General features: G+C 43.0%; 1 protein-coding gene across 3 annotated transcripts; it reads right to left on the bottom strand.

The window, feature by feature from the left end:
• Positions 1–12,589: 12,589 nt before the first annotated feature.
• wnt7bb (wingless-type MMTV integration site family, member 7Bb) lies at positions 12,590–41,254 on the bottom strand (the record flags this gene model as incomplete). Of its 3 annotated transcripts, none has more annotated exons than XM_080841865.1 (4): positions 12,590–13,069; positions 17,592–17,859; positions 32,298–32,528; positions 41,184–41,254. In XM_080841865.1, the coding sequence occupies 4 exons, from the start codon at positions 41,252–41,254 to the stop codon at positions 12,590–12,592; spliced, it is 1,050 nt and encodes a 349-aa protein (XP_080697991.1). The 3 variants fall into 3 exon arrangements, with proteins under 3 accessions (XP_080697991.1, XP_080697990.1, XP_080697989.1); XM_080841864.1 differs by lacking the exon at positions 41,184–41,254 and adding an exon at positions 38,795–38,877; XM_080841863.1 differs by lacking the exon at positions 41,184–41,254 and having other exon boundaries at positions 32,298–32,626.
• Positions 41,255–72,089: the final 30,835 nt, after the last annotated feature.

The following is a 72,089-nucleotide window of genomic DNA, read 5'->3' as shown; positions in this document are numbered from 1 at the left end:
CTGCAGCGAGTGAGGTCCACCACATCACTTATTAAGATTGGCTGCCGCGGAGACCCTGTCCTCCTACTCGGCCTTACATCAGGTGGCGTGACGTGCGGCAGGGCTATGGTTTGTCTTCTCTCTCTCCCCTCCGGCCCTTCTTTGCACTGCTGCCGAGGAACATTAAAAACTGCCCAAATAGAGACGAGACACCAGAGAGTAACAGCTGGTCAGAAAAGTGGGTGGCGGGGAGCAGGAGGAGTGGGGGGAGGGGGAGGGGGGGGTGTGGGGTGTGGAGAGAATCATGGGAAAAGAAAATAGAGTTGCTGGGTGGGCCGTGGCAGCGACCAACCGCCCGCCTGCTTGCCTGCTCGCTCGCCATGGCACTGGGCTCCTTTCAGAGCCCGGGAAGGGGGGACCAGTGAAAGGCTTTGACGTGGGGAGAAAAGAAGCCTCTCCAGGGGCCATTGTGTGCCAGTCCCTCTGCCTCTCAGCCCTGCCTCTCCAGCGGGGAAGACAGTGCCACCGAGCGCGCTCTCACCCCGCAAGAATGTTTGTGTTTGTTTGTGTGCCTGCGATCGCTCCAGCTCCACTCTATTGTTAGTCATTTGTCACAGCCAGATTCTCCACTCAAATAGCCTTTGTCATGGGGGAGGGAGAAACTGAATGCTCTACAGACACTGTCTTATGAAACAGTCGACCAACAAGACTCAACGTTACTATATATCTGAAAGCGTTTGTTGGTGCAATATAAGCCGTATATGTATGCACATCGAGCTCATATTGGGCATCTGTGGTATTATTCAGCCATTGTGTAAAATACAAAGTCGAAACTATACACATATGCATATGGATTTAACATAACCATACTGAAAGTAATACCCTGTAATTGTCATGTCAGCCTATATTTTTCTCAGGAAGGGCAGAAATGGTTAACATTTATTCGGAGTAAGCATTTTGGTGATATTAAGTGCTCATGTCAAATCCCGCTGTTGGTTTTACCTTCTGGGTTTTGAGCATAAGAAGTGTCTGGATTCACATTGGTCCACTGCATGACACGATTTGTTTTGGTTCGGCAGTCAGCCTGTAATTTTAAAGATTTATGCCCCTTGCTGACCCTATAATTAACAAGGTTTCTAATATTTAAGTTCATACATATATAAAACTTTAATTGCCCTACATATCAGCACAACAGCAGTTATTGGTATGTAAGCTTCTAACTGAAAACATAAGATGGTTTCCATAGTGACAGTCATCACTCACTTCACAAGCCAACTCCCTTTCTTCGTTTGGGTTTTTGTCCATACGCCAAATCAGAGCTGGGTCGACCACTTTTCAGAGAAAGTCTTTTTTTTAAAATCATTTTTGAAGAGTGCTCCGAAGAAAAACAACACTGATTGCTGCACCAGTCAGTGGTGTAGAGTGTAACTTGTACCTTCTGTAAGTGTACTACTAAGTGCACTTCTGTTAGTGTCCTTCAAGTAAACGAGGAACAAAGTGTTGCTTATAATTTAGGAAATGTGATTAACACCAGCAAAACAATCTGCGTGCAACGGTTTTGACCGCACCAGAGTGGCTGGGAACTCTTCATTAGCACTTGTGTGTGTGACTGGCCTGCACAGACACGTGGTTTCCCCTTGCCTCCCTCCGTGTCACCTCCATGCCACTGCAGCTGGCCTTCCATCCTTTCCTGCGGTGTGGCCTGGTGCGTGTGGAGTAGCCGTCTCCATGGTGTGCCACTGTGTCGGCAGCCATCTGGTGCCCCGAGCCGCACCCCTTCCCCGGGCCGGGCGGCGGAGGGTTTTTCGGTCATGTCTCGCCGACGGGCTCAGTGAGGTCGCGTGGATGGTTGGACAAATGGTCAGACGCCGCGCCCTTCCAGCGACCACTGTCTGACAGCTCATTCAGAAACCTGGACTCATCGGAAAACCTGAAGGAAAACCAGGAGCACAGGGAGGCTGTGTGCTTCTCTCTGTCTGTGTGTGTGTGTGTGTGTGTGTGTATGTGTGTGTGTGTGTGTGTGTGTGTGTGTGTGCATGTGTGTGTGTGTGTTTGTGTGTATGTGTGTGTGTGTGTGTGTGTGTGTGTGTGTGTGGGTGTGGATGTGGGTGAGGGTGTGGGTGTGAGTGCGTGCATGTGTGTATGCGCGTAGTCTGTTCTGGTGACGTTCTAAGCTGGGGGGTGCGTTCTCTCGCAGGCCTAGTTTTACAGGCAGCGGTGATGAGAGGTGTAGATGTGGGATGCAGGCCAGCGAAGCAGCACGAGTTAAAAATGGCTTTTACAGCTGCCTGGAGACCTAATGCAACTTCCCAATGAGACCTAATGCATTTATCTATTTGTGGATTACTTTTTCATTACAACTCACTGTCATAAAGTACAGAAATGTAAGGGCCAGCGTTTACTTTGGAGGGACGATACGTAGTGGAATTATAATTACAAGAAATTATAATTAGAAATGATCTTAAACATTTTCTTCCGCTGTCAGCACATTTAAGTGATGGTTTCTTCTTTTCTATGGAGGTTTTTCTATTTATAGGCAAGGCTGCTCATCTGTAGTCTTGAATCAAGTTTTAGACATTAAAGTCATACTTCCAAAAAAGGTTTTGCCATTAAGTGTTCAAACATTTTCAATTCAACATTTTCAGCCTTTTGTCAAACTCTGAAAAAATATAAACGCAAAATCCATATATAAGACTAATATTCTGGCCTTAAAATATGCTTTTAAGGTGTAAAACTATTTTACCATGTTTACATAGTCTATATTGAATAAACAGCATGAGACTCAACAGAGATTTTCATCTATCTAATCCGGCATTGTGTCACTACTGCCATGGATTTCAGGAAGCTCATCTGGTCGGGAAATGACTACGATACCAATCAGGCAGCTGCCTAATATTGATTTACTTGAACACACCTGTTGCTGGCACAGTGATAAGAGATAATCTGATCATGTTTGATCTCAGTGTTGAAAGTGCTGAATGCTGTACACTGAGCTGAGAGAGCTCTTTTGAACCAGCGTGGTAGCATGCATGTGTGCTGCCCTTGCTGTGCTACAGGATATCCATCCGAGCTGATAGCCCTTCAGATTATAAAGGTTACCCTAAAACATGCCAAAGCACATTCCTCGTTAACCTGGTCACTCAATGTGGGTGGTCCTGGGGGGGCGGGGGGGTCACTGTCCTTAAAGGTGAAATGCTTTTCTGGAACTTTCTGCAATGTTGCCTGTGAGATAAAGTAGTGTCTGTGAGATAAGTGTAAGTGAGATAAACTATTATGAGTTAAGTTGTTGAACACCGGTAACAACACTTTTATGTTGTAACACAGGTCGTTGTTGCCCTCCCATGCTGGGATAAACTGCATTGGAGCTGCCTGCTCTTCTGTCTTTACCCTCGCACGGCTGAGACCCTGGGTGGGGCGCACTGAAGCTTGGCAGCGAGGGCTCTGCCAGCAGCCTCCTTGGGGATTGGAAAGGCCTTAAACAAAGCCACGTGTTGCCAGGAGTCCCAAGGCACGGAGAAACTCTATCCCGGCACACTTACGCCTTGGTTGGAGAGGTGGGGCAAAAAGCCTGTATGAAAATACGTGTCTGTGTATGTGTGTGTGTGTGTGTGTTTGTGTGTGTGTGTGTGTGTGTGTGTGTGTGTGTGTGTGTGTGTAGAGAGGAGATGGTTCTTAAAGATGGGGTTCAAACCCACTGATCAAAGGGCCCAAACGTGCAGTGACGTTCTCGTCGACATACATCCCTGGACGATCATCAACACCTTGATCCCCATGGCGCATCCATGACCCATGGATGGTTCTCTGTTGTGGCTGAGTTTGGGGGGGGGGGGGGGGGTCTGCCTGGAGGAAGAAAGGCAGCTCTCGTAGGTGGGACAGGGGGGCTACAGCACGCACCAGGGAGGAGGGAAAAGGCTTGGGAGGAGGCCCTGGATTACCACCAGTAATCCCTCTTCTGCCTCTCCAGACCACAGTAGCCTCCCGTCCATCGGTCTGCATGTTCAAAGGCATGTACGCCAGCCCGCGATCAGCCTGGGACACAGATGGGGACGGAAATACACGCGCACCGGGCAGCTGCTCTCTGATGCAGCCATGGATGTGGTGTGCCCGCCTGACAGAAGGAGTTAGCCATCAAATCTCTCCACTGAGTGACAGGCTTGCCCACCAGCAGACATCTGTACTCTGCCAGCGAGAGCTAAGACTTCATCCCTCACATTCACTCCAGATCATTCTGTTGCGTGTCACCAGTACGCAATGGCATAGATTGCGCAAAAGGAAATCGTTCAAAAATTACAATTGTTCCAAAACTGTAGCACGATGCCAAGTTTGAGTTTGAGGAGAAGCTCCACGGTTTTGCAAGCAGTCGTAGGAATTCCACAACATGGGTCATATTTCACCCCCATTAATGTGGCAGTTATTCCATGAAGTGTCTCATCCAAATATTGTTTGCAATTTTTCCTCTTAGTTTCTAAACGATTTTGGTAATGTCTTTTCTTGTTGACACCATCTTGCGTGCTGCGAAGGCAAACCGAGATGTTGAAAATGCAAATATTTTCCAAATGTCCAGGGATTTCTTCTATGGGGTATCAAGTTCTGTGGTCTCAGCTGCCGAGCATATTGGTGCTATTTTATCAATGGCATTCAGAGCATGGTGTTCAGAGTGGGTTTTTCATGTCCTTTTACAAACTGAACAAACAGTAGTTATATATCAGGGTTTTTTTTCGCTCTAGGAAATCATTTCTCTTGTTTTTCCAAAGTAAGCAGTGAATGTTTTTCTCCTATTTCTATTTTTTTCAGTGGTGCAAAGTGAAGATAAAAAGCCTACATAATATGTTTTCCACTTCACTTCAGCTGTTTCAGCCCTGGCAGATTATAGGACTTTAGCACACATTGTATGTAATCTCAACATACATTCTCATAGCGAATACGCACTAATGAGAAGTGCTCAACCCCTCATTCTTTATTTTTCCAAACAATTAAATCCGTCTTGCAGAAAAATATTTTAGTGCGCTCAGTTTTACTCAACATGACAAACTCTTTGCGAACGACAAGCTGTTTATGGGGGCCTTCTTTTAGGAAAAGTGAAGGGCCCTGAAGGGTCCTTTGTCAGTTCCACAGAGGTGGAGTCTGCTTTGAAAACCCCAACCTCACTCCAGCCATAAAAACAAAAAAGCGAAGAAAATATCCTCAAGGAGAAGCCGTGGCCTGGCCCACCACCGGACACTGAGCTGAGGGAAGCGCGTGTGGGCTGTCCTCGAGGTCTCCCCGCCAATGCCTCCATGCACAAACCCACTTCCCAAAAGTGTCTCGTACAAACACAAAGGCACACACAGACAGAAAGACAGACCCACCCACACCCCCTCAGCGCACACACACACACACACACACACATTCACACACTAAAACAGACAGACCGCCGTTCCCACAACTGCTAAAACACCTAAACACACACACACATTCACAGAATGAATGATACCTCCTCCTCTCTCTCACTCTCTTTTCCCCTTTGTCTTTCTTTCACACATAAACACACATGCTGAGAGACTGCTAATGTTGTCTACTGCATGAGGAAGGATGGCAGCACCACATCAGCCATAACCCCACTTATATTTTATGAGCAACGCTCGCCACCCCTGGCCAACACAAACAGGTGAGCGTGCCAAATGGAGGGTCGTTATTTAGTGTGCTGGAGACTCGTCTCCACACAAAACATTTAACTTACAATTTGTGTATGTATAACTTGCACTCGCCATATCTCCTTATCTTAAGTTATTTACAGTTGAAATTATTTACAGTTAGAGCAGATGTTCAAAAATACTCCTTTAACTGTCTTTTTCTCTGCCTCACTTGAAATACAACATGCAAGAGAGAAATAATGGCTCTCCTGGAAGGCCCCCTTTTCAGTCCTAAAAGGCAAAAATACTTACAAATTAAGAACATTCCACAGAAACGAAGTGCAATGTAGTGGTGTAAATTTAAGCAACATTCTTAGACCGCAGGATGTTAACAGGTCTAAACCACACCGTGCTTTGCCATCAAGAGCTTACCACATCCTGATTGCGAGGTGTATACTGAGGGTGTCTAGGCCAACGGGTCCCCGACGACCTGTGTCTGTTGCAGGGGGGACAACGCCAGACGAGTGTCAGGTATTCCTCTAGGACTTCAGAGCCGGGGCTGCCGATCTCTGCTCCATATTGTGGTTTATGATGTCACTCAGGCCTCTGCCTTTGAATGGCCATGTGTTCCTCACCACTAATATCAAACAGATGACGCAGAACCTCAAAATGATGGTCTTTCAATAAGACAAGCAGTCAAAACAACGTAAAGTAAATGATGAGAAACACCATTTCAGCCTCAGCGGCAGATACAACTGCACATTTGTTTTACGCAAAAAAAAAAAGCCTGCAAGCAGGCCTGCGAGGCTATTGCCGCTCAGCACAGGAAATACTGCGGGCTACAGGTCCCGAGGCTGATAGGAAGTGGCAGATGCTGAATCTATTCTGTTATTGTCCTCAGTCGCAGTATGGAAAACTGAAGCTGTCTGGAGACAAGAGGACTAAATGAGCAAGAGAGGATTACATTAAAAGCCTTGCTGATGAGCAATATCTAAATGATTCACTACAGACACATTCCTTTGAGAGGGCAACATTTTGCCTCCCCCCCCACACACCCACACCCACCCACACACACACACACACACACACACACGCACGCACACACACACACACACACACACACACACACATACACACACACGCGCACACACACAGGTATCCCACAAGTCCTGTTGGCACACAAGCCCTAAAGCTGTGTTTCCACATAGATAAAACAAGTATATGGGAATGACAGATTTATTGTAGAAATGAACAGCTCTCTGACTCGCGCTTAAGGGAAACAAAAAATGGTGTCGGCACAGTAGTAGGACCATGCTGTTTTATCACTCAATCTGATGCTGTTAAGATCCTCTACATAACAGACTTGAAAGACATGTGGAAAGGCTCTCGCATGATCCATCACCAGCAAGGGCTTCTTCACGGACTTTCTAAGTGACTGAAGACTAGCATAATGGATGCACAGTGTCTGGAGGACAACAGTCCTTTCTTTAGAAACTGGCCCCTGGCAAATCTCAAACGTCAGTTGAAAGGACCCCCGAGTCCTCAATTTTAATTCTCCCCTCTCATTTTTTATGTAATTTATTTTTTCGCCACCCCCTGCGCCCTCCTCCCCCTCACAGCTGCGGCTTATCTCTGGAGGCCACGCAGCACATCCAAAGGTTCTTGTCTTCTCCCACCGAAGTTACAAATTGGTGGGTGGAGGGCCGGCCCACTCCGCCAAGTCAGTGGGATCCCGTTGCTTTTGTCACTTTGGAGAAGCTACGGAAAAGCTGAGCTGGCCAACTGGAGGCAGACCGCAGATGGAACTAGTGACAGTGACATCCTGATCCGATATGCCTAGGCTCGAAAGTGCCAGCCCAATTCTAAGATGAGTCAATCAAATTTGGAAGGCTTTTTTTTTTTCTCTCTCCTCGAATTCCCCCGGGCAACTATTCAGCACGTTTTCTCTTGATACGCTGAACATTCAGTACATCTCAACACAGCCATTGAACCTAATCCTCTGGACACAATAAATCCTTAAGAGAGATCTTTGTGTCTTTCACCAACTCATGATCCCGTCAGGATTACAGTACTTTTAGACTGGGTATCAGCCCGAGTTCTGGCAGTGGCCTTGGTTTTGTTCCATTGCAGTGGCCCATTGCAGACAGGGGCCTGAGGAGCCTCCCCATTTTTCTGAAGCCCTGAATGAGGATTCTGTCTGTGGAGGAGGGCAAACACAGCAGGGTCAGTCTCCGGCCATTTCAGTCAGAGAGAGAGAGAGAGAGAGAGAGAGAGCCTGCGTTGCCCTGAGAGGAGGGAACAGTTTTTCGCCACTTTTCAATTCAAATGAAAAGCAAGAGACGGGGGGGAAAGAGCTAGAGAGAGAAAGAGACGGAGAGAGAGAGAGAGAGAGAGAGAGAGAGAAGGAAAGAGATGGAGAAGGAAAGAGAGAGTGAGAGTATCCGGTTCCCTTTTCTTCCACTTGTACCCCCAGCCCTTTGAGGAACTGATGGGATTCGGAGGGGATTTGGCTCCTTCTCGGTGCTGTTGGTATGCATTTTAAACGCAGTCCTCCTGTGTGAAGAGTTAACTCCACAGTGCCAAATAGGCACTCAGTGAAGCACCCCCTTCCACCCACTCCCCCCCCCGCCTTGCCTCTCCCCTTTGCCAAACTCAAGCATACCATGATTGCTATTAAATTTGAACTGGTTACAGATATAGATCCCACCCTGTGGTCCCCCCCCCCCCCCCCCCCAGCAGAAAGGCCTCTGTTACTGTCCCACTCCTGTGCGTAGTGGGTCTGATCTGAAACAGCAGACATGTCGCTCCCAGAGTGAATTAGACCAGAAGCATTAGCTTGCAGAATAGCAACCCAATGAACTAATGATTCTGACACCTAAACAATGGCCGCTTTAGAGGCGCGCACACACACAGCAGAGTCTGTTTTTTCTATCTCATATTTTTTAATGACAAAATGTTTGTCAGAAACAAATGGATTTATTTTTCTCAATCCAGGGTATAGTATAGGAGCTTATGTGGTTCCGGGCCCCGGGGTTTCAGACGACTAACAAAACACATCTTACTTCTGCTCTGCTGGCTGCCTGTTATGCTTTTCAGCCAAGCAGAGAGTCGCTGAGTATCCAACCAGCCAACAAAGTGGCATTGCTCCCTTTTCACAGTGGCGAAGGACCACTTCAAAAAAAGAGAGTTTGCACTGAGAATTTTTCACGATGAAAGCACACTTATGTTGAGGGAAACCGTTTTCAGTGTTCTAACAACACGTTTCATGCCCATACGTCCACCAGATTTATTCAACGGCTGAGTCTGATGCTTAAAATACAACTTTCCATGTCATATTTTTCCTAAATGCTAAGTTTTTAGATTTTTTCTGGGGGGTGAGGGACCAATAAATTCAGTAACTTTATTCCATCTTAATTCACTATTTCAATGAATAATATTTGTTGGTTAATGTTAAATTGTATGTTGATCCAAAATCCCACTGTGTTTACTGTCAATACATATAGAACACTTTTTGAATAAAAAGGACCTTTCTTTCCTAAATTAGAAGCATCAAATGTGTATAAAGAACAAAAAAATAAATAAAACATTTACCACTAAGCTCACTCTCCTGTCGATATCAGTCTTCCATGGGCCTCTGCCACCTGGACCATTGGAGAAATGCTTTCAATAGAACCACATTCTCTCCTCTTTGTTCTTTTGGGTAAAACACAACAGTTCCACTCAGGCTGTTCCCACTCAACCTCGACCACTGCCAGTGATCTACTGGAGTCCAGGGCTTCTCAACGCTGCTGCAGGTAGATGAAAACATGGCTGTGGTGGTCATTCCTGAAAAGTATATAACAGCTGATGGTGGCGGCAGTGGTACAGGGGGTAGAGGAGTCGTTTAGTAATCGGAAGGTTGCAAGTTCGATTCCCCACTCCTCCTTACCAAGTGTCTAAGTGTCCTTGAGCAAGACACTGAACCCCTAAAAAAAAAAAAAAATGCTCATGATGTATAAATGCAATTTCCTTGGATAAAAGCGTCTGCTAAATGACTAAATGTAAAATGTAAATGTAATGGTCCCGCTGCAGCCTCAGCTCTCTGCCCAATCAGAGCAATCACAGCAGCAGGAAGAAGAAGCAAAACAAGAGAAACATTTCCCAGTGAACCGACGCTAAAAAGCAGTTATGGTTAAGTCAAGCACTGACTGTCCAGCAAAGTCAACCCAAATCTTGCTCCAGACAGCTCGCTTAAAGGAACAATTGACAGCTACGGCAGAGAGAAGACCATATCATGAAAAAAAAGCTTTTTGAAACCAGGGAGATTGTTTTCCTTAAATTCCCTGCTTGATTGAGAATTTTTTTTTCAGTAAGAGATAATTTCCCCTTGTTCCATGCGTGCCATAATCAAGGAAGCAAACCACGGGGTTATTATGAACATATGCTGTGAACAAAATAATGTCAAAGTCAGCAGGCTGTTGGATTTATTTGGTTATGATATTTAATGATCTATGTTTTCTCCACATCGCCAATAGACATATTAAGGGTGGTTGGAACTTCTTAATAAGGGGGCATTTCTTTCCTTTCCTCTCATTGGCTCAAATGTGATGCACACAATGGCCAGATATCTGAACTCTGCTTCACTTCAGCAAGCAACCTCAGATCTGAGCTTTGACAGAGCTAACATGCCACGGGCCTCTCATCTCAGTCTGAAGCGCCGTGGAATGGAACCACATCCATACATATGCAATGCGACTCGACACAATGTGAAAGTTACATTTAATGAGCTGCCTTTAAAGCATCTGCCAGTTGATAGTAGAGGGGTGGCTGAATGTTTTCAACCTTGTTTGATTCAATGTTGTTCTATATATAACTTGAAAAAGAGTGTGTGTCTTTGGAGTGTGATCGAGATGCATGTTCATTCGAACTCTTGGTGAAAATGATGGCAGGTGAGCATACAATCATTTCACATTGTATTGTAATTCTGTAATTCCGTTAGGTATACACACATCTTTATATTAACAAGCATCAGGGACTTTTAAATACCTTTACCTTAGCCTTGACTTGGTCAGAAAAAAATACACCTGGACAAACTAAATAAGATCTCCTATAGTCTTAAATGGCTCTGTTCATACTGTCATAGTGACATAATTGACTACTTATACACATAATTCACATTAACATGTTGAAACTTACATTACTTGCATATCTAAGTTGTTTGGGTAAACATAACATACCATTGCTGAAAAAGGACAAGTCCCCAAAACAGGACTAGGCTGGCCCAAATTTAACACTGCTAAAGTGAACTAAAGTAAATGATCGTCTCTCATGTTTATCACTAATTATGTTAAATGTCAACAGAAATGCCACAAAAGTTATTATATTCTCACTGTGAATAAAATGGAAGTTCAGTATGGTATCTTTACCTATCAAAACATTTTCATTTATAAATGTTGATGCGTTACAGTATATTACAGTTTAGGGTCTATCATTAAGGAAGGTCATTCTGTGGACATATATATTTGTTGAGATGCGCAATGAAGAGTTTCATGAAATACACTGTAAATATGGTGCATGTAAGCAAGCTGTAGTAGGCATTTTAATGACGACAGGAATGAAATTCTTTTCTGAAGGCTGTGGATTTGGACAGTTGACTCCCTTCTCTGATTCATGATTCTCCTGTGGGATAATCCTCTCAAATGAATATCAGATCTCAGACAAATTGATATTTATTTAGTTTCATTTGAGTTGTATCTGAAGAGAAAAAAAAATATCAGTGCAGTACTCGACAACATATCCAGCAACATATTAATGTCACGTTTAATGAATCGAGGAAGGATTTCTTTTTTGTTTGTTTTTGAGGATTTTATGCAGCTTAAGAAAGTTGTCTTCTTCTTGACTATGTCTGGAAATGCATAATAACCGGGAACAGGAATCATAGTGCATATCTGACTGCAAACAAAAGCTACGCTAGAGAAAAATAGAACCCATGTGAATGAGAAATATACTGTCCTATGAGTTGATTTCTGAAGTCAACACACACCAGAAGTGAAACCACGGAAACCATTTTGGAAATCAAGGGCTTTTTTTGGTTGGGAAATGGTGGGATTTTTTTCTTCTAAAAGACACGCACCTTCAGTCAGAGTTTCTAAAAACTTTTTTTTTCTCTCTCTCTCTTTTACACTTAGTACAAAATAAGACATTTCTACCCGTTAGTGCTTTGTTTTAAGATACTATTACATAAATAAACAATTTATTTTCAGTGTTCAAACAGACAGTTCCAGTGTGACTGGACGACTAACATACTCCACCATTTTTCCAGTTGGCAGTAGAAGGCTTACGGTAGAGACTTCCCCATTTCAGCTTCCAGTGCTCCTGTAGGCACTGCACTCCACAGCGGTCATCGGTTTGGCACAGTCAAGATGCCAGTATTTTTTTTTTTTGCCATTGTACTTTTTTTTTTAATCTCTGCTGTCCCCCTTCTTGAAACCCAAGAGTTTGAGACTTAAAAGCTGTGAACAGAACATTTGAAACCCTTTTTTCTCAGTCGCTCAGAGCAAATTCCCATCACTTTCCACATCCCACGAGTCACCCGGTCTTGTTCTCAGTGCAATGCACAGTCCCCATCCAGGGCATGATTAGTATCCTGCAGTCTTAACTTCCAGTCAGTGTGGATACATCAGTGCATTAGAGCACCCAATATTCTTAACTCAGTCAAGAGCTGGGGTTGTACCTAGTGATATTTAGCCTTTACTTTGTGTTCAAGCAAATATAGATTCTGCTGTGCAAAATGATGCCATGAAGAGCTGATAGTGTGATTTCCATTCCATCTCCCCTCCACTGGTCCAAGACCATCTCTCTCACTCTTTCTTTCTCTTTCTCTCTCTCTCTCGCTCTCTCACTCCCACTCACTCTTTCTCTCTCTCTCTTCCTCTCACTATGGGTTTTTTCCCTAAGCTGTCTGTCCAATCTTTCCCCCCTCTTCTTCCTCCATGCTTGAGCTTCGTTTTCCCCGTCCCTTATTTACAGGTGAACACCTCCGTCCTCTCACTGCACGTGTTGCACTTGACAAAGCAGCACCACTGGAACTTACAGTTGCATTGCCACACTTTGGTGTACTGGTGCGTGTTGTACCCTCGGCCGCAGCACATGAGGTCACAGCCGTCCGTGTGCGGCGAGGTGCGGTTGCACAGGCGCCCCTGGGTGCCCACGCTGCCCGTCTTGGCATCCTTCTCGCAGTAGTTGGGCGAGCGCTCGATGTAGACCAGGTCGGTCTCTATTGGCTTGCGGAAGCCCTGGGTCTTCTTCACTTTGAGGAAGGTGGGCTGTCGCAACCGGCTGGCTCGGACCACCTCCACGTGGACCGCCTTGTTGTACTTGTCCTTCAGGATGTAGCCGATCTCGCGGAACTTGGGCAGCGTGGTCCAGCAGGTCTTGGTGGTGCACGAGCCCGACACGCCGTGGCACTTACACTCCAGCTTCATCCGCTCCTCCAGGACCTGAGGGGGAGACAGCAAGGTATGTTCAAGTCACTTATGCACTTAGGTCTTTTCATATACACACACCACAGAATTAATAATACCTGAATGTGTAAGACCATATGGCATTCTCTTGTCCCAGATCAGTTCACATCATACTTTTAGTGCAGTCAATGGGGAGCCGTGGCCTACTGGTTAGGGTTTCAGGCCGGAAACCGTAGGGTGGCTTGTTCGATCCCCTACCAGTAGGCAAAATGTGGGCGGGGGAAGTGGTAGACCACTGCTCTCCCATGCCCACATCCACGGCTGAAGTGCCCTTGAGCAAGGCACCTAACCCCGATCACTGCTCCCCGGGCGCCGCCAATGGCAGCTCACTGCTCCGGGTTAGTGTGTAACCTCACTTCACTGTGTGTTTCACTTCCCTGGATGGGTTAAATGCAGAGGTGAATTTCAGAGTGTGTGTGTCTACACCACCTCTGCCATAGAGAGGACTTTCACTTCACTTTCATACAGTCAATGTTCACAGTTGAGCATGACACAAAATGGCTAGCAGGCTGGGGAACAAATGATCGTCCTGATCATCTGAGACACAGACATTTGACAAGGGTAGTTTTATGTAAGATTAAGATCTCAATAGACTTATTACTTTAGTAGAAGTTGTCGGTTTCGGTTGCTGACAACCTAACACAATTATTCAAATAAATAAAGATTTAACAGAAATGTAATTGACTTATTTAATATCCGTATAAAAGTGATGCCTTAAGGAGCTTAGATGAGTACATCTTTCTGTTGCCATAACATCCCAGAGTGACTTATATTCAGTTTAAAAAAATCACCAAACTGTTGTTTCACACGGACAGAGCACAAACAATTTCCCCATACTCTTTCAACCCCATGCAGCAATGCAGCACTGGACGTCTTCATGTGCTAACAATATAAAGGGGTTTTACTTATTTCTTATTTATATATTTCTTAGCAAAAACGTTAGGACATTTTAATAGTCGTCTTAGAAGTAATTACACAAACGGTTCCAGAAATGCACTCTCCAAAGGAAAGTGACCCATAACGGCCCTTTTTGTAGAACTACTTAATACATTTTATGAGGACAAGAAAATGACTTGGCGCAATATACTGATGTCATATATCTTTTTAATTGTTCTGCTTATATACATCAAAAACTAAGGATGTAGATATATATGTATGGTATTTTAGTTGGATCTGCTCAAACCAGTCAACATTTCAGCAGTAATGTCTTTTGCTGATGTAATAAATGCCTGGTTTAGGTATTTTTGCCAGAATATCTTAAAGTCTACACCAGTGTTTTATGTCCTTGTTGTTACTTTAGAAATGCATGACCAAGGAGCTGTATTTATTTGAATGGGATATTAGATGGAACAGTGAATAACTAAAGATGTCTCATGAGAGCCGCCTTTGTTCAAATAAGACCTATCAAGAACAAATGACAGCCGTGATAGATCCTTGCCCATTAATATCCAGTGCATTTATTTCTGAGTACTTTATGATAGCATAACAGTAGCCTTCTTTCTTCTGGTGAAAGTTTTCTTTTTGAAAAACATAATCTTGTGAGGAAGAGAGAGCCCAGGAAAGCATACACGGCAGGGAAGGGCTTTTGTTTTGCACTTTGGCAAGAAAATGTTCAACATTAGCATTCTCAATGAGCTAGGAATGACAGTTTAGTATGAACTGAACCAAAACCGAGCATATCTGAAATTCTGAGATGGTGGCCGGTGCCAGCTTCATGTCAAAATCTAAGGGGGAAAAATGGACTTGCTGGTAATATTCTACCCTGTAATTCCCCCTACCTTCCCGAAGACCACATGAATGGGCAGGAAAAATAAATATAAATCTTGTATAACCATACGCATTACACTCGAGTTAAAAGTGGATCGTTCAGCCATTTAATGCATTACAGATAGTGTGTGCAGACACAACCAACAGATGACCATTAACTGTTTACAGCTGGATCCCTCATAGGTGTGGGATCATGGTTTATTAACTGGATGGCACTTGAATGACATTCAAAAAAATAAAAATATGGATTCCAAATGAGGACACCAATCAGCATGGCCTGACGTGATGAAAAGAAGGAGATAATTAGAGGTTCGTCTCAGAAATAAGACATGCATTGGTGGGACTACCACAGCCCTTGGAGCCACGCTGAGTAGTGTCCACAGCAACGGCAGGGCATAGCCAACACTTAAGCCTTGCTGTGTTTTTGTCCAAACCTCTGCCACAAATAGCTCGCCCCGTGTTGTGTAAGTTACATTTCATCTTTTGAATGCATAATAAATCTGAACGCGTAAAAAAAAAAAAGGAGTGACTCCACACACACACACCGCCTCCAGTCTCAAGGGACAACAAAAACCACTTCTGTGTTCGTATAACATGAATTCCTCAACCTCACGGCACAGACTACAGTGAAGAATGTGCCTTGTATTTGTTGCATGAAATGTTACATTTTCTTGGCAAGGCCTTTTTCCAGTGCCTCTTCTTTCCTGGCGCTACGCCTTGCCAGGGCCAGTCATCGTTCCCTCTGAGAAGCTCGCACAAAGTAATTGATTAATCCCTCCTTCCCATCAAGCTCACGCAAGGCTATTGTCTCGATGGCATTGTCGCTGGGTCGCTCCGCTCGTTTGTGGCTTCCCGATGCCGCAACAATGAGAGGGCAGATTAAGCAGTAGGCAGCCCGAAAGGTGAAAAACCCGCAACTGGTTTGACTGCACCCCCCTCCACCCCAAGCCCCCTCTCCACCAACTAAAGTGGCTTACCAATGGTTGGAGGCATCTCCTTACACTCTCCATCAAAGAAAGTTTTCTGCAACCAATTAGGGGGGTGTGACAAAAGATCCTTTTCCATCAGACACGGGATGAGAGAGAAGAGGGGGAATTAGTAACATGTGTCGCTCGAGTGTTTAGGTGCCATCTTAAAAAACAAGCATTACACAAAGCCGGCGCAGTAAGAAGGCTGGTGCCCATAATGATGAATGTCGGTTTGAAAGCTCAGTTTACACTCCGTTACCCATAAGCCAGTGCTGTCTCTGCTCCATGTATCTTTATTGCAGCCTGTAGAGGAGTCAGAGTAAAACTACGTTTCTAAACAGTACTGTCACCTCATAATCAATCGACAACGTACTCATTCACTTCCCCAGTTCTTTGTTTCACTAAACGTTTTTTTGTGCTGAGAGTCACGGTTCTCTCCTCAGGCAAACTCCCAGGCCTTTACACATGGGAGTGTGGTGAGCTGTGTGGCCTCTGAACGATAAACCAGCTACAGTGTGTTTTACTTTTAAAAACACTAATGTTTCGCCTCAATTCATTTATAGATAGCTGAAACCGCAGCACAAAAATGCGACGGCAATTGAAATCTCAGCGCGCCAGCGCGACGCACTGCTGTCCCACGGCCCGAACGCCTCCCCCATTCAGCCAGCTCCCGATCGCCCGCCCCCCCCCCCCCCCCCCCCCCCCCCCCCCCCTCTCTCACTCTCACTCTCACTCTCCCGCTTGCTGTGGCTCCACCATCTTCCTGGTAGATCCCCAGTTTCAGAGAAGAGAGAGAGGGGGAAAGAAAAAAACTCAAAGGGCGCAGTAAAGTGGTCGTTGCTGTGTTTTCTGCATTGGGGGGGGGGGGGGGGGGTGGATGGGTGGGGTGGGGGGCAGGGAGGACTTGCAATAATATCCTGTTTCTGACTTTGCACTTCATAACTTCATGAGAGGACTGGGCAGGCCTCCATCTGGCAACCATGGGTACAAAGCCTGGCTTTCCCACTGCACACAATAAAGCCTAACGTTATTAATTAGATCCATTTGTCACCAGAGTGCCGCTGATGGGGAGAAAAGGCTGTGCCATTAGGGGTTTCATGTTGTTTTGTGTTCGTGAGTGACTAATAGCAAACAAACATGGCCAGCAGGGCCACAGCCAAGCTGTTCCATTTAGGGAGAGGATACCGCAGTTATGGTGTGCAGAATACACTGTAATTGAGGCAAGGCATAACTAGCTGCCGAAAATGGACCTGCTGCTTATCAATCAGCCGAGTACTTAGGCATCGGAGGCAACGTGGGCGTCCAGCCATTCAGCAGCCAGATCTGTTTCCTGTCCACGGGATGCCAAGCGAACTACGACACTGGCACTGGAGATAGCACCCCTGCAGCTCGCACTCGTTTTGGAGGTGCAGGAGGTGACCAGCAGATGCACATACACACGTGGGACACACACACACACACACACACACACACACACACACACACACACACACACCAGCACACAGGGCGCCCCCCCACAGGCCCTTCAAGGCAGGCCAGCCAAACCAGAATGATCTATTGAGAAACTGCAACCAATTTCTGGCAAAACCCAAACAACTTCAGGAAATACTGTAGGCTTATAATGATGCATTTTCAAATACCCTGAAAGACGAACCGTTTAGACGTTCCAAGAAGAAGAATTACAAACATTTCTGGGGAAAAAAAAAGAATACAAAATAAGACTCACGAAAGCTTAAAAAAGGGATTGCTCCCCATATGCTTACCTTTCTTCCTGCCTCGTTATTGTGCAGGTTCATTAGCCTCCGGGCGTTTTTTTTTATCTCGCGGGCGTCCACGAAGCGCCGGGAGAAATCAATGCCGTACTTGATGTCCGCCGAGCAGCCGCCCCACTTCCAGCCCTCCTCCTGGTTGTAGTAGCCCTGCTTCTCCCGGTCGCAGCCGCAGTGGCTCAGGTTGCCCTGGCTACAGGCCTGTGTAATGGCGTGAGCCACGCCGGCCGCCGTGATGGCATAGGTGAACGCCGCCTCCCTACTGCCTGGGGGGAAAGAGAAGACAGGCCATGAAATGTGTTTCTGCTACACTGTGAGCACACACACATATACAACAAAATAAATACAACATTGAAAACTATTAACTGACTGTGTGCATATTGAGCATGAAGCCAAATACCCCTGCGGATCCTCTGGATACAATTACCCTTGAACCATGAATAGGTTATATAATGCGATTGAGGCTCCAAAAGACATTTAAGACATCCCGGACAGAATGACAGCTTGAACTTAGATGCACATAACATGGAATTAATGTGTTCAGTAATTGTTTCAGGCACTGCCATTTGTTTGTCCTCGTGTGTGAAAAAAGATTTTTGAGGCAGCAATGTGCAGTGAGGAAACCAATGTCTTTTAGACATTAGACAGACTTTATTTAATCTATGCTGAAAGGGGGGTAAGTTAAATCCATCAGAAATGCATCCATCATGTGGGCCATTCCCAGGAACTCCTGCCTGCCCATCGCAGGGGGAATACGCCGTGTGTGAACCTCCCTGGGCGTCTCCGCTGCACCTTGCTGAAATTGCAGCATGGCCGTGGCGCCGACCACAGAGTCCTTAAACACAGCCTGCAATATGTGCTGTGCTGTGATTTCCTAGTGGGAGAGAACTATTGTAGGTGCTGTCCAAAGTGCTGAATTCCTCTCGGTGAAAGCACCTTGCATGTGGGGCCGCAGCGTGTGAAGCGGCTCAAGGTCTGTCAGGCACTTTCCCAGCCAGCTCCGTGAAGCGCAGGTCCAAAGTCCCCCCCCCCAACTTTCGGGATGCAGTAGTAAGCTCCGGGGTTTCCGCTGGGGTAGGCTCAGCAGCAGGAGTGCCACCCGTACTACTAGTGTGTTTTTTTTTTAAACTGCACAGTGTCCCGTGGTGAGGTAATGGTGGCTTTCAAGGCTGCCACTTTGCGAGAGGTGACCCAGGTGACAGGTGACTCCCAATTTTAAGAGAGGGAGAGAGAGAGAGAGAGAGCGCGAGAGAGAGAGAGAGAGAGAGACTACTACTACTAGTGTGTGTTTTTTTTTTAAAACTGCACCGTGTCCCGCGGTGAGGTGGCATAATGGTGGCTTTCAAGGCTGCCACTTTGCGAGAGGTGACCCAGGTGCTCTCTGAGCCATCGCTAATACAGGCTAAGAGCCTCAGGGGACACATCAGCACCTCCGCCACTCGCACACAGGTCGGTCCTCCCAGACGGCTGGTGCATGCTGGGAAATAAGGTAAGTTAAGATTTACCTTTCTGAGACTATTTCAAAGTTACAGCTCAGACTTCACTGGTAAACTGCAGAGAGAGAGAGAGGGTTTGACTGCTTTTGGAGTTCGCCATACACTCAGCTAAATTTACTAGAATGTAAAATAAGTATCACTCCCAATTTTATTTATTTACAGTATTTCCATATGTGTATATGTAATGCCATCTGGGATACTGTTGGTGTGTTCCAAGTGCGAAACATTGACCCATCTAAGTCAGATTTTTGTTTTCCTTAATAAGATGCATGAGGACGTTGCAGCCTTGAACAAAGGACATGTTGTGGACCATTTGGTTTCAAACAAATCAGAACAACATACTTTAATGTTCCTGACATCTAAAGTCTCTCATGGACAGCGATCAGTACCAACGCACATTGTCCCAGAAAATGTCACCTTTGAAAAAACACTAAAGTTTGTGGTCGGGTGAAAATCAGGGCTGGTGATCCAAGCTGGAGGCTCGCCCGGGTATGACTTCTGTGGCTGATGCCCTCTCCACTGGCTCTTGGGCACTGACTCACAACCACTCACCATTCTGGTTACCATGAGCACTGAGCTTCGCTAGCTTGTGGTCATTTTCAGCAACCTCCCCACCCTCACCCCAGCACACCCCACACACACACACACCCCTTACCACCCCAGCGCCCCACACACAAATACACATGCGGTGCCAGCGTAATGGTAAAAACAGCATCGGGGCTGTTTCCAAGGAAAAGGGTGGTTCCCTGTGCCATGGATGCGTGTGTGTGTGTGCGTGCATGCATCACTCTGCGCGCCCCGTCCAGCAGGGCCCCGAGCCGCTGCTCGTGGGGGGAAAAGAGTATTGGTGCTCCTATTGGTTGTCACCCCCTGTTGGGTCTGGAACAGCTGAGTCTGGTAATGAGAGCAAATTACTGTACCGCAGTCGGAGAGAGGGCCCGCTTTATGCTTGTGCAATGATCCCAGCTAGCCCTTTGTGTGCCTCTGTGAAGGAGCTGGCTTTCCTTGTTTCACCCGTTCGCCATTATGCGAGTGTCGCGAGCATGGAGACACTGAGAGCCCCACCAAAACCCCCCCCCCCTCTCCGCCCACCCCCTCCACCCCCCAATTTCCTACTTAAGCAAATCAAAGACTTTTATTAACTGTTCTCTGCTTTGACACAGTTTTGCCAAGTACCCAGGGTGGCCTAAGATTCCTTGTGTTTTGGGGGACGCTGAGAGGGTGGCCATTCTGAGCCAGTACACGCTGGGGGGCCAGTGATCGAGTGGTAAACGCTAAGCTAAGTGCGAGAAGATCGGGAAGAGCAAGGGCTGTTTGATAACTGCTGAGATGAGGAAAGACAGAGAGAGGTATTACATGTGGCTGTGATTGGCCTTCTCCTAAAAGGCAGTAACTGTTCCTCTGTTATTTAGGGCTTTATACTGGAGGAGAAGTTCAGTCAGAAAGGGGCTGAATGTGGTTACATCACAAAATGGAGGCTCTTTACTAAAGTGTGGTAGATGCAGCTTTTCACCACGTTAGCACATTACAAAATAAAGATGCAACCCCCGAGTTAAGAGTGGCACAGAATCGTGGTACAAAGTGGTCCGAGTGTATACCGCACTTCTAAGGGTGTCCTGAGGTAGCTTTCGCTTGCTCTACAGGCATGTGGTTCACAAAATGCTGAAGTGAAAAAAAAAGAAAAACGTGAAGAAGCCAGCCCCAAAGTCCTGACAGGATTCCAAAAGGAACCACCCTGGGATAGCCTTGTACGCTGCCAGTGGAAAATTGGACTGACCAGAAAAACCTCAATGAACTTGGAAAGGTCTGGAGAGAAGAATAGAGGAATATTAAACCAGATGTCTAATGGAGTTTAGTGGCAAGTGTCTGTGACAGTGTCCAAGATGGGGAAGAAGGAGAGGCATCAGTGCAACATAAAGAGACACTTCCCTCCTACCCCCAAACCTCTCTCTCTCTCCCTTTACCTCTCCCTCTCTGTCTCTCTCCCATCTCCTCTCTCTCTCTCTCTCTCTCTCCCTCTCCCTCTCTGTCTCTCTCCCATCTCCTCTCTCTCTCTCCCTCTCTCTCTGTCCCTCTCTCTCTATCTCCCACCCTCTCTCTCCCCCCCCCCCCCCCCTCTCTCCCCTGCGTCCCTTCTCAGTAGTCGGTCTTGACCCCACAGGCCAGGGCAGCTTGCGCACCAGCTGACCGCTCCGGTCTCAGTGCTGTACGTCACGTTGGCTGGCGGACGTAAAAAAAAAAGAAAAGGGGGAAAGCACACATTTCTGGATGTGGTGTCCCCAGCTTTGACACTGTGTGTTTAGAGAGGAGGCTGGCAGACCACTAAACAAATCTCTCGTGACACAGCATGGAGAGATTTACAACCTGAGAGAGAGAGAGAGAGAGAGAGAGAGAGAGAGAGAGCGAGAGAGAGAGAGAGAGAGAGAGAGTGAGCGATAGGGAGAGAGAGAGAGGGAGAGAGAGAGAGAGAGAGGAGCAGGAGGTGCTTCCGGCCTCGGCACTCCTGCTGAACTCTGCGCCTCCCATCTCCCCAGACCACTGGGGCTCGTTCGCGCCGCCGGCAACGACAAACAGACCAGCAGCTTAAGGACATGGAAGTCAACGCGGAAACCACTCGTGCAAACAGGGCCTGTTTTTAGTGTGGAAGGTAAAGGGAGCCTTGTTTGAGGGGTTTCAACCCTCCCTGCATGGCTTCCTACCAATGCAGTGGATTGGATTGCTTAGCTGCCTTCATTCTGGTGCCAACTGCACCATGAGTGTCTATAAGCTTCTCCCCCCCCCCACCACCACTTACACACAGTTTTGTTCACACAGACAAAAAAAAGGAAAAATACGTATTACTCACACATTAAGTGGCAAGAAAGTGGTTAGCATCTGTTGGGCAATGCCATGCCTCTTAACAGTGGTTTTGTCATCATTTTTAACTGGCTAGATTAGCTGTGGTCGGTTGAATGCTCTGACTGATGCTACTACATCTGTTTTCTCAAGCATGACAACAAGTGGTGACGGCAAATGGTAAGAGGGCCGCAGTACACAGGGCCAAATGCTTGTTTTCTCCATCAACATGTCGTTAGTATGTCATGATGGAATATGTGAGATGACCGACGCTCTCCGTTGCTGTATGGTAGCCTTTCCCCAACGCTTGTTTTCTCCATCAACGTGTCTTTAATATGTCATGATGGAATATGTGAGAAGACCGACGCTCTCCGCTGCAGTATGGTGACCTGACATCCTGAGTCACTGATTCAGTCTAACATCAAGGATGAAGTCATGAACACACGCTTAAACACCCACACACACACACAAACACACACACACACACACACACACAGACCCCCCCCCCCCACACACACAAAGGGCAATCCTCATTGTTCCTCGTTGTTTTGTTTGGGAAAACCTCTCTTTAAAAGTGAGGGCGTTGCGTACATAAGAGCCATCGCTGTACAACAGGAACTACTTAGGACCTGGTGCATTTCATGTCCCCAGATGGCTGAAGGAGTTATATAAAGCACATCATACAAACAAAAACATTCATTCATTCATCATTCAAAGTGTCCCCAAAAGTTTGATGAGGATAGAGATACTTTGTTATGGCATGTGTTTAAAAATTGATGCTTTTGAGTGTTTCTGAATATATTTCATAATTTATTCATGTATGTGTTTCTCTGGACTAATAATTACTTTCAGCATTTGTCTGTATACGAAAACACCCAATGCAGTACATGAACCACCATGCAGTGCCCTCTCTGCCAAAATAGTAACACTGAATGCTGCCATGGGCTTTTAATGTCACCACATAATATGAAAGAAAAAAAGTGGCATCTGCTGGTGGCCATGTGGTGCTGCAGCTGATGGGGTGAGGGGATTCCAAGAGATGTCAGGGGCCTTTTTGGCACCCTCCAGGCAAGGGGGGCATCGGCAGCCGGTGCCCGAGCAAAGCGCACCGTCCTCAGGCAGGCCTGCAGAGCTTGCGCCTGAAGCCTGCCGGCAGCCCCCCCGCTATATAATTCAATAAATAGGGTCTTAGTCTCTGAAGCGAGCATAGCACCCCCACCCATGGTCAACCAGAGGGGACGCCTGCAACACCGTCCAGCTCTGGCAGCATCATCCTGCCCTGATCCGGGATCAGATCTACCTGCTGCATCCCACATCGTTACTCACACTGAGAAGAGCAACAAACCTGACCCTGCTTCAGCTGCTTGGAGTACCACGGGTCAGAACCACAGACTTCACTCTGAGGATTAATGCTGTATTATATTTTGTGCAATCGCCCAAACGACTGAAACATGGAAATGTGACTGTCTGCTATTGCGACTGTGGCTTTCAGACCGAGTATTGCAGCACTGCTGAACGCACTTAAAAGTGTGTACTGCTAGCAGCGTTAGTCCTCCATACCCTGGTCTCTAGGGCCCCATCGGAGAAAAAAAAAGCCCTGCTTTGTATATCAGTCACAGAGAGAGCTGACTAATGCGTTCTGTCCTACTGTTTTCCGTTCCGCTTTATGTACCGTTGCTATGAACATATGCTGCGAGCAAATTATAGACAAAGTTGTGGTACATGAGGTTTGCAGCTAGAGGAATTAGTACAGCCATGTTCCTGGTCAATAAAATAATATTGTTTTACCAGAACTGCATATTTGCTGCAATCACATTGTAAAACTGTGTGATTATGTGTGCATGTAAGCATGCGTCCATGCATGAATGAGGGTGCGTGTGTGTGTGTGTGTGTGTGTGAGAGAGAAAGATAGATAGAGAGAGAGAGAGAGAGAGAGACTGTGTGTGTGTGTGTGTGTGTGTGTTTGTCTGTCTGTCTGTCTGTCTGTCTACAGTGCCTACCATGTTTGTCTTTCACATAACACACGTACGCTGTGGGCTAACAACGAAAGGTAAAGGCTACGGTGACATAATGGAAAGTCTTTCTTGACCTCATCAAATGGGACAGAAACCTGTTATTAAGGCTAAAAGCTCACTGCAAACCTGTTGCCTCGAAACCCCTCATTACACGTCTGTGTTTGAACGGGCGCTCACTGATCTTTCTCTCTTTCTCTCTCTCTCTCTCTCTCTCTGTCTCTCACTCTGCCACCAGTCAAACAGGTAGCAGTGTCTGCATGTGTGTCCCGTGACAAAGGCTGCTGTGGACCTTTATTTGATATAAAAAGAAGCTAAGGGCTGGAAGCCATTAGCAGGCCGCTTCACTCCAGCGCACACATCTGACCAGGGCGAGAGTTCATCTAAGGTCACCGGTGAAACTTAAACGGTCAAATGTTGTTTGACTGTACGCTGCCTATCAGGCCTTCACCGCAAAAGGCAGGATATCTACAACCTACATAGAAGAGCAAGTGTTATTCAGAATACCCCCTGGAAAACACATGTAGCTTTAACATTTTACCAACCCCATAGCTGCTCATTCCAAAATTCCATAGCTCCATAGGTCCTTCACCACAGATCTCTGATTGTTCCCATGGTGGGCCATTAGAATGCAAAAGCCAGCATTTCCATAGCATCCAACAGGGTAGATAAGGGTTAAAGATCAGCACAGATTCCAAGCATCAAGCAGCGTCTCACTTCCATTTGTGCGCCCCTCTCGTTCCTCCCCTGCCCTTATCGGCACTGACGTTGTGATTGTAGGCACTTATGAATGTCCGATTCCGTGGTCGGCACAGTGAATACAGTTGACGATCTGATTGTGTGGGACAAAGAGTGCTTTGAGGTGGCGATGATCCTCTCACATCCTGTTCCCTCGCCTCCGCAGCCAGACGCAGATCAGAGGCGATAAACAGCGGGCCGTGCGGACGGGACGGCCAGCCGGCCGGCCAGCACGGTGTGGCCCAACCCAACCCAGCCCAGCCTAGCCCGGCCCAGCTCCGCTCAGTCCAGTGTGGGCCTCCACTGGGGCTGGGGGGCAGCCAGGGACAAGCCCACTCATCCGCCGTCCGCCCCACTGACCACCCAGCCTCGTCAGCAGTCCCCCACCCTGTCTGTCTGAGGGCCAGACAAGGAACACACACATGCACACACACACACACACACACACACACACACACACACAGAGACGGGACACAGATACACACAGGCGCAAGCAGAATTCGTACACACACACATGGATCTCATGCATACAGATACACACAAGCACATATACAAACAACTCATTCAAACTTGCACACACACACACACACACACACACACACACACACACACACACACACACACACACACACACACACACACACACACACACACACACACACACACACACACACACACACACACATCCCACTACCTATCTTTCACTCTTCCTATCGTTTGCTCTCCCACAGGCCACTCAATACCTGATAAGCCCTTAGGAGGTCACGGATCCCACGTGTTTCCATGCGTCTCTATACATCCCACTCTGTTTGCTCTGGCTCCAGCAGGGAGGTAAGCGATGGAGGATTGGGCCTACCCACATGATGATAAGTCTAAAATAGCCTTTTATGCAGCGCCACTCTTGCGTAGCGCGGCGGTAGATATGCATCATTTCCAAAGGGTTTTCCTCATGAATTACTTGGCGGTGTCAGGCTCCTCCATTTTGTGCAAGTGGCTCATCACAGTGCACAGTTTTTTTTTGTCGGAGGGCTGCAGTGAGTGCACATTGTTATGCTACTGGGTGGGTGAGAGAGGGAGGGCCTTTAATGCGGGCCACCAACTGCATGGAAGTTGTAAGGCACATTTCCGTGCGAATTCGCCAGTGTCACTGCATGTTCTTAGGCATTCCTCTCAGACAACAACAACATCAACAACAACATAAAGCCCTTTGGAGAAATGCATTCCTCATCATTCTGTCGAGCTGGCCAGCTCCCTGGGATAACACTTGGCTTTGGCACTGGATTTATGAGGTACTAGATGCTTGTGCAATGTGAGGCACACCAAATCATTACTTTAGCAAGAATTTAATTACTGAGTCTGACTATCTCCACTCGTCTCAAAGAAGAAATATGTGGTTCTGAAAAATCCACCACACACACACACACACACACACACACACACACACACACACACACACACACACACACACACACAAAAACATTTAAAAAAGGGAGGGGGAACAGCACCCTGTATAAACTTTGACTCCTCACTTTCATTCTTGACTAATTTACTGTACTTAGTTTTATGGGACGTTTTTGTTTCTTGCGCAGGCTCAGCGAATGGCAGCTGAGGTTGCGGAACACTTTATGTTTTCATCTTTAGGAGCAAACGAGCTTTTCTTTCCGAAGGTTGACATTCAAGGAAAGATGTTTCTCATCTAATTTGGTGTTCTGCTTTCAATGTCTACATCAAAATTGTACTGAAAAGAAAGTGGGGCTGTGTTGAAATCATGCAGATGGTTAAAATTAATATTTCAAAATGCATTTCCTTTAAATTAGTCGACTTGGAAAATACATACAATACATGCATAAATTAAACCACATGTGTGTGCTTTTCAGCATAACGGAGCATTTAGATATATCGTTAGCTTTCAGAGGATAGTAATTTGCAATTAAGTTCAGATTTTACAAAACTATTGCATTTGCATTCCTTCAGGATATCATTTCACCGCAAGTTAAGAGTGACTGATTCAAAGAAAATGAAGGAAACTCGTCCATTGATCCATCCAATTTGGAAAATTTCCGTTCTTTTTCTGCATTGTCGACTTAAGACACATCAGAGTATAACTCATCATGATTTAGATGAAAGCCACCAAAGGCCAACTGGGTTTGTCAGAATAGAAACAAACAACTGCATTACAACATCCAATTGCCAACAGTTCCTCCTATGGAAGCCTACTCCAGAGACGATGCACATCCATCAATCTCCACAATCTGTTTACCAATGCAGTAAGAGTTTATCCAGGCCATGTTGGATTCTTTTAAAAAGCAATCCTGCTTAAAAAAACAAAGTGGAAAAAGAATTTGATTGTGCCTGCATGCGTGTATGTGTGTATGAGTGTGTGTTTCCGTGTGTGTGTTTGTGTGTGTGTGTGTGTGTGTGTGTGTGTGTGTGTGTGTGTGTGTGTGTCTGTGTGTGTGTGCACGCGCATGCGTGTGTGTGTCTGTTTCTTTTGTCACACTTTCACCAAGTTAAGGCAACCCTGATATTCAATAGCAGATCTTCAAAAAAGAAATAAGGCAAAACAATAGTTCCCTGACTTGTTTTAAAAGTTATTCATTCTCCAGGAATGACAATACCATGGAAAATAAATATAGCGGATATAACCAAGCGTCTTAGGCACCCTGAGCAGTCACCACAATGTTTATGGGGAAACCGACAAAACCATCTAAAATGACCTTGATTTGATCAATCTCTGCTGTGGCTTTGATATTAACATTCAGTTCGGATGCAAAGAGTGCTGATGTTTTCATTTTTTTTTTAACCGAGTGTCCCGATACGCAAACAAACGGGCAGTGAAATACAATCGCACGAGGAAATGAGCAGCAACAAAAAGATACACATAAATCAGATGCCCTCACAATCAAGACAAATAACTCCCAGGAATGGGCTCTCCTTTCCTGTGCAAGCATTGGAGAGGCTTCCAAAACACAAATATCTCCAAAATCAAGAACATCGTCCATCTGACTATAAATCTGGTTAGTTCTTCCATGTTTGGTAGGTGAAAGTGAGGTCTTGTGAGATTGAAGAATAGTCTGCATACTTTGCATTTCCAGGTAAACCCTGTTATTGATAAGTCACTGTTTGCATTTGAGTTTTTTTCTTTTCTTTTTCTTCTACTGAACGTGCAGTTAGTCATGGAAGTGAAGGGCACAAACTGCAGGGTAATATTTGAGTCCGCAAAGCAAATCAACCTTTACGAGGCAGCCTCCTCTGACTCCGATCTTCATCTTTCCCACACACCTCAACAAACATGTTGTTTGGACCTTCGCTTCGCTTTCGATCATCTCAACGATCAAGTACCCGCACGTCTGGAAGCCTTTCTCCTCCGGTGGCTTTTCACTGAACCTGATGACTTACACATCCTGTATTTGGCGAGACATTTGTTCAGCCCTCACACACTGAAAGGGAGTCAACTAACTTGGGGGGGGGCGGTTGATATCAATGCTGTGGCATTCATCATCAACACGACCATATTGCCTGATCAAGCGGAGGACAGGGGAGTCTCTGTGCTTGGCTCTGCTCTGCTGCTCCTGGCCCCCTGGTCCGACTGGAGGGCTGGGCCGACAGCGGGGATGCGAGGTCCTGAGCACATTGCTCATGGCCGCCGTGCCGTGGAGTGCTCTCCCCAGATCAGCCCCCCTCAGCTATAACTCACCCTGCCTGTCCAGGCCAGGCCTGAGCCAAGTAAAAGGGGGCTTTGCAATCACACACACACACACACACACACACACACACACATACACACACAAACACACACACACAGGGGTGGCGTGGGATGGAGAGGCTGAGCTACTTTATCAATTAAGTATCATGGAGTGGAGGAGGTTGGGTGGCAAAGCTAGAAAAAAATCCCTGAAAGACCGCCAGTCATTTGAATACTTTGTTTGGACAAGAATCCACAGTCTCGTAATACTTCTCCAAAACTCTTAGCTATGGTAAATAATAAATAGGTGTGCCTAAATAGTATTGGTAAGAACTGATGCAGCCCCAGTCATAAATTATACTTTGTGCATCAGTCTACCCTGCTGCATCCTCCAGTCCAATGGAAAAGGGCTGACCAGGCTAAATAGTTCTGTTGTGCAACTAACCCCTTTATGTGAAAACATGAATCACCATTAAGACAAACCAGTTTAAAAGTTAAACAAAAACTGGAGCGTGGTCATTCTTCAAGTTGTTGATGGTTGCACCGTGTTGTTTGGAATACAGAGAACAGAACACTGCCAGAGCAACTAACATACTACTTTAAAAATGGTCAGTTATATTTACTTAAAACAGCATAGCTCAGGTTCTTGTCCAAGTTCTTCAGAAGACACACAAATGCACTCATCATGTCTAGGAGCTTTATTTATCAGCATCTTATCCTCTGTGCACGTGAGTCTTACGGGCTGGAGCGGGCCATGAGAAGGACACGGCACCGGGGTTTCCTTTGAAGTCTGGGGGCCTTCAAATCTTTGGTGACTGCAAGGTAAGCATCACTTAGACATGTGGCTGAGCCGAACAGTGCTACATTACAAATTACATAATGTCTTCCTTTAGCGCTGAGCACTTCCATCCCTGTGCTTGGAATAGAGAATGAATGTTGGCCCAGTTTCAGGTCGCTGGAGATAAGAACATCTTAATATGGAGCAGTGTATTTCTGCTGAATGGCTATATCATTACACGAGCTGTCAGCAGGCAGTTGAGTCGGCTTAGCATGAGCGCTGATGCCATGCCATATTTGTACAACAACTGAAACCCCTCTTTTGTGTCTATAGTAAAGCTTAATAAACGATGGTTTGGGTGAAGGCTGTCGAAAGTATTTTGGTTACAGATTGTCAAGCTGCACCCCTAAAGCTCCAAAACATTTATAATATGAGAATACAATTCTCACTATGTAACTGCTGCACATATGCGAAAAATGAGGCACCAATACTGAAGAGTCAGACAGTCCATCTTGTGCTTGACGGTAAACTGAAATGGGTTGCTCTCCATCAGCCTCCTCTGTGCCAACCGAATATTAAACACGACGAAAAAACCAACCAGCTCTCCGGGGGCAGCCAAAGCTGAAGGATGCAACCCTAAAGAGAACTAGCCATGTCTACCCATCTATTCTGCAACATTTGCTTAGGAGGCACTGCCAGTATTGGGGCACGCATCACTCGCCAGAAGCACCCTCTGCTTAGGGCGATTTTCCTCCTTCTGAAACTGAATCCTTGAATTGAGATTTTTTTTTGCTAAATCTGGTGGCTCAGTAGCACTCAATAACCCAGCTATTAATGTGTACCTTCCTGGAAAGCCAATGGTAATACCACTGAAGCTGTCCAAACTGACCAGCTCCGGCCAAATGCAGGCAGCGTGGAGAGAAGGCATTAGGCTTGCGGTTCCTTGATCTTTAACTCTTGAAAAACAGTGGAATCTCCATGCCAATCCAAAGCTAAGACTGGATCACTGGGAAGAAAAAAAGGTTTAGTGGTCATAATTTTGGGGGATTGACGTGAAAAAAACTACCGAACGCGTAGAACGGGCAACTTGTTTTTTCCTCCCCCCTTCCCTTGCAATTGATTATGTGGGAATTTGAAGATTCTGGAACCAATTGGAGCATTTAGAGCATTGGAGCTCCTAAAGTGCAATCAATTCCATGTACTGTAAACCAATACCCTCCCAAGGATGGGATTACATGCTTGATTCAATTGAATCAACACATCAACATACTGCACATGCTCGAAGACAAGTACACAACACACTGACTTTTGAACTCATGAATAACCAAGCCTGCCACACCCACTGGCCCAAGGGAACCCTGTTCACAATAAGGTGTCCACGATAACCACTAAATGCAGCCGTTTTCCACATCCCCAAACTGGACGGCTGGGAAGAAATAGCTGTGGTCAGTGTAGTGTAGTGTAGTTGTTCAAGATTGCCTTACGGGACATTAAATATCATAGCTCTCTACAATACTTGTTCAACTGTCATGGCCCCCCTTTCCACCTGACGATGCAGCTGAATGAAGGAGATCAATGGGGATGCAAACACCAGAAGAACCTCAGGAACAAATGATGCAAAAACATCCTGAAGTAACATGCAGCAAAGCAATATGACCTAGAATAGCAGTGGAAATCTGTATTGCCGATTTGGTCTATGAATTTTCCGGAAACTTCCAAGAGGTAATGCCATTTCAGCCGGCCAGACAGATGTCAATAACCACAACTTACATGATGTTAACATACACATATGCCACCAAAATCAGATTTACTACTACAGAAAGGTAAAACGCTGTCCATGACTCCTACTAAAACTATCTACTAATAATTTTACCATTTAAAATATGAAAATAAAAAATGCCACACTAAAGTAAACACTAACACATTCATACATACATGAAGTATTTGTGCGTGTTTTTTATACAGCTATTATGGACAAGGAGCCCACATTTCTGGAATTACATGAGACACACTTCTACGACAATGTCTTGGAGACACAATGAACAAAAAAAAAAACATCAAAGATTCGCTACAAAAGTGCCAGAGAGGCTAATAATACATTGTGAAGTTCTCTAAAACGGGTGATTGTTAACAGCGACATTGGATTAAACAACACTCAAACCACATTTTAAAAGCTATATGGCACTTTCTGAATGAAAGGAAATGTATAAAAGCCTATGTAAAAAAGTGCAACACATCTATAGAATGGTACTGTGAACAAAGGAAATGTAAATGCTAGTCTGGTTATAGCTCATTTTGACTGTACCTCAAAACACACACACACTCTCTCTCTCACACACCACACACAATCACACACTTATACACCGCAAACACACACATACACACACACACACACACACACACACACACACACACACACACACAAACACACACACACACACACACACACACACATACAGACACTCAGAGATCAGGCTTGGACATAACCATAAGATTAACAACAGATGTGTGTAGTTCTACAAAGCTCTGAAATAATACTATTAGCTGTCCACTGATTTGCAATATCATTTTTCATCCATCTTTTTACTTGATTAAAACTTAAGGTTTTTGGTTGCCATTCCATGCCTTCCGTACAGCCAGCAATGTCCAGCATGGGTTTAACCATAAGCTTATTAAGTCAACAACAATGTCCTGAGAAAATGGGTGAGAAATTATTTGAATGATTATGAGATGCCGTTTGTTTGACATGGACCTGTTTCATCCACAACACACATACCAGCATGTGACTGCAACAATAATACATGTGGTTGGACCTTGCGCCATTGGTTAAAGTATTACCATGCGCTGTCTGGCACTATGCTTTAGCTTGTGGGGACCCATACTTCGGATGAGAGATCTAGAACTTATTTCAGCTTGACTTGAAATGTTCAAAAAAAAAACTCTATCAAATCTTGTCTTGGATGAGACAGTCCGCCACAACAGGTAAGAGTGCAAATGCGACCATGCTTATCCCCGCAAACTTATCATGATTCACAAATGACCACACAAATACGAGCAATATGATATTGGGTATCTAAAAAACGATACAAACTTTTTAAAAAAACAAAATAGTGATGGACAAACAACGGACCACCCAATGGCCCCATAAGTGCAGACTGACCTACTCGAAGCTCCTGCCCAAAGACGGTCCGCTCCCCCAGAGCCGAGCAGTTCCAGCGGCCATAGCGGAACTGGTACTGACACTCATTGATGCCCAGCTGCGCGCCCTCCCCAATGACGATGATGGCGTCCGGGCGGCTCTGGCAGATGGCCCGCTGGCGAGGGGCCAGGCCAGGGATCTTATTGCAGATGATATTGGCACCCAGGGCCACCACAGAGGAAAGGGCCCTGCAAAGAACAGTGAGAGGAACAGGCAAAAAAAAAAAAAGAGAAGTTAGGGGTCTGGAAAGCAGACTGACTTGACACATCCTGCCAAGGATTAGCATTTATTAGTCCATTCGCAGCTCATCAGAGAGTGGTATTGGCTGAAGGGGCCTCCTCCAGCATGAAACTGAAAAAATAACATGGCACAGCCAGCGCAAATGGAGAGGGAAAGGATATTTTGTTTATTTGCTTACTGACAAGCCCTCCCCGCACTGGTTTGGCACGGAACCCTATAAAAATGAGCTGAGGTTTTCTGCATTAATTGTTAGGTAACATTGCTCGAATTGTTTCCAGGCATGAGTGGAATCGAGAATTGCTGGGTGCACATGCGCTATTTGTAGCCGTCGTTGCTCAGATTCAAATGTGGTCGCCTTCCACGCGGAGAGTGACACAAAACAAGTTATCCCTTATCACTTGAGACTCATGGGTGTTCGTGCACACATGTGGTGTAACGGACATCCATAAATAAATACAGCCGTGTGAGAGACCCCTCCCGCTGCCTAGATCTGCAATTGTGGCAAGCGGCTCCGGGCTCTTCGTTGTCTGAGATGTTAGATAGGAATCTGCTGTGGGAGAACCAGACCTCTTCATCTGTCACCTCATCAGTGTAAGTTTGTTTGACCAGATGGCTTCCCCATGGCGGGGCAACTTCTGCGTCTGATCACAATTGTCACAATTGTCACTGATTGACACGACTGTGACGTGAGACATTTGTTCTGTTCCAATGATTGTCTGCGTTTAAATAAAACAAACAAAAAACAAACAAAAACAAATCTATTAAAACAGCCTATTCAACAAACAGACTCTCTGTTTACAGCCCACCAAACCCTGCAGATACATGCTTTTCAAACAGGCCGGAGACAAGGGGACCATAAAAGAGAACATGGAGGCAGATGCCAGCTTTGATGTATGACGTAGGCCTCCAAGGGTTCCACCGCAAGCAGGGCAGGCTGATACAGGCAAGCTGTGTGTCAGCGAAAATGTGAGGGACTGAGTGAACTGCATGGTGTGCATGTAGCCCCTAACCCCGCCACCCCCTGCCCCCCAAAACATAAAAAAAAAAAAAAATCATAGAGCAAAAACACGCTTCCCCCAAAGTAGAAGGAACAAAAGGAGTACATGTTGATTGGAAACTGGATATGGCCAGCCATGTTCCCTCTATTTTGTTGATTAACTGTTTCCACAAAGGCACCAAAATAACTCTTGAATACAAAACCACATGCTCAAATGAAACTATAACTGAAACAAGGCATATATACTGTAAAACTACATTTGAGACTCATTCTTGGGTCTGCATGTCGACTGCAGCATGGAGTTCTTTCATACCAACAGACACACATCTTCCACAGATACGGCTTCGCTCATAATGTGGAATGATCTGCTTGGTAATACATGTGCCACGGTCACTTGACAAAAAAAATGTCTTAACGACCAAGAGAGTTACTTCAAAAGGTAACCGGAAAGGACTATATCAACTCGGTTCAATGTTGGTTACACAGTCCTTCAACTTGTCGAGATTGAAAAAGATTCATTAATTTAACTGAAAGAAAACTATAAAACAAAATAATGAAATTGTATGTTAAACCATTCATAACCATATTATATGCATATACAATCAGATAAAACTCTTAAACTAAATTGTCTAATATTCTAAATATTTGTGATAATTTCATCATTTCTGATATCTAAGAGACCTAAAATAGAAGACCCAGTGAAGTAAAAAATATTGTGGATTGGTGAAAACAAATCTAAAGTGAAGATTCCATAAGAGTTCAGAATCCGTAAGATATTCACTGGTAATTGAAGCAGTGTCTTCCTCATGCTGTGAAGGCTTTTTGAAGGCCTCCTGTTCAATAAATTATGCAGCACAATACCTAACCACGACTTACAGCTGTGTACAATTAGTTTGGTGAGCTATTGTCTGCATTCACCAGACACAAATGTTTGGTTTGAAGTTAGGCACAAGTCAAACCATGGGCAGTTTTCTATTAGACTCAAATTAAACTTGAAATAAACATCCATCTGAGAACCATAACTGTATTGAAGCATTTTACACTATTTCAAATTGGGTCACATGTCATGAAGTAGATTTATTATTTGCAGAAAAAAACATTTGAAACTGTGGAGTAAATCACTGCATCAAACGACAAACATTGGACATGAATGGGAGTCTGAACCGGCTAAGTAACTTCCAGGGTAAATCTAAAAACCTTCTACCTTCATGGTTTCACAAAGCTTATTTTAAACCTGATTTCCAGACACTAGATACAAAGATATAAATACAAAGATATAAATTCTACACACAGAGAACTTCATTAGTACAAGTATCAAAGTTATACGAGTTATAATTAAGGGGCATTTTAACAAGAAAAATAATATTCCTTTATATTGGCGAAAGAGGGGAAATCAAGTGCATCATTTGCTTTTGACCTCTAAAGAACCTCTTTTTTGACACTTAACCTCTAATATATGAAGTACCAAATCACTAACATTTCGTTCTATGATCACTGATTGTTATACCCTCTATCATGCTGTTACGCATATTTCTATAAAAACTAAAAAAAAGGTAATTGTCCTAAACGTCCATCTCAGTTGCGTACTTTGAGAATTAGTTACATACACTCATTCAAAGTGGATGAGAAACTATTTACAAATGGATCATGGATGACTTGCTGTGCTTTTGCACTGAGGTTGAATTTCACATCATTTTGGGGTATCGTGATTTGGGTTTGAGACGTAAATAAACAAACACAAGCAAACAGACTAAAACCACAAATGAAAAAGCACAACAGAGTGTTCACGTAGGTAAATGACACGTGACTCCATGTCCATTTCATGATCAGTGAAGGGTTTTCACTCCTCCCTGCCAGAACATGTGAGGCCCTTTAAGGTTCCCCAGCTTCCTTCTCCAGACTCTTCCGAGAGCCCAGGATGCTCTCTTACAAGCCTCTGGGCACTTGTACATACTTTGGAAACTTATTATATCGGTAACTGTTGCTGTTATCATAGCAGTAGTGGTCAAATGCAGTCGTAGTATTTGTGGTGGTGGTATTCAGAATTACAGGAGTATTGACAGAGGGGATGATGACACAGTAGTATTAGTTGCATTCATTTTAATAATAGTCTTACTGTTTGTATTAGTATTTGCAACAGTGGCTCTACTAGTTATAGCAGTGCATTATATCACAGAAAAAGTTCCCTAACAGTTCATGACATTTATCACACTAATGGGATTGCTATGAATATGTATCAAGTTGGCCTCATCCCATAATATGGGAGGTGACTAGAGACTGCAACTATCCCTGAGAACCTGCCAGGCTTCCCTCCGTTGTACTTGTTCTGAACTGCCTTTTAACGTGTTGTTATCGGTACTAACAGTGTCGTTTAAGCCAGAGATGCTTATAGAGTGTTGATGGATACAATAAAAAATGGTTCTCTCGATTCACTAAGGCAAACATGACACACTTTTGAAAACTCATTATCTTCATATCTCTTCACAAAGCACCCAAACACTTGTCATGCCCACCGAGCAACAACCCGACACAAGGATATGTGATGTTGCTCTGCAACTGCATCATGCGATCAAAAGCTGGACATTCCACAGCTAATCTCTCAAATCCCTGCATCATCAAAGTGCACAAATGCGATTCTGTTTGCTTAGCGGCTATCCTGTGTGCTCTGTGACAGTTCACAAGAGTAGCTCGAGCGACACACATTCAAAACAGTTGGGCAATTCAATGGTTCACACTGATGCCTGGGTTTTTCTCTACTGGTGTGAACCTCAATAAAAAGGATTTACACTGAGGAATAAGATGACACCCATATCAAACATGTCACCTGGCTGTAGAGGTTAAAGCATCAGGCAGAGGGCTAACTTGCTTAGGAAGCAAACACTCCAAATATTCCAGTCCATCTGTTAGCTGAATAGCTTAAAATATCCTGTCAGTGGCACAAACGGTGTGCATTTCTTTTAATAATATGGGTTCCTGTCATCCCAAAGGACTTCCTAGTTTACTCAATTATAAATAATCTACTTCATGGCTAAATGCACTTCCTTTTAAACATGTAAAATAAATGTTACCAGGTCTCCTGGCTCAGAATGTGCTATAACAGTGGCACTGTATATTACAAACTCACCTAACACAAACTAAGAGCTGCAACCTGGAATGACTGCTTGGCTGGAGTTTCTTTTAAAAAACTAACAAAGGTTAAAATTAAAACTCTGCACATAGCAGGATGTATATTGTGCCCAATTTGGGTACATATGCTTTATTTTGTTGGGCAATTTTCATCTATGCTTAAAACAAAGTTTCACAAATAACTATGTTTAACTTGTTGAAGTTGTCTGTTGTTTAATGATTTAGCTGCTAATATTGTGTGCACAGGATAAAAGTCCCACCAACATCAAAAGAACATTGCTTGCTTCACTGACAACAGGCATAACAATGGTCATGTCTAACTACAGAATTCACAATGACTCATATAACCATTCATAAAAAAAATATTCATGAAGAAACAAATAACAGTGACTACAACCTGACTTAACTAGACACGGAATAAAAAGCAACTTAACCAGACAATGATGTACTAACAATTGGGCATGTCCCCTCACCATATTATTATCAGTGGCACCTTATCTCCTCTGGTTCAAATGATGAATTTAAAAAGACAGTGGGGGAGAGAGAAAGGGAGTGAGGGAGAGTAATAGAGACAGATGTGACAGATATATGAATTGTATTTGCCCTCTTAATTCGTACAAACCAGCAGAACACAAATATATGTGACTTAAACCGATACAATATTGTACAAACCAGTCTCTGTCTTACAATTACTGTAATGATTAGGTTAGGACAAATGGCTGTAAATTATCAGCCTCTTTGCATTAATGTAAAATAAAATGTGGAACTGTGATAGAGCATGGGATAGCTTCATAGGTAGAACACAGCTCTTCTCCTAGTTCTCCAAGGGAAATCCACCACCCACCATGGACCTCAACAAATGTCACTGTGTGAAAATAGGATAGGCTTCATAAATACACCGCGTGATAGGAAAGGGCACTTTGCAATAAAAGGGACCACAGTTGTAGGCTTCTTCAGTGCTTGGACTGTAGACTTCCAACCACCTCTCCCCTTAAAGTGTATCAAATGTGTTCTGCGCAAGAGTGTTTAAATTGTAAAAACAAACAATGGTATGTAGTTTCTAATGTGCAAACCAGTGCTAAACATAGACATGCCTTCTTTTAACTGTAACTATAAACCAGATCTATTTTAACATCAAATGTGGGGTCCCAGGAACGAAGATGAACACCATAGTTTGGTAATTATTCTAGAAACGCAAATCAAACTTTCTGTTAGAGGTAAATCTGTCTTGTTCAAATTCTGTAGCCTACACACGTTGGAGGACACGTCAATTAGCAAGAGAGTGTAATTGGCCGATGTTGTGGAATCACTTTGTCGGGGACAGGAGACACGAACAGACGGCAGCAGACATGATGAGATTGCACATATATGTTAGCCTTACAAGTTCTGTAGGTATAACAACACAAACATTATTCATAAGGACGACGCTTCCCACTCTGACTCTCTTTTAAATGTATTGAACTTCTCTGCCGCTCCGTGGCCAAACCTGTCCCACATTGCAAACGTACTGCAGGCTATATGTCGTTTTTCAGTCACTTTGCCTTAGGACTTCCAACCAGTCTGGAAACGCTCACACTTTTTTCATTAGGATGAAAACTTTTGCTTGTCCAGAGGACGCCGGTTAGCTTATATCAGATCAAATCAATCCCACGTGGACCTCGTATATTCACAGGAACTTTCAGGCGTTACAAAAAGGTAATTCCTCCCGAGGGGAAATTATTTGACTGTCAGCGATGATTGTCATTAACGTGTATGTGACACTCCTTAGTCATTTGAACTGAAGTCTTTCAGAGGACTTATTCAGTTTGTAATACATTCATGACAGAGGCTACTTGTACACTGAAAAAGCCAACGTTACAGCATCGAAAAGCCATGATCCATCTCCCCTTCTAAAACATTTACATCCTTAATAACGTTAGGTGTCAACGAGATTCTACAGTGGAAATGCAAGGTCAGACAATATGCAAATGTTAATGTTCCGTTAACTTAACATCATTGGCGTAAAAAAGATGCCACATGTGTTTTTATTGTCAAGTCCGCCTAACGCCCAGTGGTAAAGTGATATGCAAGTAACTAGTTAAAGGAACTTACAGGTAGCTACCGCTGGTGAGGATGAGGAAGATCTGCGGATAGTAGACTGACAGCAGTACACTGCGCGATGAGAAGATGATCATGATGACATTGAGCAAACTGCCGCTTTCTGATGTTGTGGAGAAAAACTGGCATACAATTCCTTATTCCTTTAGCTGCGCGTTTAGTCCCCGTGCATTGAAACAAAAAAGACTTGTCTTCCAGATTAGCTGTAGTGATCGGTAGAGTCAGTGTCGGTGCTCCTATGCAGCTCGCAGCTCCCAGGGCCGTGTGTGTGAGCTGGAGTCTGGCATCTCTCAGCGGTAGGGGTTGTTACAGAGTGTGCTTCCCGAGCAGGAATGATGATGGTTTTTAGGGATTTTGGATGGCAGAAAAGTGCCTTTCTCTCCTCTCGTGAGACCCGCGGCCTGCCATTGGGCAGAGAGACAGTGCAATCCGCCCACTTTTGTAACACAACGACAATAGGGCGACACAAGATCTGGAGCTCAGGACTTAAAACTTTTCATTGATCTCATCGGAGTTAAGGTACACAATCGCACACACTGTGTGACTTTTGCAAGCCCCTTGTAAGGTATACTGCTTAAGTGTCACAATTCACTTCCGCTTGAACTGCTAGACCGTTGTGTTACTAGCATAAAAGTGTATGCCTGAAATATACGCATACATTAATTGCAATAACAATCATGGATTAATTAAAAATGCTCATGTGTGAGCATGTGTGAGGGTTCCCAATGTATGACAAGCCCCTAGTTGTGAGATGGCTACTGAAACACCTGCCTTATCTTTCTCTGTACTATATTTTCACCTTATAGATATTATATTTTGGTTTGGTACTCTTTCTCTGCCTATAGAAGAAGTGCTTCAAGCAAATAATGAATGTGGATGGCGGTAATTTTTTTCCGGCACACAGTGAAGAACACTGAAGGCTTCTATTTGAGCCGACTTGAAACAAGGGGGGATTTGTATATTGAGCCTTTAGCCTTTTAACATGGCACAGTGTTTACAATAATACCACATAAATTCCACAAAAGAATAATTATGGCAAAATCGCAGCTAAACTGAGAGCCAAAAGGGTTGCAGAGGGCTTTAAAATGAACACCTGATCACAGCGCTCTAGATCGAGGTATAAGGACAGGAAAATGAATGCCACACATATGGAGGCCATAATGCAGTAATTCAAATAACTTAAATTGCTGTATATGGAGAAACACGTTATTCAGTAGACCTATGTTGACAATGTGCTCTACTGTGACCATTTAGCAGCATTGTGTCAGTATTGTTGGACGTGTCTAAAGGTGTCTGTCCACACACTCATGAAAGCCAGATCTGTCGTCTGTCATCTCCTGCTGCCTCTCATTATTGAGAGTAAAGAGGGTATCATGAAAGATTTTCTCAGAGAAAAGGCCGCTGAAGTGAGCAAACAGGTTTGGCCTGGTTAAACAACCAGACACACAGCACCGCTTTGCTTACAGTTTCCCAAATGTAAATCCCTCTCTCAATATGAGCCGTCATCATTGCCATCATGATATGATATGGACAAGTGCATGAAAGATAACAAAGGATGTGATTTAAGTTCATGATGTGTGTTTGTTTTCAGATGACTTTGTTTTTGCTCTATTTTACCAGCTTCTGCGCCCAGGTTTCAGAGTCCACTATTTACTAGCCTACTAATTAAGTTAATTAAGTAAATTAAATACATTTTAATTTCCCATTTAAACCCCATGGAAATGTAAGCCCATGAATGTCAGTCCATGCATGTTTCTACTGGGGTGCAGGGTGGTTACATTTCTATAGCCTAGTCCTCTCTAGTCTAACAAATTAAGTAGTGTCTGCAGTGGGATGATAGGCTTTTGTTTAGATGCCAACCAAGATATTTCTACCTAAAAAAAAAATGACAGTGGCAACCACTACACATCACACAAAAGGTGAAATTAAGACTTGGTTAGTGTTTTGTACATACAAGCTGTGGCTTTATGAAGAATTCAGGTGAGGTATTGCAAAACAGGTAGAAACTCCGTCTAGGCAAAGGAATGTGGAAATACAACTCAATGTCGCTATTAAAGAGGGTATGTAGAGGTGAGCCGAGCACTGAACCAAAAACCTGTGCCATTAGCCAATAGGGAAATAAATCATCACTACTTTTAACGGATAACAGGAAATGCAACTTAACCTCAGGAACATTCCTCTAAATGCTACGCGGATGAGGATAACGTGTCAAGTTCACCAAGGTCTTGGATGTGGCGCTCGCCAACAGAAGACAGGTGTACTAAACGCATTTAGTCTATGCACTGTACAGTCTTTCACACATCAACTCATGCATCAATCAATTCAAACTGTGAAGTGAGAATGAGGACAGTCTGGACTTGTGAATGCTGTGTTGGAAACTCACCCGAGCCTGAAGTAGATGATGCCAAAGCATAGGAATACGTTGAAAATCCAGTGTCGGGGGGGTCTTTGCATGGTCACGGTAGCGTTTGCGTTCTCATTGGCAGCCCTGTTCAACCTTTCCAGGTACAGCAATCACTTCTGTTTCGAGTAGAAGTGACTCTCGAATCCTTTAAAATCTCGGTTACTTTGAAATCCATAGTGAGGAGATAAAGCAGGTGGAACAGAATGCTGATCAAAGCTGTGGTCAGCTTTTGAAATTGAAAAGCTGAAAATAGAAGAGATATGAACGAGTTCACTGTATTCTTTTATCTCGACCCTTTGTTTCAAAGTGGAGCGAAGTAATGTGTTTTCACTTGTTCCTGCGCCCCCAGGTAAGGCAGTCTCGCATGATAATGTTCTCTCTCACACACTCTCCTTCTCTCTCGCTTACTTTCTGGAATGCCGGCAGATTGTGTTCCTGTCACCTAGGAGGTTACTAGTTCATATGCTTTGACGACATCTTAAATTCTTTCCAAGTAACTTCAGGTACACTAGCGCAGGTAACAAATCCAAATCCAAATCCACGCCCCTCTTTCGAAAAAGTAAGAGTATAAAGAGGGATGGGCCACGTCTCTGAACGCGTGTAATTGTTATAGAGGAGGTATATTAGCAAGAATAACCCCTTAGAAAACAACCAACATGAACCTAGAGCCCTTGATATCAGTCCATTGTATCTAGTTCTCTTGGAAATTATACATCACAACAAGATCACACGTTGTGTAATTTCAGGGAACTGTGTAGTAGATATTGTCCTTTCTTTATATTGATCTTACTTACTTAATCTAAAGTATATAGGTAACCAATAATCCACTTTGCTCTGTAATTCCTCACATTACTAGCTCTATATAGTACTATGTATATTTCAAGTGCAGATAGAAAATACATAAAGGTGCTCTTTAAAGTGGTAAATGATTGGGAAGTCCTTGGTTATAATTTAACTTACAGGTTTTATTAAAGGAAACTCCCCCTTGTGGCGATAGGACAGTCTTCTACCCTTTCTTTACAAAATCCATGTGAATTCCACACTTTGCAGGAGGGAAACACTAATAGTTGAGACTGTTAAAAAAAATCTTCTAGATTTGTTGAATCAAATATGCTATTTAAAGCATACTAGTAGGCCACTTCCACACGGTTACTCTTCTGGTTGCAGGAACACACAGAGAGAGGGTGAGACTGTTCACACACACACACACACACACACACACACACACACACACACACACACACACACACACACAGACTGGTATGAATAGCTGTAAGCTGACACATCAGGGAGAATAGTGTGTGGTACAACCACCCCTGTAGCCCATAACTGGGTGGTACAGTGGCAGTGGTGCCTGTCCTTGGCTAATACCTACTGGAATGCCCACAGCAGAGAAACCCTCCAGACAGTCTACATTACAACAAGCTTATAATAATGGATTGAGGAATTCGTTTTGCTGTGCGTATGAACATTTGCACAGAATTGTATATTGAATGTATGTAGAGTGTATGGGTATGTGTTGGGGGCATGAATATTGCATAATTATGTATGATACAAAATATCTCAAAAAATCTACACACGAATGCATGCGTAAAAGAAACAATAACTTCATACAGTATAAAGAGACACAAGTGTCACAACTTGACTAGCCATAGTGTCAGAGAACAGTTTAGATGCCCTTGCAGTGGGTACACATGCCTTCACGGAGGAAAGAAACAAAAGCCACTGAATCCTTTGTTCTGGAACATCTCTGCTTTTACCATCCTCAAGACTTCAAAACATGCACATGAAAATGCCAGATGGATTTCAGAATGATTGAAATGCAACATAAAGTTCCACGCAGAGTGACATAAACCGAGCTGCATTTGATCTCCCCCTGTAAAAGATGGCCTTGTTTGTCTTAAACCTCATGATGGCTGGTGGGTGGAGATGGTCCTGTTTAGTTTAATTAAAATCTTCAAAGAACAAGCATATTTATAGGGTATGGACTTCAGAGACAAAGGACAGAGTGTGTCACGTTTGTTCGGCGCCCAGCGCTGCCTAAGAGAAGAAGGGACATTGTTAACACATGGAATGCAATGGTATGGAATGCCTTACGAGTGTTCTGAGTGAGATCTACCTTCAAGAGAAGAGAACAGAGATCTTTTATTGTCAGCTATACCTTTTCAGTATAGCATTTATTTACTATAAATATTGGAACAGCGTGCGTGGTTCACTCCATTGTAAAACATGAACTATTGCCACAGGACACGGCTGTGAAGGCCATTGCAAAGAAAGGAGGTTTAATAGGAGTCTTAAGGTTCTGAAATCATCAGTTAATTGAGGTATAGTGTAACTACATAGTGTTTCCAGCATGAGGAAAAATCCTTAACTGCACTGCAATTTGTCAAAAACAACATTTTCAGGTTTCTATATTAAGTACTTAATTTAGTGCACTTTAAGTGCAATAAATTGTTTGAGTGAATTGCTTATACTAATACTGTCATATGGGTCTGCTTTCCTTGCTATTGTGGAAGTAGGACATCCAGCATTCCTCCGAACCTCATAACTCTTTTGGAGATATTGAGGGTTCACTGACAGAGCATGTAATTTGTTCATTTCACATCTCACAGAAAGGCTGTTTTAAGGTCAGCCACTTAATTTCAGTTTTTGACAGACACATAAATACACTGTTAAACAGGAAACCGAAATCTCAAGGTGGAATCGTTAGTTTGTCTGGTAGGTTGGATAATTTTCAAATTTTTCATTGACATTATGAATTTATGTATGCCCAGTGTTGGCCCAACTACCAGATCTCTACAGACTGCTAGAGAGCACATACACCTTAAAAGAGTGTACAGTCCAGGGCTCACAAAATGTCGTAATCCCTGCTAGCCCTTCAGGCATGCATTCTTCATCTTTTGATTGCCTGAAATGAATAAGACTAGCCCAAATAAAAATATTTTTTTAAATGTAGAAAATTATATAATTGCTGTAGGAAGCACTTAAAAACATTTACAATCATCATAAATATCACAATGCATCTTACTTAAGTTTGCTCTTCTTCGTCCGTTAATAAGCAGAATTGCTTTGTGGTGCAACCACTCCCCGCCCCTAAAACAATATATAGTTATAAAGATAAATCTCTTATCATTATTAATCTAAACCAATAAAACAAAACAACAAGTCACCCAAATGTTAACACAAAAAGCTAAAGCAAATAAAAGGTCTAACCTTACAGGCTAAACAGATATATTCACTAGGCCTGTAATATTAAATCTAGCCTATAAGATTCCTAACATCACCTAGTTAAACTTGGACGTTTCTTGCCTGGTATGCATGCATTGTGTAGGCTAATGTTCTAGTATTTGGGGAATTAACATGTTCAAATGTAGGCCTACAGGATGTACGTTTTTGTTGTTCTTTTTCTCTTCTGCTCCCAAGTCTGGTTGCCCTTCCATCATGCCTGGCGTAAAGTGTTGCCTATAGCCTTCATATCAAGGTCTGCTGAAATGCTTTGTTATGAGATAAACCTGTTTGTTGTTTATGTGCAGGAAACAGTATTTATCTAAGCTTTTCTGCTGCAACTACTATTTTGCTTCGGAATGCTGGTGTGTCAGAGGAGTCTGGCGTCAAACACAACTCGACTTGTACCTTTCCGATGAACACACACACTTCCTTGGGACAAGCCATCATGATCAGCACCTCAAAACTCCCAAAAAAACTCAAAATAGCAAGTCAAAAGAACAGCAAAGGCAAATAATGGAGGGACATGTATTTCACTTAGGGGATCATTCCTGATAGCCCATTGGATAGCGTGTTATAACATCTTGGTAGCCCGACAGGAAAACTTGATTTTCTCTGGTTGTCCAGCTGGTCATGCAATCCTTTGGGTTTTGGTTTTCTCTGCCCTGGCATCAGTGGTGTAGTCCAGGGTATACGCAGGTATTCGGAATATACCCACTTATTTTTCTGCCAGCATTGCGTATACCCATTTCTCAAAACAGGGCGTTTATCCTGTGCTATATGGGCTGCTTATTAAAAAAAAAGAGTATACCCACTTCTCCAGGGACCACTACACCACTGCCTGACATCCACCTGAACAATCTTCAGAGGGTTTATTGGTAAGTGAGGTTTACTCACTGCACAGCACTGTATCTGTTTGTTACTGTACAATAAAGGACAACTGCAGTGGTGTAGTTGTCCCTGGAGAAGTGGGTATAGGCTACTCTTAATATTTTTAAGCAGCGCATACAGCACAGGATAAACGCCCTGTTTTGAGAAGTGGGTACTTAATGCTGACTGGAAAATAAGTGGGTATACTCCGTATACCTGCCTATACCCAGGACTACACCACTGGACAACTTTGGGATTTTTGAAAGTGGGCCCAAGTTTTTGTTCTTTTAAGGTCCAAAATTTTACTAGGGACACTTAATTTAAATTGGTATAGTATTCAATAACGGTATAGAAAATTACCATTTCTACAGTCAGTGGTTTACCTTTCTTTAGTTCCTTTCTCCGACATAGCACCCCATTCAGTGCCTGTAGTTAATTATCGCTGGGGGGCTGTTTTCTGATGTTTACAAAAGTGGAGGTAACTGACAACAGACACTGAGTGGTTTGCTGCATCAGAGAGAGACTAATAAAACCCTGACAGTACATACAGTCTTTACAGTTATTAAGGGAAAAAAGGCAGGTGTATCTCTGTACGGATCCCTTCCATGTTATCAGACACTTATACGTAGGATAACATTGTAAAGCCGTTCTGCAGTTGCTGGTTCTAGCGTTCTTACTCAATACTGGCCTATTTTGATTGTTAAGTGTCCCTAGTAGACGATGGAACTCGAATAGCGTTTTTTCATATAACGGATATCATTTTGACAGTCTTATTAAGGTTTACATTTTTTTCACCCCTTCTCAGGAGGCTTGAAAGGGCCTGACCCAACACCACTGGTATGTTCATTTATATTTCTTAGCACCACTTTAGTTCAGTGTGAGTGACGTGGTAGCCTCCCTTATACTCCCGTTTCATTACCTCTAGCATGTTTCGGAAAAAGGGACTATCCACCTTGTTCAGCGACTGTATATTTCTCTAAACAAATGTTGCCCCTCTCCAATGTGTTTATTTGCCATAACATTAGCTTAGTTTACTTGCATAAAAACATTCACTAGCGACACAAAAGTAGGGTCGAGAGAGGTGAGCAAGGTAACTTAATAACTATGAAAGGCTTACATTTTGTATCACCCCCCTTGCGGTCTCCGAGAGCTTTTTTTTTCAAACAAGCTGAATTATTTGGAAAACACACATATTAGGTGTCTAATTTAAATTGCAATCGATAATCAATATAACTATCATATATCCCTTAAGATGACCCACCTCCTCCTGGATGGGTTGAGCAGTTTACCTTAGTTATATTACCTCAGTTACCAGCAAATTGGAAATTAATCAAATTGACAATTTCATCAATTAAACAATTTGGTTAAAAACTATTTGGACTCAACCAACTGGATTTTACATGCTACAACAAACTGCTTGAGCCTAGCGGCGGCTAACCCTCAGGAGGTTCCTATAAGTCAAATGTGCTGCTGAGGGCCCATGTTGGGCTAATCATGGGCTAGCACAGATAAGACTGCTGTGGTCTTAATTTTGGTATCTGGTGAACACGGACCAACTTGATGTGAAAGCACTCACTCAAAATAGCTGACAATTAAAGCCAAAATGCTGACTGCTGAGAAGCAGCCACTTCATAGAAAAGATTAATTGACTTTGCCACAAGTATCCCATGAGTTGGGAGAGGAACCAAACATGTAACATGTTCTGACTGAGTTAAGTTAAAAGACAGAGCTAATCCTGATTGGCCTCAGTAACAACCGCACACAGGAATATGGGAGGAAATAGGTTCCTTTAAAAGTAAATACGCAGCAGTTTTTACTCCAAGAGGCTCCATGGACTCGCTTCATTGCAGACTTAGAAGACTGCAATTAAACCCTCAGATCTGCACATTCAGCCTCTCGACTCTTGTTTGTGGAATTGCAAGATTGTTGCTAGTTTCACCACAACACTTCTTAAAGTGATGTTGGCAGAGCATGCTGGAAATGCAGGCATAGCCACTCTGGTTGATTTTTGAGGGCTATCCCCTGTAGGTGTATCAACAACATCTCAGTAGCACCCAGACCATCAGTGCTGTAGTTATGCTTAAGTTTGGCTTAAATTCTTTTTGAATTAGATTTTTTTGAATTTGCCCAAATGTAAATTACCTACAGATATCCTACATTGGAAGAGGTGCTGTGGGTTTGGAAAGGACTACTACAGACGAAGTCCAAGATTTGTCAGGGTCTTCCATAGCTTGTCCTGTTAACAAGATTGGAAATACATCATTGGTACACCTTACTATGTGTATCTTTAAATTAATAAGAGCAAATGATTAGATGTCTTTTTAGATGGACCAATGACAACTCCATCTCTTGAAATGGTGACAATGTACCATGACAGAGCAAGGGTGGCAGAATATGCACAGGCTTCAGATATTGGGACTGCTTTGACGAGTGAGCAGGGTATTCAAAATGGAAGGATCTTGAGGGAAGGGACATCCAGACTCTACGTGTTTATATGTGGATATTAGAAGGATTCACCCAGGGAGGAAAACGTGCCTGAGGAAGCATAAAGTGGCCCGATATTTACCACTATTTGTCAGGGAGTAATTTAAGTCAGCTTGAATATTGTGGCAAACTGTAAACCTTACGATGCATCCTTGCTAGAGAGAGAGTGGGCATATTTGTATCAGTTGGTAGAGACAGGGTTGACACGGGGAAAAAAGGGATTTGGTTTTGTGCATTAGGGGAGAACGGGGTTGGTTGTCACACTTTTTACTTTTTACTCACACTTTTTACTTTTTACTCATCATCAAAACGTCTTTCAATAGTCATTACTACACTCATTTTCCAACTTCTTGTAGCAAAGCGGTAGTTTAATCGAGCTGGCGATTTCGTCTCTTCTCGCTAATTTAGACGGAATTTCAGAGCTAAAACGTGAGGCACTGAAAGCTTTTCTTTCCGGAAAAGCAATCTCGCTCTGCTACCAACTGGTTTTGGAAAGAGTTTGATTTACCAACTTGTGCCTCTCGTATGCAAGAAACTTGCCCCCGCCCAGCGTGCCCCACATGGTTCAGCTCATTACGTGACATCATAACCAGACCAATCCGTGTGGAGCGATCCCAGACCGAGAAGGCAGCAATCAGTGGAGCGCGTACAAAACGGATGGCACCCAGGCTAGTTAACTAACAAAGACACTCTGACACATTGTGACAACCAACCCCTAACCCCAACTGGAATTTCTTGCTAGGATCAAGGCTAACAACCATCTAACGACTAGTAAGCTAGCTAACAACACTCTTAACTATATAGCTTTCCCATCACACTTTTTAAGGGAAACAATTGTTTTGTTATAAACCCATTGTGTAAAAGCCTAAAAGAAAAATACTGAGGAGCTGATTATTTTAAATTTGACATGAAAAGCACAAAAAGTCCTCTCAACTCAAGTTCAACTGAGAAGACTATGTAGGTGAGCGCTGATCCCAATTCTGGAAATTTCCATACCAAAATTCTGGATACAATGCTTTCTGGTGGCGAGATATAATGAGTGTGTGACAGCCAACCCGTGTGACAAACAAACCCCGTTCTCCCCTACATTGATTAAGCCTTTATGTATTTCATTACTATCTAGCTAGCAACTATCTAGAGACTAACATACTGTAGGACCATCTTATAATAGTATTGTGGCCCTCTGATTTGTTGTAGCTGTTATTATTGTAGCAATTAGCAAACCAATAATATACTCCAGCTTTGCCCATTAACTGGGCAGCTTTTTTGGACGTATATTTTGTCACATCCTACATATCAGACTGGTGGTAGTTAGAGAATGATAGCAACCAAGTGATACATAGTGAATTCCTACACAGCTGTGTTTGATGGATTAAGTGCATTGTTAAAGGTCGTATAGTTCAAGGTTAAAGGTTGCAAGTAGTCTGCAGTAATGTAAAGGTGCTATTGGCTTAAGCATTCATCTGAATGTACAAAGATACTACCATTGTTTCTTTCATAAGCTTCCATGGATTTTTCCAATAATGTATTGTGGAATATCAATTCAATTATTAGCATTGCATGTTGTTATTACTCTAGTACACTTTTGGACAGTTTCAATCACTTTCATGGTCAAAGGCCTCTATATATGACATATAACGTCACACTTTTACTGAAGACTGCTTGAATACTAAACCTTGAGACTCTCTCCTGGGGTCGACTTTTTCATGCAGTGGTTGGCAACTCTATTCAGAATTGCATAAGTGTGTCTGCTTCTTTTCACCTCCATTTTTTTCAGGCTGGTGGGTGAAAGCAGAGTGAAGACCCCCCTTTTTTTTAGCCACGGACTGAAGAAACGTCCCACTGTCTTTTAAAATGTTATTAAGTGCTCTTGACCAAAGGCTAAATAAGAAAACCCACTGGGCATCCTCTTGTTTGTGTGGGAGCCTTTTCAGCTGGAAAGAACAGTGCACCCAGTCCAAGGAAATGGATTTATCCAGCATGCCAAACCATGGAGCGGCGTCTGGGCTTGCCACATCTACACACAGCCCTTGGCTATCTGCACCGACACATTCAACCCAAACCACCCCCTTCCACCCCTACCAAGTAGGTTTGTGCAGGAGTCATTAGGATTTTCTCCAAAGTTTAGCACTTGCCTGAAGTGAAATTTTGCTTGTATTTGAAGTGAACTTTCACAAATGGACAGTAAAATACAAACAGGTGTACAATTTCATTTTTTTTTTTTAAATCAGATATTTGGCCTATATGACATATGTGCATTGCTTTTAAGCTTTACCCATCACACTATAAAATACCATATGAATGCCTAAAACACAGTGACAGGATTTCAGAGAGAGAGGACCCAAATGCACGACACTTGAGGCAGAAGATTCAAAATACAAAGAGGAAAATAGAAACAGGCAGAAGTCTGACACAGAAGGCAACAACTGAAATCTGGCTAGGCACACAGAAACAAACTGACAAGCAAGCCAGGGTTTCAATAGACATAGTCGCACAGACACACTGAGGAACAGGTGGGTACAGAAAGTGACGGCAAACTAACAAAGACAGGAAGTAGAACACCACAGGTGAGAGGCGGGGTCAGAACTCAGAAGCAGATGAAAAACAAAACAAAAACACATGGCTGTACAAAATACAAACAAAACCACATGGCAAAACCAAACCAAAACAACACCACATGTACACGCAAAAGAGAAACAGACAGAAAACCGGGAACACAGACAGAGGTAGGACTCCACTCAAGTCGAAGTCCTGACACACAGAGCTGGTGCATTTCAAAGGAACTAACATTCAAAACAAAAAAATTGGCAAGTTTAGATGGTTTATTTCTGGATCTTAAGCTGAGCAAACCAAGAGATGCCCTTAATGTGACCTGCATGATTTTGGGGGCTTATCTGTTGGTCATACACATCTGTGTATGGTGAATCTGGCTAATTCATGTCTAATCACATCCACTGATATATCATGCAAGGCTGGGGCCTGTGTGGATGACTGGAAGATATGCCAGCTGGTCCTTCCAGAACAACCTCTGCTCGACTGGCTGATTAGTGTGAGTCAAAATGCTTTACCATGTCTTTTCAATGGAAAGCAGGTTTTCTGAGGTTCTCATCCCTGCCAAAGCCGAATGCCACATTGAGTGCTTGGATAAAGATTTAATAAAAGTCAAAGTGAGCAGTGTTTTGCTCATGTTAAACCTTCAAACGCTAATTTGCAATGTTGCTATTTTCAATGGGGCTCACTTAGCACCAGGGACCTCGGCCAATCCATCAAATGTGTTTTTCTGATTAGGCAACCTCAGGGACAACCCTGAACGTCTGTATCAATTTACCCCGTTTTGACAAGGCTGGTGACACGATGCCAAGTTCCTTCAAATACATCAACACTTTGGGGTAAATACGATCCAGTCGTGAACTCCACCAGTCCAGTCGTAGAGCCACCGCTTTATCGATGTTTTTGAGGCTTGTTCCACTCCGTAGCTACTAGGTCTACTGTCAAACTCGTGAATGTACCAGTCGTGTGGGGGGGGTTCTGGTGGGATCTTGACAGTGGAGCCTTTCCCAAATGTCTCTGCTGTGTGTGACACATAGCAGGAGACCGAAGGCAAGAGTGATGAAGTTTCCTTGGAGGGCGCATGATAAGACTCTTCATGTCTGTGTTACAGTAAGGTATTGGATGTCGGACCCACTGAGGTGCAGGGGTTCTGGTCTGTTGACAGACGCACCGCACACAAACTCGGTTTAAATCCTGATGCATTTGCATTGGTTGGGGAGGGGGGGAGGAGGGGGGGGGGGGGGGGGGGCTATTCAATGCAGTGACCTCTGCTAATGCTTGGCTTTTGCTGTCCTCCTTAAGTTATTTGACCTTATCCCAAAAAAGTGAAAAAGAAAATGCTCAATTACATGTACTATACCCTTAGACTCAACAACAAAACTGCCAAAGAATGAAAATCATTCATTCAAATGGCACATCAACACAGTATGCTTTCTAACCCTCAAAACAAGGCTTCAAAAGAAATGTGGTACTTTTTTCCAGACTAATTATATTATGTATGTTTAAATAACGTACAGAAAGCATCATTTAAAGAATGCCCCCAGTATCCTTCACAGCTCAGTTCCTCTGCATGCAAAGGTGTGTAAATATCTGTAACAATGTGTGTTTGTTCTTTGTACGATGAAGATATTTCATTTTTCGAATCCAAGTAGCTGCACTAAATGGCCATTTCAGCTATGCTTATTTTTGTTTTACTTGTTACTATTCTTTTCATTTGAGAATAGACCTGAATTGTTCTCTGTCTGTATATATAACACTGCATGTGGTTCTTGGAGAGGCTTCCCTCTCCAGAACGCCCCTGTTTTGATATCTTAAATGGACAAATTGATTTCGTATGAACAGGCCTTTTCAGATGGAGCGAAGGGCATTTTTACAAATGAGTGTTTGTGTTAAGGTTGCAGATATGCGGCTTGAAGAGTGGCGCAATAAGGTTATGTTCGATATGTTTGCATGTTTTCCATGGACCAGGTCCAGTTCATCCTACGATTGTGGCAGGCAGAGCTAAAATCCATCAACATAGGAATTCGGCCTACAAAAACAAAACATAAAGCAGATTTATTTACACGTCTGTAAATGGAATTTATATAAACCGTAAAATATGAGAAGAAATGGCTTATACCTTATATAAAAAAAACAGACGTTCGTAATTAATAGAATCAAATACGTAAATCGTAATGCTAATATATTCACTACGACAGACTTTTTCCAAAACTGCAGTAGTTTTCCATTATGAGGAAAGCATTAATATGTTGTGGTTATTTTCCTTTGAAGGTCAAGTTCTTGGAATTTTTTGAAGTGAGGTTTAACTTTGTTCCTGCACAGATCCTTTTAGGAACATCACAAGTGTGTTGGCCCTTTCAGGCTTAGTTTACATTTGCATCAAACTGAACAGGGTTCATTTATTGAAGGAGTGGTCCTGTGTTTGCAGGTATGAGCAGTTACACTGCATGAACACACACTCCGAAACAATGCTCACACATACACACACACACACACACACACACACACACACACACACACACACACACACACACCTACACACACACACACCTACACACACACACACACACAAACACTATTTCATTCATTCACCCTACTTTTGCATTATTTTTGTCTTACACACACAGACATATAGACACATTGTAACTGATTTTATTTCACCGTCTATCACACTCACACACACACACACACACACACACACACACACTGGAGGTGTTTGCTGTGTGTGTTATGCTTTTTCTCCGGCACAATGGCAAGCTCAGAGTCTGTGTTTGCTCGCCGCTCCGTTCAAATAGGCCATGTTTCCCGTCCCAGTCCACTTTGGCACTCTTATGAACCTCTAGGTGAAAGCATCAGAACCACCACAACACTACATAGAGGAATGTCACTAGCATTATTAGCAACGAGCAAACAATTTGTGATTGTGACACTTTGTAATTTATACTTCACCTGTCAGCAGGGCACAGATTTTGTACTTTATCACAGCCACAGTTGCAGTGACATGCTTAGATGTCCATCCCTGTGATAGAAAAAGGAAGTCAGAGGCTCATAAGGAAGTGGGTTTGTGAGCACAGAGATCAGAACGGGGGAGCAAGGGAGAACTGAGAAGGCCCCTCAAACATGTCTGCAATTGCCTTTGGAAAGGAAGAGGGCCTGTGATCCATCAGGAAATATCTCTTTCCCATTCATCTCTTCTCTCTAAACCTCACTATTCGCCCCTGACATTTGACAAGGTAAGTTCAGCCCTCAGTTCCAACATGGCACTGTTACAGAAAAAATACAAACTTGTGGCTTTCTGTCTGGCATCATTGCAAGTTCCTTATATATATAACCAAAACATCAAAGTGAGGATATCAATATCAAGAACTGCCGTTTTTTTGTTTTGGTTGTTTTTTTCACCCTTCACTCAAATTAGTTGATGACTTGGCCGGTTTCTCAGCAGTCTACAAATTAAATCTGAGCAACGTATAACAGATATTAACAACCAAGACAAAGTCTCTATAGTAACACGATAAGGCCTAGTTAATGTTGTCCAACACTTCAGATATGTCAAATTAAACATGTAAACTCATGTCCACGATATTATTTGTGAAGTGTGATTTGTTAACCTTAAATAAAAAAAATCTGAATCAATACAATAATTACGCTCTCATCGAGATGATGTTGTTACAGTGTCCAGAGTGCCTTCGTCATGTCCTCTTTTGTGAGCTGGCCTTAGGTTTGGCAGAGGCCTGGATGTCAAACACAGGTCCTCTTTGTTTTGTCTGCGGGAGACTCCCTGAACGGGGCCTCGCACACAAAGGCCTGTTTAAATGTTGCAGGCCTCGCAGTGGTGGTTCCGCTCTGGCTCCACACAGAGCCATCAGCTCAGGATGGGGATGTCAGACGCTCTGCACATCTTACATTTCATGCGATGGCTCTTGTCAGTCGGGGCCTTACGGGGTTCAACTGCTCTTTCTGTGGTCCCTGCTCACAGCAGAGGCACCATCTGTTGAGCATTGCTCCTCTCAGCCATGTGCAGAAGGGTGCGGGAGTTTGTAAACATACAAGCAAATCTCACTACTCGCGGCGCGTCCTTGCAGAACATCGGTGAGATTGGCTGGCCGCACACACACACATGTTGGTTCACAAGCACATGCTTTCTTTCCAAACTGTGTTTGTGCGCTGACAGAAAAAAAAAAAAGAAGAAAAAAAAAGGCCTCTGTTATGTCTCAGTAAATGGAGCGTCACAGCAGGGCTCATTTTTCCTGAGAACCGTCTGTAATTTCAGCTAAAACAAGTTTGGATGCCTGCGGTCTGTCTTTGCGCCTCCTGGCTCATCCTCGGCCCCGCGTGCTTGACATGACGGGAACCTCACCGGCTCGAGGATGACTGAGGGGCTACGGAGCAGAGGTGCGGGGAGCCAGTGAGGAGGCCTGATCTTTGTCACTGTTGTCCCCAGTGTAGCTCAGCCGGGCTGAGAGAGCTGTGGGCATTCATGGTTGGGGTGGGGAGGGGGGGTTGGAGGAAGGGAGAGGAGACATCATTCCAGCAAAACCCGAAGCTCACTGGATTCTCGGGGGTCCTTGGAGTTGAGGGCTGAAAGCAGTTCCTCTCTCATGTGGTCGGCTGATGAAAACACTTTCCTTGCAGCTTTTCTTCTCTTCCCCTCCATTTCTTCTTTCCTCCGTCTGCCGTGTGGCCTAAGTGACAACAGCTTGTGGCGCGGAGGGAGCCATCTTCAAGGCGCGCCTGGAAACATGACCTCAGTGGCGATGGGGATGACAATGACATTTTCAGTCATAGCGTAACAGGACAATAAACTGCTGTTTTTCATATGGAAGCGCACACTCATTTGGTTCTACTTTACTGCGGTGGATGAGTTGACTCGAAAAATGTTTACTGGGCCTCCCTTTGTACTCGCGCATTGCCGCTGCGTGTTTTTAAGCCATTAGACAGAGGCCGTCACACTCCTGTTGTAAAAAGTCATCACTAGACTCGCCTGCAGTCTCGACTGGAGACAAGAGAAGCTGTGAATTTCACAATAGACCAATGACTACTAGCTGAAGTTCTGGAAAACCCCTAGGAATACACTGTTTCTCATTTACGGTAAACGACCTCAAAGAGAGAGTAGAGTGTTGCATGCGTACCAGACTCTCTTGACCTTGACAGAGCTTCAGCGCTTGCATGGCCGTGTGAGACGTTATGATGTGCATTTCACGCGTTACAGCGCCTGTTTGGGATGTCCTTTCCACCCTGAGCTGCATTTTTAGAAAAGGGCAGGGATGAACGCTTAGTTTCAGACTAGCACGTTCTGTTCTGTTGAAGAGGTTTCTCTTTTTCACAGGATTTATTTGTTTTTGGTCAATTCGGCCACTTCTACCACTGTCGAGGCCAATGTTACACTTGGGAGTGGCTGGCTAGGAAGGGATCAGAACGTTTCCATTGACCAGTGGTTTGCAGAGGTCGTAATCTTGGTCCCCATCGAGCACTTTCCCGTCAAGGAAAGGAAAGCCGTCAATTGCGCTTACTGGAATTTCTTCCGATTTTGTACCGCACCTCTGCGAAACTGGACTCGGAGGAACTTGCAGATAGTACTGCTGACAGTGACGTCCATCAGTCACCCATAAATGAACAGGGTCATAAAATTCAATTTCTTTTATCGTAGCAGGGCCTCAAAACCATGACATTACAGTTCCCAAATGGACTGAGCTACTGGAGGCTATCATTGAAAGGGAGAGTCATTTAGAGTAATTATAAGTGTTCCATGAAGGAAAGATCATTGGTAAGACAGTAATTCTATCCCCACTGTCAGAATTTCTCACAGATATATGGATGAGGATTATATGGCCACTGACGGAAATGTAATGTACAATAGTATGGCTATAAGTGTGAGCTTCTGAACATCTGGCAATATTTGTGAGGCAAGTATGTGCGGGCCTCAAATACATTCCTATTAAATCAATTCAACTAAAAGATTAACACAACATTTTTAATTCCCTGATCAGATATTCTCATGGGATAATGGTTTCTATTGTTTGAGGGGCTTGTTGATGCAACAAAGACTGAGACAAACTGAAAACAGAGCGGCCCTCACAGAGAGCAGTTCAACAGATCATCCAGCAGGTGGAGACAGAGCTTGTGGAACAGTGCAAGAAGCCTAAAGTGACTCACCAACCTCACAGCAGAGTGTTACTATGCTTTAAGATCAATCTTACTAATAAGGTTGTGTATGTGTCTGTTATCAGATGAGCTTACTATCAATAACACAGTCGCATTCTCTTTCTTTATCTTTCTTGCAGACACACACACACACACACACACACACACACACACACACACCACTCTCACACACACACACACAGAGAATCACTGCCACATATTGACATACAAACTCACCACCATTCAACTGAACACCCCCTGCCTAAAACTAGTCATAATCAACCATCTCTTCCCATTACATGTGAGTGTGCATTTAGTTTTTTCAATAAGTATATGCAAATGTATTGCGACCTGTACATCATAGGCCGCAGAATACAAGTCTTCCACAAGAGGGCTCTGCCTCATAACAAGTGTGCACCACAAAGGCAAGGACCTGCGGCCTCAAGACCTCCAAAGCAAAGACAACCAGTGCCGCGGTTCTGATTGTCCTCTATCAGGTCCGCCATCTTTGGTTTGTATCAGGTCCGCCATCATTCGTTTTCTCATTTGAACAAGGAAGAATTTCAGTTTCATACATTTCAGACATTTAACAGTCGTTGTTAACATTGTAGGTGTTAACTTTATAAACTTTACCACTGATCATATATTATTCTGTTCTTATTCATTAGATGTTTAAACATGAGTCTACAGCTTTTTTACGTTTATATATTATGTATTGTGCATTTTCATGTTTACTCCAATATTTAGAATATAAAACATTTAACAGGGAAGAATTCAATTAAATTCAATTCAATTATTTATACAGCAAAACATTTGTATCGGAGCAACAATACACTACAACTTTGTTTTTGTACTAGGGTTAGGGTTTGACTTAAGGGTTAAGGTATTTAGTGTAAAAAAAAACAGACCATCAGTCTGCTGTTCCATGGCTTTATGTTGTATACATGTATGCAAAGTATAAAACCTCCCACACATTCTAATGTCTTTCATATCATAATGTCACATAAGTTCATATCATAGCTCATAAAGTACATGGAGGCACAGGCTGATTAACTGGTGCAGGGGACTTGTTTCAGTGACTTTTGAATGACCTTGTGTATAAAATATGTTCCACAACACCAAATGATGGTGTCCGTGAAAAAGAAGGGGTCGTCTCTGATGGTCCCTGTGATACCCCTTATTAAAAAACACAAAGGTATGCACATATATAAAGTCTGACATATGCAAATCAGCTCAAAACAAGAACCAGTAACACTTGACTCAATCCCAGTATCCATAAAGCATTATAAACACATTTCTGAATGTACATAAGGTATTCAATCAAAATGCATCATAAATACTGTATAACTATACGTATATAAATGGACATGACTGCACTCATAAAGCGTCGTGATATAGTATAAACCCTACACTATTATCATGAAAGCTTATATGGAGTCACATAGGGCTTCATACGCAGCATTTTGTGACTAAACAGCATATGACACAAGACAAATATGTCATCAGTGTCATTATCAAGAGGTAAAAGAAACTTCATTACACATTCTGATACTTCAAGCTGCAATGGCTTGTACTTTAACATCATAATGCTTTAAGACTGCAGTCATAACTATGTATATATAGTTACATAATGTATAAGTAGATAGACTTACATCAACCATTATGAGGCATTATTTATACCTCACAACCCTTAATAAATGTCTTGCAAAATGCTTTATGGATAATGGTACTTTTTTACAGTTTTCCTATGCACATGTATATGTGCCTACTTCTTCATCTCCGGAGCTCCCCAGTCAGCTGCCTGGTCCTTTTCCTCCTAATCAGTGGGGTGGCTAGACTCTCTGGTGCTGGGGCAGAGCAGGGCAGGAGAGGGAGAGATGGAACAGGATGACATGGCCCTGAACACATGTATATCATTAATTTGTCCATTAACGCTGCCTGACAACTGGGCTCTGCTCTCCTAGATTGCAGAGGCAAATTAGAAAGGGGTTGTGAATGTGTGTTTGTGTGTGTGTGTGTATGAGTGTGTGTGAGTGTGTGTGAGTCTGTGTGTGTGTGAGTGTGAGTCCCTGTGTGTGTGTGTGTGTGTGTGTCTTTGTGTGTGTGTGTGTGTGTGAGTTTGTGTGCGAGTATGTGTGTGTGTGTGTGTGTGTGTGTGTGTGTGTGTGTGTGTGTGTGTTTGTGTGTGTGTGTGTGTGTGTGTTTCTGTGTGTGTGTGATTCTGTGTGTGTGTGTGTGTGTGTGTGTGTGTTTGTGAGTCTGTGTGTGTGAGTCCGTGTGTGTGTGTGTGTGTGTGTGTGTGTGTGTGTGTGTGTGAATGTGTGTGTGTGTGTGTGTGTGTGTGTGTGTGTGTGTGTGTGTGTGTGTGTGTGTGTGTGTGAAAGTGTGTGTGTGTGTGTGTGAGTAAGGGGAGGGGGGTGATGGGTGCAGGTGCAAGGAGGTGCTCTCTCTGATTGCATGAACCCTTCAGGGGTCAAAAACCATTTCTCCTCCAATCCCCCCTCTCTGCCTCCTCTCCCAGAGGAAGACCGTGATGTAGTGGGACACAGATCCTGACACACGATTCCGGCAGGCAGCCACGTACCAAAGTCTTCTCTTGGTTCAAAGGTAGCATCAAAGTTGTACGTTATGCTCCGTTTGCATCGCAGGCACATACATTCGTAAGTCAAATATCATTTCAAATCAAGCCGTTAATCTTTTAGGAACTCCCCTTTACTCTTTTGCTCCAGAGTTTTCCAAGAGTTCTAACATAATGTGTGTTTTCACCCTTTCACTTCACAGATGGACAAAGAACATGCTCAGTAGAAATGACATTTACTGTGTACAAAGCATGGCTCTTGGCAGAACATGAACTTAAATAATTGCATCCACGTTATAAAGTGCACCAGCTAATCAAACACTGCAAGTCATTCCTTGATTTGAAACTAAATACATGCCTATACTGTATTGTACAGCTATCCTAAAATTAGAGACATATTGAGAAGTTTATCTAAAATGTCATTAACATACTCCTAATGATTATATTCTTTTTTTTCCATTTTGAATTAAATACCCCATAAGACTGACCACAAATGACATGCATTCTCCTGCCTTGTACACGCAAGTCTCTTACAATGAACCTCTCTTGGTTTGGGCATTTTTCCAGGGAGAAGACCCCCAGAGGCAAACATTTAAGCCCTGTCACTTTAGCAGTGACCTCACTGATTGAATTTGCTTTTAATCATACAAGTCGTCATTGGGGTCAACTAAATGGTTAATTATTCAAACCACTTTTATTCCCAAATTCAGAACCGTTTCCTGCCTTTGTCTAGATGTATTATTTTTCTGTGTTGGAACAATCAAGCACATCAGAGATAATAACGTCTCACAGTTTACAGTCTATTCCTGTTTTAGGTTAACAGAGTATTTTATAATGCACCCAAGTAATGGCATACTTTGGATGTAAGAGACCACTCTACCTGAAGAAACCACTGTTCCTCCGGAAATGGGAAATAAAGACTATTTTGAACGTTAAACACATTTTTATAACCATGGTGATCGAAATAAAAAAAAATCTAAGTTGTGAACTGGACCATCTTCTCACCTGTGCTCGGATCGTGCCCTCACCTGTGGGGAGAGACCTCAGGGTATGAAATGTTTCACACAACAGCAGAGGTGAGAGACTCACATGAACATTCCAGTATTCCAGTGAACTCCCTCGTGGTTGGATAACACCTCTTAGTTATCCTGCGGCAAAAGAATTTCCACATGTGAGACAACATGTGCACAATACGTATTCACTCTCAGCACCGCTATTGCGCAACTCCCGAAGTGTCTTCACAAAGGCGGACCAGAAACATCAAACCTGGATTGGAAGTGTCAAATCCATGTCAGTGTGTTGATAACTGTGGCTTTGGCTGCATCTGCAAGCACTCACTCAAGATGTTTTGTATTTAATAATGTTTTCATGCACTTTTACTGTTTTAAGGTCAATGTGGCCTCAGCCTTCTTGATTTCACACAGTGTCTTAAGCTGCTACAGGAAATGTGTTTTACATAAAGTATAACAGATCTACAAAATATTAACGTCAAAGATCATAATAAAAGCTCTGCCATTCATTATATTTTTTCTGTTATTTGTTTTTAAACGGTCTTGAGTTGGCCTCTTTGGACAGTTTTTGGATGACCTAAAATTGTCCCACAGAATGATTTCTCAGTTAAACTAATCACACTATGTTAATCCACAGGTGTCAGAAATTCTCATTTTTTTTTTTACTTTCCTCTGACGTTGAGAGTGGCAGTTTCTGGGGCCTAAGTGAGTTGAGCCGCACATGGAGGCCTCAGCACCCTCAGAAATATTACTCCAACAGAGCAGGGAGATTCCTTCGGGAGAAGAAAAGCTGAGGTTATTTGAGGCAAACTCCAGGTGACACATGTACAAACACACACACACACACTGGCTCTCACACACACACACACACACACACACACACACACACACACATACTGGCTCTAACACACACACACACACACACACACACACACACTGTGGCTCACACTAGGCCAGGCAGCGACAGGAAACTCTGACTGCAGCTCAAGAAGAGTTTGGCAGTGAGTGACCATTAGGGTGCTTATTTTAGGCCTGTTTTTCGGTTTCATCGGTTTCATCACTACCTAATTCTCCTGCTGTGATGGTTGAAACAGCAGTGCAATGGCTGAGTGTAAGACATATGTAAGCTTATAGAAAGGACACATTTTATGAAGAGTTTATCTATTGGAAAGTGTGGTTTCTTTGGTATAGTTAGTTAAAAAGCTTTTCAGAGTACACAACTTAATAGCTGCAGACAGTCAAGTTCTGGTCGCAGGCACTTAATGCTATATGACTGTCTATGACAAGGATATATGACTTGTGTGACTCCTGCGACTGGGAATCTTGCACTATAATTCTGTTGGGGACAGTCCTGGGAAGTCGATATGCTGCACAACCGAAAAGAAGCTAGCTTACTTTGCTTCGCTACCTAGCTACATAAGATACTTGTTCTGTATGTATCCTTATGTAACTAGCTACGCTTGCTAATTCAGTAAATGAATAGCTAGCTAGGTAGGCCTACAGTTTGTTAGAAATTTCTTCAGTTCTGATATACATTTCTAGGGACTTTATTTTGTCATTTGGTGGATTATTGTGTTGACAAAGCACTGAAAAAGCATCTCACATATCCCATTCTGCAGTTTACGTTACAACCGCTCTCACAAGAGCTGAGTACAGCGCCTGTGCCTCACACAGCGCCTGCACGGCCAGTCTGACTAGATAGCAGCAAAATATTAGAACTTTGTATTTGCGCGCAAATGTTACCTCTCTCAAAATTGCATATTGTGCGCATGCGCAGCTTTTTTCCATATAAGCGACTTCTAGCGACTTTTGGGAGAGTTTACATCGACTTTCCTTACATAAGAGTGTGCTCAGCTACAAGACGACTACCATATTTCTTCTGTTGCTTTGCACCACAACTGATCGCAACGCAATTCGGACTAAATAACTGCAGTCGCCAACAGGTTTGGAAATCATCCTGCCTGATATCCTTGCAACCAGTCAGCAATCATATCCGACTTCATAGTTCAATTCACACTACACAACTTGTTCTCAAGGAATCACCCACTGGTTTTTCCCAACTGCCTTTTTCTGACCCTTTACAGTCAGCGACTGAAAAGACCTGTAGTCTAAAAGGCCCATAAGCAAAAGATAAGTTAGAGAGGATTTCAGTGCATACTCGAGGATTAAGCACATGCATCTGCAGCAAACCCAAATGTCCTAGATCTACATCTCCTGTCTGGTAGTGTTAACAGATAGTTTATGTCATAGTGTCACTGGGTTGAGCAAGTATCTTGTTAAGACACATCCAGCTTAAGGGGAAACAAACAGGGCACAAAGACAGTTGGCAGATTTCTGGCTCATCCTTACAGAGTTATCCTCAAAATAGGTCACAGTCACACAAACAACTCCTAGTTTGAGGGTGGAGAAGTATGGCTAATGCTGACGCAAATGTGGTCCCTATATAACAATTGCCAATAAACATTAGGCTTACCTACAATGTCTTCACTTGTTTCTATCCTGGGAGTACAAGAAGGATACATTTGACAAGTAGACTACAAAAAGGACCCGACCCAAGCTGTCGTCTGTAGTCTCATCTGTCCAGAGGTCACCTCTGAGATACGACTTCTGACATAGTTCAGCCACCCTCCTCTGCTCAACTTATGGGACCCAAAACACGTTGTGTGACCCTGACATTTACGAGCGTTTTTAACAGTATTTTAACGACACATCACCTACTAACAGCTGTTATTCTTAATAGGTATGGACAAGTATTGTTAAACTCTTGGTTGTGCTTCACCATGTCACGTGAGGCCAGTCCAAACTGTTCAGAACTATCACACAGTTTCATAAAGAAGATCAAAAGAACGTGGGACTGCACTGGAATTAGCATTTTATGTTTGGAGCTTACACTGCAGAAAATATGCTCAGGGCACAAAATCATACACAACCTGTTTTGATTTTTGTTTGGGCTCCAACCTCTTGGCACGCTTCCATCAACTGTGCCCAATGGCATTTTTCAAAATTTCATTAAATACACACAACCTTATGTGAATGTCCGTAATTATTCGGTTTCTTTCAAGATCTGATCAGTGAGGGTCAAAAGGACTGTAAATGTAGTGTGTGGGGACTAACAGGTACAACAATAGCCAATAGCTTTTAAAAGAGCCTTTTGAAAGCTTTTCACCTGGGAATTATTCAATAATGCTTCCAGATAGTCAGTCATCAATACCACTTTCAGATTTGGGTCTGCTTCTAAACATGTTTTTATCTTTGACATGACCTGCTGATGATTAGACTCAACTGATAATCTTTTGGCAATGTTCAGGAAGTATGACGTTTACAAATTGTTGGCCAAACAACAGAAAAAGCTGAAGAAATCATCTGTGACTAATTTTACAAAGTAAAAATAGCGCGTTTCATGATATTGGCTGGAGTTATTTAAACATTTCCATAATCTGCTATCAGTGGAAGAAAGTAACTAAGTACATTTACTCAATAACTGTATTGAGCGCAGTTTTGAGGTGCCTGTAGCTTAGTTGAGTATTTTCATTTTATGCTGCTTTCTGAGGGGAAATATTGTACTTTTTTTACTCCTCTACATTTATTTGACAGCTTTAGTTACTAGTTCATTTTAGGATGAAGATTGTACCCAATGTATAATATTGCTTTTAAAATACAACACATTGTTAAAGGTTAAACTTGAGCTTTCCAACCTTTTTGGCTTCTGCCAAAAAAGCAGTTTGTAGTCAGGGTCACATTTCAAATGCTCCACCAAATAGTGACTTTTCCCTGTAACCATTTTCGCATGGTTTAATTTGAAATACATAATCAAATCTATTCAGTCTGGCTTTTATAATGGTATGGTCTTAGAATGTACACTTATCTTATTTGTTATCATCGTTATTATTTATTTTATTCAGTTTTATCAGCATTTGACTGTTGATCATTTTAAATGTTTAAATTCCATTTCATTTTATTTCAGAATAATGTTCAATGTAAAAAATCAAGCGCTTCACTAGCCAATATCTTGTGATGAAAAGGTTCAAAGTTCACAACATTTGACATGCTGCATCACTATCACATTCCTTGGACTGATATTTTGTTCATAGGGGGTGCTGCAACTGTCATATGTTAATTATAAAAAATGTCGGGCAGGTTGGCCTCTAGGAGGTGAATTATGCTAGCTTATAAAGATTCATTTGTGGAGTAGCGCTACCACACTTTTTGTGTATCTATGTTAATATACCATAAAAACAACTATCCTATCCTGCGTATGCACATGTTACTGACTCACACCCTTCTAGTGTACAGGGATCAAGGGATATTTGCTATTTAGGGCTGTTTCAGTAACTAACCTTGGTTTATTGAGTCAAAAGATTGGTAGGGTCTGAAATGTATGGGAGTCAAAACGTGGGAAAGGTAAGTAACTACGCATTGCTTTAACACTACCATTCACTGTGTATTCACAGAGCTGTGAGTGACGGTGGTTAGTGACATACCCTGACAATTTTACAGTTTTAAGTGTTGTAGGCTGAATATCAGTGCAGGGGGAGGGGGCGTGGCAACGGCAGTTACAAACATGGGGTACAGGCCTGTAAAATGTTTAGGAACCACTGCCTTACGCCACTGACTAGGGCCTGTCATAATAGCCTGCACCTGAGCCCGTCATAACTACGTTACGTCACTGGCCCTTAACAAGGAAAAAATATTGTTTTTATTTCTAAGTTTCACTCATTGTCTCACTTTATGTGGCGGTCATATTATGCAATGCTATGCGGTAAGTCTAGTTTATCTTTTATTATCATAACTTCCCATCTTTTATTGGTGTCTTATTCAACTGGTCTCAACGTTTTAATTGAAATTTGGTTTGTATGAAATGTGCTTTATAAATAAAGTTTGATTTCTTGTTTGATTGATTGATAGTGAGTGGCAGCGGTGCAGATGGGATTTTTAAACTGGGGGGGACGCTAACATTTTTTAAACGTTATTTACTGATGATTGTCGCCTTACGTAGGGAGAGTGGTGGGGACGGATCAGGGTCACTATGAATCTGGGGGGGACATGTCCCCCCCGTCCCCAGTGCTATCTGGTCAGTGGGAATTAATATATCACCTTTTATTCATACTTATAATCTGACATAGACATGCATACAGTACATACTGTACAGCATGTTATGAGATCAATCTTGGATTGCTAGTCATGCAAACTCTAGTATGCAAATATTTCCCTTTAGGCATTCATTCTTGAAGTGACATATCAGATCTGTCCTCGATCCAAAGACTTCAAAGGAATTTTCTGGAAAGGAAACGTATGAAAGATTGCGTTCCTCCACAAACAAAGCTCTGATTCAGCTTCCTCTTAAATCTACCCTTCCTCAGAACAGGAGATGATTGTTGAAAGACCGATCATTAGTATGGCCATGCATATGGATTTTTTGGGAAATTCAATGTCCAGCAAACTAATCAGGATTGCAGCCAGGCAGGCCTTTCAGGTCTATACGCGAGCTTACAACTCACCACAGCGATCACATGTCATCTTAACTGACTACAGGAAATTACAAGTGTAGGCACGGGGCATTTGATCAACGGGATATAAGTAGGTTCGCAACAGACGTTTGCACGTACACGATGCTCTGGCAGTGCGTCTCTGCATCCTGCTCCTATTGGGTTGCAGGCCGAGGTGCAGGGAGGGGCCGGGTTGGCATGGCTGACGGTGCTTTGTTGTCTGGCGAGGGCTGGTGCTGCGGAGCCCTGAGGCGGCACTCGTCTGCAGGGCCAGCTTTGCCATCTGTGCCCCCGTGAGAGGCAGCAATCTCTCTCTTTCTCTCCCTCACTTTATTTCTCTCTCTCTCTCTCTTGCTTTCTCTTAGAGAGCTGTGGGAAAGGCAGACAACCAGGTCCCACCAAACACACCCAATGATGAATGCTACTGAGGATCATTCGTCAGAGTACCCAAAGCCTGCATGTCAAGGTGAAGCCCTTATTGGCGGTGCACACTGGGCCAGGGTTGGGTGTGTTCCGGAGGGTTAAGTCTCCATCAGAATAATGTCAAACTGAGAGGCTCTGCTGTTAGCTGCTAGACCTGAAACTGTGATGAAATAATGCAGCTTATGGAGGAAGATGGAGGTGCAGGCAGGAGATGGAGGTGCAGACTAAAAGGCAACTGAAAGTCAAATTCAGAAGTTTCTGTTGTTACTCCGGCAACTTATTTTTGCCGACAAGACAGCAGCGTGCATTAGTGTAGTGCAGGAGAACTGGTTTAAATCTACTTTTAATAAATGGAACCAGTTGTATTAACGATGCAAGCCCTCCCCTTGGGCAGTCAAGATTCTTTAAGTATGCTGACAGGGCTTCATTCAGTACACACCAGTGAGCTTATTATGGGCTGTGAGTTGACACACATTTGTCAGTTATCAATGATTAGTACCAGAGTTAAAAATCACAAACATATTACGTAACTGTTAACCAGGGCACTGCTTATAGATATGTTTGTCTCGAATCCCTTGTTAGGCCCCTAATTCACCAAAGTCTCAGAGGTCGGCTGGAAAAAAAAAAAACTCTGGCTTTTGACTCAGAGGCCCTATGCACACTCTGAGGGGAAAACCTTTGAAACCACAAGAGAACGTATGATTACAAATAAGCATAGCGTAGAGTTAATTAAGCCTTCCAGACAGTCTGGTTTTTGAGTGCATTCAAGCAAATATCAGACAAAGCCACCATGAGGCACAGCCACCTATTTTTGCATTAGGATCACCAAACCTGAGGGTAACAGATTGGTAGAACAGAATGAAAAGAGTTTTATTAACAGTAACTTAAAAACTTACATTTTAAAAATGTAGATCATGTACCTAGATATTTGTAATTGCTGACACAGTAAAAACATGTCTGTCATAACGACTCAGTAATCTTGGAAGAACATTTGCCTTGACATGCAGTTGAGTTCACCAGGTGTTATTTGATTAACTGCGGCTTAGGCAGGTTTAAGGTTTTTGCAATTGAGTTGGAAATTGAGAGGAGAATGCTGATCGATTAGTTGATGACAGCAGTTCTTTAGTCTGTGAGCCAAACGGTTTTCCTTTTTCCATCTCCTCCTGACAAATGGAGATGAGTGGGCCAAGAGGCAGCGGTCAAGGCCTTGTAGATACTGTAAAGCTGACTTTCCCATATAGAGCCAATGTCATCAGCCTGTAAATCCAAGCGTTCTACTACATTTGTTCCCGGGGATATTTGGACTGTGAGAATCCCCTTCATTGTGCGTGCAGTAGACAGAGCGAACAGTGTTCACTCGAGATGCCATGGACGCACTGTGCTCCAGCATTTGTCTGAGAAAAGTGGCTGTGGTTAAATAACAGTGGGAACTGTAAGTTGCCACAGACAGATTGAAACCTGTTGCTAATTATGGGCTTTGAGTTGACACACATACGTCAGTTATCAATGATTAGTACCAGAGTTAAAATCACAAACATATTACGTAACTGTTAACTAGGGCACTGCTTATAGATATGTTTGTCTCGAGTTCCTTGTTAGGCCCCTAATTCACCAAAATCTCAGCAATAGCTGAAAATAAATATGAAGGAGAAAGAGATTGTATCTCAACACCATCACGGCTGAATATCTTCAGTCTTGTCTAACATGTCATTGCAACTCTTTATCATGACACTGCATAACGGAGGGATCCCCTACAGTATTGTGACGTCCTCTGTGGCAGCTCCAGATGATTCCACTGCTGCACACTAAGATCCTAAGGTCTCGTTGAACCCCGTCACCCGAACACTAATCTCCAGCTTCTAACCTCTCTGATCCCACCACATGACTGCGGGGCTGGAGGAAAGACGTCATCGCAGACAGTCACACTTCAGCCCTGTAATCTCATTACCCTTGTCTTCAAGCAGAGGCAGGGTCAGCGGGGTTGTGTGTCCCGTATCACCACGACTGCATGAAATGACATGAGAGTGGCGTTCACCACAGATGCCCAGTGTGAGGAGAAACAGACATCAACAATAACAACAACAACAAAAGTGTCCAGGGCTTTGTGCAATTTTAGCACAGACAGTTTAGTGTTTTGTGAGATTCATTCTTTTCATAGTGCTCTTTCTTGCTTTGACAATGACAATGTAACACTGCATTGACCTTTTAACAGATTCAATCCACATAATTGAGTCCTCAGTACTTGAACTTTAATGACTAAATTTATAATAAAAGTCTGTTTATGACTATAGAAACATCCACATAAGTAGTGTTGATATTATATACAAGTTTATTTTTTAGCAACATCAGTAACAGAAACACCACTAATAGCATCAACAATAGGACTACTATTAGCTAAAATAATCTCTACAACTGTGCACAATTTAAAAAAAAAAAAGGTTGTTTGCATGCAGCCTTCATGAGTTATACTGACAATACATTTGTATTTGTAGCACAGTATACTATACACCAGTATAGCCATCAGTGACAACACATGTTTACAGATTTACAATAAATGTTGTGAGTTTTGGTCAATATTAAACATTAACATTAACATTAAATATTAACATTCACAGCATCACATATCACCTAACACATAAGGTATTCAACTATGATAACTGTAAGATATAACTGCCTAGACAACTACAGTAACCATAATATGACACATTGCAACTTTAGAAGGTACCGTATAATATTCCAAGTAACCTGTTGTGAGTTGTGTTGTGCACCTGTGTAAGTTTCTGTTAGTTTAAGCAAACCATGCAATGTGTTGCAGACCAGGGGTATACATATGTAACAAATATCTGTATTCAGTGACATAAGTTAGCTTAACAGTCTTTATATACTTGAGCTTACTGAAAGACAGTTTTCCTGCAGAAATGTTAAATTGGCTGCATACCAAAACATTAAAATGTCTAAGCCACTGTAGGATCTGCCACCACAAATCCCGTGTCTCACGAACACGTGAGACACGTGTTATTGATACATGAAACCGAAAAGCAACAGGTGATAGATAGTCTGCTACATAAGATTAATGGAAACTATTTAAAATGCATTAAGTCTTTTGTTTGCCTTTCCTTTTCCCTTCCTAATATATTAATGCTGTTCCCTGAGACGTGAAATGGGAATAGACATGAATCCTCAGTAGCCTACGCTATCAACAAAAGCAGATCATTACAACAATCAAATATTGCACACGAGGTCAGAATATTTAATGCATTTGTGATTTGACACTTTTATAAACTTCCTCAATCTTCACCGAAAAATACACTGAAAAATATCCGCAGGGAAACTTTATGGCAATTGTGCCATTCATGATGCATTTTGCGGTGCAAACTCTATCAACAAAATAAGAACATTACAACAATCAAATATTGCACACGAGGTCGGAATATTTAATGCCTATGACTCGACACTTCTCTGGACTTCCTCAATCTTCACCGAAAAATACACCGACAAATATCTGCAGGGAAATTTAATGGAAATTGTGCGATTCATAATGTATTTTGCGGTCCAGACTCATTGGAAAATCGAGATGTAGGCTACCTTTCAACTCCAAACGTTCAAAAGAATCTGAAAGATTATATTTGAAAGTCTACTTCACTTGTACTTCAAGCTTATGCAAACAACTATCGGCTCACCTTAAATGAACCCTTCGCAATCTCTCGCTGCTTCAGCCCGTTTACTGAGTCGATACGTCGCAGATGAGACTATAGATGCAAAGCTTATCCGGGGTTTAACTTTCAGAATTGGACCTACATGTCGTTGTTTGTCACGAATCTCTGAATGTCCACAACTGGCTAGTTCTGACACTCTCATTGTTTACCAACGGTCGAGGCACGAATCTGGGTTTCGCCGAGGCGCTTTGTTTTCGCTCCGATGTTTTGGACGGTGAAAATACCTCTGACTGCAAGAAATGTACACACTGAAATTGCAACTGGACAGATCCAGGGGAAGAGACTTCCATTCCCTTTTCTAATGTGTCTCATAGCCTACAGATCCCGAATGACTGGCGTCTTCATTCGCACGCATGGGAACTTAAACAGATATGACACTTCGAAGGTCCTTCTATAGAGTGAGTATTGCCATTGATTGACCGCTTATCCATACCGTTTGCACATGAACTGTATCGACTTGTTTTTCAAGTTACGTAATTGTGGCACAGTCGTAATTTATTTTGAAAAAATAAAACAAATCCCTTCATGTGAAACCTAATGTCAGAGGTAAAATAATAATACTTTATTGACTAGTAGCAAGCGTTGCTTTTAACTACACTTCAGATCCATTAATGATCAATGCTGAGTATTTTTAGGCATCCTTTTTTAATAGCCTATACTCTTCAGTGTTTCCAATATGTTATGAACTTACTGAACTTACTGTTCCTTGACCATTAAAGTGTAAGCTGCTATTATTGTAGAACAATACTTCTACTTAATGCTTCTGATGGGCCTTAGTGGGTTGTTAGCATATTCTTTTTAGTGTGAAATTGGCTGAAATAAACATTTCCCTGGTTTATAGCAGAAGTGCAGATACATGTATTTATTTGTATTAAAATAATATACAAAGTCTCATTCATTTATTTTTATGCTTCTGAATTGTCATTACACTTAATGATGCCGATTTGTTTACCCTAACATTTTAATACCATGAATGATGTGATTGACTAGAGTCATATTATTCTTGTTCTGTCAACATAGTGAAGTTTCGACACAAAAGGATTTTGACAATTACCACATTTTCATAAAATGTGACATTTCACAAAGCATTCAGCATGTTCTGTTTCCAGCTAGACTATGTTCTCAAGATAAGATGATAATGCATCCAAACTCAACATTTTCTTTGCACTTTTGACCAGTAGTTTAAACAGCAGATATAACCGACTCTCTCCGCATAAGCTTACAGTAGCTGGTCAGGGAGCAGATTTGATTGTTTCTGTCTTCCCTAATTACTAACATGGTGACAAAATAATAATAAAAAACAATGTTTTCATGTGGACGAGTCCTTGCTTTAGTGGTTGAGTAATTAGAGATTTTAGAAAGTGTTTGGAAAGTCCTGGGGGAAATACTGTCTACATTTATTGCTGTGAGAAATTCTCTAGGCCCTTTTCTATGATAGCTTCAGAATTCTAGAACATTCTGATGCAGTGATTCCCACCCACTGAATCATGGGTGTTCTGAGTGGTTTGATCAGAGTTAATATAAGAATTAATACTTTCATAGACATATTCATGCTTTTGATACTTTTGTGAAGTTGTGTAGCAGACTGATAGAGATGTCTGTTGTTTGCCAACAGCTCTAAGGGATATTCTTTCCCAATCTGTGAAATATTTAATCATGAATAAATCGTATTATACAAGATACTGGAAGTCACCTTTAGTTAAAACCCTGTGATCCACAGAAAGTTCAATCAGTTCACTTCTATCTGCAATCAAATCCCAGTGACATTATGTTTTCAGTCTATTTTTGCTGTTTTTTGCTAAAAGCAGCGCTGTTGAGCTTGTTTGCACTGTGAGATCAAGTGCTGAGCCTAGTGGTGGTTGAGAGCGGCCATCTTCCACCCTGCAAAATAACACAGGGCAGTTGTTCTTTTACTGTTATGTATTATGCCTTGCGTTTCAATCCACTCATAAACTTTGCTCACAAAATATGGATAAAGCTAAGCAACATGATCAAATTACTAGCTAGTTTATCCGGATCCTCATAAAACACAGAAGAAGGTGCGTGATGAACTGCACTGATTAGGTTTGAATACAGTGACTACGAGGGCTATAGCGTTGCAGTACTGCTCAGTACAAACTCAGTGATTGTAGTTCTGTTTATAGCTCACACTATTGCTTTTGTCTTTATGTTTAACTTTGCTGCATTAACAACTCATACTTGTCACCTCATTAAATGATTGAAAATACTGGCGGTATTCGGATCTACTGTACATCAAGCCATGCATGTGACGGTGCACTTGTGCTTTGAAGCTCTCTGTATGCTACCTGGCTCAACTTTTTGTAAATATGTCTTAAAGTTAAATCACAGAAAATTCAGATTCCCTTGGAAGTTAGCTGGTTGTAAACTGCTAGCTTCTGGGC

The sequence above is a fragment of the Sprattus sprattus genome (assembly GCF_963457725.1).
Source record: "Sprattus sprattus genome assembly, chromosome: 7".
Lineage (NCBI taxonomy): Eukaryota > Metazoa > Chordata > Actinopteri > Clupeiformes > Clupeidae > Sprattus > Sprattus sprattus.
Note: the sequence above shows the minus strand (reverse complement) of the source record. Positions and strands in the feature narration are given on the sequence as shown.